Source organism: Diadema setosum, chromosome 16, assembly GCF_964275005.1.
Source record: "Diadema setosum chromosome 16, eeDiaSeto1, whole genome shotgun sequence".
Classification (NCBI taxonomy): domain Eukaryota; kingdom Metazoa; phylum Echinodermata; class Echinoidea; order Diadematoida; family Diadematidae; genus Diadema; species Diadema setosum.
Genome location: NC_092700.1, coordinates 18,528,469 through 18,596,775, shown reverse-complemented (window position 1 = coordinate 18,596,775; position 68,307 = coordinate 18,528,469). Strand labels below are relative to the sequence as shown.

General features: G+C 40.0%; 1 protein-coding gene across 1 annotated transcript; it reads right to left on the bottom strand.

Annotated features, from left to right (window-relative positions):
- Window positions 1–33,407: 33,407 nt before the first annotated feature.
- LOC140239531 (uncharacterized) lies at window positions 33,408–66,680 on the bottom strand. The gene is made up of 8 exons (XM_072319366.1): window positions 66,176–66,680; window positions 40,494–40,663; window positions 39,455–39,686; window positions 38,175–38,359; window positions 35,640–35,808; window positions 34,985–35,023; window positions 34,368–34,456; window positions 33,408–33,464 (listed from the first exon to the last, which is right to left on the bottom strand). The coding sequence occupies exons 1-8, from the start codon at window positions 66,678–66,680 to the stop codon at window positions 33,408–33,410; spliced, it is 1,446 nt and encodes a 481-aa protein (XP_072175467.1).
- Between the last annotated feature and the right edge of the window lie 1,627 nt (window positions 66,681–68,307).

The following is a 68,307-nucleotide window of genomic DNA, read 5'->3' as shown; positions in this document are numbered from 1 at the left end:
ATTAAAATGATATTTGGAAGTATTTATTACGTACAATAGTTAGATATGCTTTAACAGATGTTTAAGAACCAAGACTCTCAATGCGTTTAATTCGCGTTTCATAAGCTAAACTAAGATCTTGGGCCTAATTTGCATGCATAACAAATTAATCAAATTTAGCAACTGATTATTTTGAAAAATTCAACAACACAAACTTGTTGATTTGACATGGGTGTGTCGTGCGTGCCAAAGTTTGTCGCAATCGCGTTACCGTCGGCAGAGATTTGCATCGTGTAATCACTTACCCCCCCCCCCCCATTATGTAGCATAATCACACAAAAAAAGACCGCTTGATCAAATTAGGTTTTGACCATCCACAAAATAATATTGAAACGGGAGCATGCCTACCTGTCGAGTCCCCCAGCATTTCCCCAACCTGTACCGTGACAGGCTCGGTAAGGTTCCCGTTTGGCATGAACGCTAGCTGTGCGCCACCCGTGATGTGAAGTTTGTCAAACATGTGAGAGTTGGTTCCACTCTCGCCTTCTATCCAGGTTCTGGCGCTGTCCAGTTCGCGGACCTCATAACTTCGCACATGTAACAGACGAACGGGGAAAATAAACACACGAAATAAACACTAAAAGACAAACACAAACACAGATACAAACCAACAAACAGAAATGTAGGCAGATGAAGAAAAGACATACAGCAAGTTAGGTAAGTATAGATCAAAAAAATTGCCCAGAAAATAAATTGAGACTTAAAAGCAGACACAATAAAAAAAGAACTATACATAGACCTTGACAGAGGCAAATAAACAAGACTTTAGTAATTAAGATGTAGAGTTTTAGGGCTCACCATGTGAGTTAGATCTGACAAGGTCTGTTTGGATAACGAAAGGGGAGTGAGAAGATTTGAACGGTAAGATAAACGACGGCGGTAATGACGGAGAAAGAGAGAAAATAAGTGGAAGGCGGAAGACAGGTGGCGGGAAGGAGAAGACAGAAGAAACGAAGGATGTTTTCTTTCTAAGAGGTCATTAAAAAACTGCTGGTAGACCTGGTAAGTCTGTTAGGTATATTCTGAAAAAAGAAATAAGTTCAACCTTGTACCTTTACCAGTGTCAGACAGGGAGCACCTTAAAGGGTGCAACTTGACACCTTTCAAACCAGTTAGCACCTGTAAGGTGCAACTTTGCACCTTTCTGGTCTAAAAGGTGCAAAGTAAGTTGCACCCGTAAGGTTGCTCCCAGTGTAACAAAAGGTGCTAAGTTAAAACTAGTTTTCTTAGAGTGTATAGGAAAGACACAGGAATAGGTGAACAGAAAGGTAGAGTCACTCAGTGATGACTTAGAGATTATTCTTTCTTGAGGAGTCCCAAAGGGGAGTGTGATTTAACACAGGAAGCGTACATTCGTTTCCGGACTTCTCAAGAAAGGAATAAGTCACCTTCTAGTTAGAAGGTGACTCAGGCATATACAAAGTGCACTCTCATTATAACGAACACAGTTAAAACTGCACTCTCGTTACAATTAAGTAAAACTTCAGCTTCCGAAATAACTGTCTCTATAATCATCTTTATATACTATATAGTTTGCATATAAAGAAGTTTCGATACAACGAAAGGAAAGAGGATTTCGTTGGGACGGGAGTCGCCTGTGATAAAAGAGAGGGGGAAAATTCGTGAATCTTCCAGCTCATAATATTATCTGAGTAGAGAAATACCATCTCTTTTCATTTCAAGACATTGATGATTCATAGGTATACATGTGATTACGTAGTACATGAAAACCAAAAAACAATCCGTGTTTATCCACATCGAGGCACAATCATGCAAGCTCTGTGAGTATTCAAACAAAATACCTGGAGTGAACGTGTGATTCTCCCACGTAAATCTCAACCTCTGAAAGCGCTGCTGTGCTAGACGAGCTCCGCTGCAGAGAGATGGTCAGCGTGTCTGCTCTGCGCTTGACCGGAAGTTCAATGAACGGCTCGGACCCCTCGCAAGGACTTGGGGGACTCACCCATGTTTCGGTTACCGGATGGGACACCCCGGATAATGCAGATGTAACCTATGTTATATATTATGAAAACTTGAGCTACATGAACTTCTACATATTTCACCTAAATACTCCCTCTGAAATTAGAAATTTGTATCCTTAGTCGCCAATTATGCTGGAATATTCGACAGTTTGCCATTACAAAAACCAGTTCAAAGTCTCACATAACATTTACAGATAGATCACGATGAATCATCAAAGTTGGTTACTTCTTGCCTCTATGGTAGGACACTTTCCCATACATCCAATACGTAACGAATGCATCGTTAGTTTCTGGAGGCAACTGCTTCTCAAGGCAATTTTCGAAATTAAGGGAAACCAAAACTTCCGGACACACAAAATAAATATATAAAAGCATAAATAGATAGCCAGGTGGATAGATGAATAAATAGACAGACGGATAAATAGATAGATAAATCAAAACAAAAAAAAAATACTTTTTATCAAAATTTAAATCGTATAACATAATTCCGTTACGATACGAAAAATATTATTTGATTAGATTTCCTTGCATAGATATCGAGTACACAATTTCATTGTTTTCCTAAATTCAAAATTGATCTCATAATTACCCAAAAACTTGACGGCACAGCGCAAGCCACGTGCACCCTGAGAACGTTGACAAAGAAGACTTTACCCAGGTCAAAGGTCAACACTGGGGAAGAACTGGTGTATTCACTGCGATAATAGGACCTGGCGTCATTGCTGAATGTCTGGTCAAAGAGATAGGCCAGGAAGTAGAACTGGTCATCACTGTGCGTCCTGTGGGGCAGAAACAGAGACAAGGATTCAAACCTGGATACAATCAAAGGTTATTGTAGGTTCAACCGTGTTCTGAGAATACAGTCAAACTCGCCTACGTCGAATTTAAAAGGACTGGAGAAAATCTTCGACTTATGTGAATTTCGACTTACACATTAAAATTACTGTAACCCTTGTCAATATCCATCCATTATTTTCGAATTATTTTTTCTTGACTTATCGGAGGTCGACTAGAACGAAATGATCCGCACGTGCAAAGATGTCTGAACTGCCTTTCTGCTACCAAGTTTATCGTTGAATTATCACACATTCACTAGGTGATTGCACTATAACTGCAGTATTGCTTTCAAAGAAAATTACTATTATATTTTAAAGACTTTCATACATCATGAAATGGCTATCATTGCAATCTTTGAAAATAGAATAGCAGCAAAAACCCCGTGCCAAAATTCGACAGCGCGCGAAAGCATAGGTTTTGCATGTTGTCGGCGGTCGAACTTTGGACGGCGTTATGGTCGAATTACGGGCGGCTTGCTTTAAACAGAATACCTGGGATACTATGCACACCAGTCTCAATGGTCACATTGCCTAAAGGGGTATCTCACTGAGCGGCGAACGTTTGCGAATGTAGCGAATTTGGGATTTCGCCAGGGTTCGTAAAGGGTTGCAAAAGGTTCGTTAACAGTCGCCAGAAAGTTCGCAAACAGTTTTTATTGCCGCAAACAGTTTTTCTTGTCGCAAGGAAATTTTGAACATGTTCAAAATTTCTTTGCGAACCTTTGCGAATTTGTATTTTCGCTAACAGTTGCAAACATTCGCAAAACACTTGTAAGAATTCGCAAACGGTCGTAATACGGTGTCGCAAACATTTTTATTTGATTCGCCACTGCTAGCGAACAAGTAACCGTATAATGGTTCCTATAAAAGCTTCTGAAACAGACAAGGTTCCACTCTAAGAAAGTTCTTGAAGCTCTTGACATCTCCATCATGTAATTGCTGCAAGTCTGTCCTCTGCAACAACCACTCTCTGACCAAAACAGTCTTTCTTTTCTTCTTCCTTTCTTTTTTTTTCTTTATTTTATTTCTCTTATGCTGCACAATAGCTGTAGCAGCAGCCTGACAAATCAGCTCTTCAAGGATAGCAACACATTGAGCCTCTTCTTGGTAGAAATTTATTTCCATATAATGGAAATCCATCTTGAACGGTTGTCACAAGAGATCTGAATTCAGTGGAAGGTTTTACGTTCGTTTTATGGGTCTGACTATACATAATCGCCTGGTACTTTTCTATGTCCAAGAACATTCGCAAAATTGTCGCAAAGGATTTGCAAACAGTTGCTAATATTTGCAAAACTGTCGCTAACATTTGCAAAACTGTCGCTAACATTTGCAAAATTGTCGCTAACATTTGCTAACATTCGCTAATAGTCGCCATCTGTGTTTCGCAAACACTTTTGCAAACGTTCGCTCAAGTGTTGCTAATTGTCGCTAAACATCGCTAAAAGTCGCTAACTGTCGCTAATGGCAGAAGCGAACCTTGATTTTTCGCAAACGTTCGTCAGAAAAGTTGGCGAAATCTCAAATTCGCTACGTTCGCAAACGTTCGCTGCTCAGTGAGATACCAGCTTAAGAGATGATAAATTTTGTTTCATTCAGAATTTGATTACCCGAGGGTTAAAGAGCCATAAATCGTCATCATAAAATAAGTCATCTTGGGTTATGAAATACTTTCGCACATCGTTCTAATTCAAAGAAGAGTCCTCATGTACATCGGGGTTAAAGGTTATAGAACACTGTGGAAAGTGATGAAAGTGAGTCCCGCGCAAATAGGCTTATCTTACAAATTCACTCGTCTGTTGAATACTATTGAAAGACAGGAACAAACCGTTTAGAAATAACAAAACACCAAAAGTTTCTATTCCTGACTCTTCTTCGTAGTAATAATTAGTCACTAACCGGTGATCATCAAATGCAATGACAGTAGAGGTAACGGTTACGCCGGAGGGCGCCGAGTAGAACCGAGATTTGGATTTGGGGCCCCCGTCCATATTCAGACGGCGCCCTATATTCTCGATTTCCTTCGTGACAGGCCTCCTCCCGGCGTTGTCCACCTGCAAGACAGAGTATCCTGTTACTGTGTGCTGGAGGTATGCAGTGCCGCTTGCCCCAGCCTCGGCACCACTAGCAGCAATGGCACCACCGGCGGTTATCAAGACACCGTGATATTCTCCGTGAGTGACGTTACTCCGGTGGTAGATGGCAATCCTTCCACCGGCACCACTGGCACCATTAGTGAACCTGGCTGCACCACCTCTTGCCTCTATGGAACCAGTGTGACCACCTGAAGTAAAACGGAGAGCATACACCGCATTTATCTAAATGATATCCATACGAATGACATCGATAAATGATATCAATATGAAGTAGCAACATTCCGTACTACTTCTATGCAATCAGTCAAGGTCATCAACAAAGATGTTGGGTCCCAGAATTACAGTCATACGTAATTCAATACCCCGATAAAGAAATAAGCATTGTATCAATGTGCGTATGGACAACTCATAAAACATTTCAACATCCACAATATGTGGTTAGTCCTCAACATCTTTTCTACAACCGATTGAACCCGCACAATCTTGCTCATTCTCGATAAGATCATTCTATATCTTCACATGTTGAAGATATTTATCTACTTGATCACGAACTAGTACAAAAAACCTAATGATCTATGTAAAACGAGAACCACTCTTGGGGTTAAAACATTAAAATTCTCTCAAGCCTGCATTTATTTGAATTAATTTCATGATTTGGAGCTGCAGAAGCAGAGAGGGAGGTGTCCACGATTCTTTCATGGCCACTGAAATATGACAGTTTTTATCATTCCAGGCAAAATGAATACAAAATAAATGGTGTCTACGTTATCTTGTGAAGCAAAGCCAGTGACTTATGGCAATCAAGAAATGTGATTAGTTGGCGGTTATTTTTTTTTACGTTCCGTGTGTCAGTGTGTGTTGGATGTGTGGATCGTCTTACCCACAAAGGCCCCAGTCTCTACCAGAATACTTCCTCCACTCCCGCCAGAGCTCGTGGCTCCTACGGAGGAGAGGGAGAGGTGAAGGCTGTTGGCTGCGATCGTGCCATCAACGCGGAGAGTGTCCTCTACGATGATGTGCAGCATCCCACCACCTAAACGACAAGCGCAAAGGTTTAGAAGTATTTGAAAAGTAGATTACAGCATGGCCATAGACATACAATCAACGACCATACAACTGCAGACTTCATGCCAAAATCTTGCAGATTGATTTTATGACGAAGGCGCACATTGGCTAGGAAGAAGCATTCAAACACTTAATTGGTACCAAATGAGCTAAACTGACAGACCAATGAGTTTGTGCTTCCATAAGACAGTTATATACACGCAATGCATAATTCCTCTAAGGCTAACTATTAAGCCACTTAGCATTTTTCAACGATACACGATCGTGCATCCTTATAGCGATCAACCTTCATTAATGTTTTCGTGTTATAATACAGTCAATTGTTAATGTTTACAGCTGTGTAAGGGAATGGACCGGTCAACATATCATACTTTTGTCTGAATGTCTACATGATTAAAAAAAAAATTAAAAAACACAAATCCTAGGTTACACACATCTGTAGGAGCATGTAATAAACTGAAAGAACCCTGGGTTGAAGAATCATCAGTAAAATAAAACAATTGTCGACTTTATTCATATATTTTACCACCAAATATCCTTTAGGCCTAGTCCTCATTCAGCCAGAGCCCTATATGCTCCTCCAAAAATAAGATAATATAGCATTACATAACTTTTAAACAGATTCATCTGAGCGGGTCTGCAGGCCGCTAACAACATGTAGAAGTCTTTGGTAGTGATGCAGATTGAGGAGGTAATACTTCCGGGCTAGTATTGATATATATATATATATATATATATATGTGACCCTGCACCTCAAAATAAACAAAAAGTCGCCAGACATGAATTTCTAGTTAAGACCATATTCTGAAAGAGCAGACTTTAAGCTTTAAAATGATGTATAACTCAAATCAAATGGACTCTCCTAACCTATCTAAATAATCTAAATATTGGAGAGAAAGCACAAACTCAGGAAAAGTGTGAACTGAGAAGAGAGGCTCTGAAGTACAATGTCTATTCAAGCGCTTAATCTTTACCAAACCGTGCTGGCTGTGCGATGAATGGGACAAAAAACAGGAAGTAAACCGCCAGAGTAACAACAATGAAGGGATTATCAAATTAAACTGAAATTAAGCATGCCTCATTAACACATTCTGTCCATAATTAATACCAACTTTCAAAGCAGTAGCACTATCCTTTCAAAAGTTATTAGAGTTGAAAGTGAAGAGTGTGGACAAGGTTTTTCAGAAATGAAAAAGGGATTCTAAAGACACACCTAATCACACTATTCTACCAAAAATGTTCGAGATAAACTGCTAAGAAAACACACTTTCCTGTCCGTATTTTTGATACCAAATTTTAGCATAATGTAAAAGAAGACTCGCTCTTTCAGAAAATATGTAAAAGTCAAGTTCGGCTAGGTTGACCCATTTCACTTATTTTCAGTCCTCACGCAAAATCAGGGTGTGCGACGTTATGTTCGTTTTGAGGTGCACGGTCACATATATATGAGATAATTTGCACAGGTTTTCAACACACCTATACCACCATCAGCTCCTGCACCTCCACTGCCGAAGTCCCTTGGCCAGTAGACAGAGCCGTAGGGTAGGTTTTTGGGTAGGGAGCATGTTGTGAAGTTTCGACACTCCCCTCTCCCACCGAGCCCGCCATGTGAGGCGCCGCTGCTCCCTAGATGATGCAGCACTCCAGCACCTGCCGAATGACATGGGAAAATAAGAGGACAGCCACAGTTTAGCTGGCCTCTTGAAAGTGTTCTACAGAATGGCCGGTCCCGTCTTGAATTTTAAGGCTCTGGCTCCAGGCTCTTGGCCACTGAATTTATTCTAACAGTCTCAGGTCTTGGGAGAAATTAATAACATGCAAATGAAAAAAAAAAAAACCCAAACAAACCTTAGATGGTGGTGAAATATCCATTAATACTGGCAATGTCCAAGTTCTGGGAGCGTGAAGACTACAAATGCATAAAAGTTGATGTATCAAAGGTTAAAAGATGAAGTCCCCTCGTGGGATATGAAATACTGGATATTATAAAGGCTTTTGCTGTAGTAAATGACAAAATGATTGACTTGATTTGCGTACTATTTGGAAGTAGTTATGGTTATATATATTGTTACATTTGGTGTCAGCAAATGCTTACCTCGACCACGCTCTGCGAGGTATCCTCCGTCACTTACGTCCACAAAGCCACCATCATCAACGGTCAAGTTGAGGCTTTGTAGGACAAAGTTCTTGCCATATACTTTTCCCCCTCCTTCCACAATCAGATCCCCCGTCTTCAGGAGATATGCATCACCGTGGGCAAAGGGAGAGGAAAAATTGAAGACGGAGCGCGATTTTACAGTCACTGTGCCATTAAATCTAAACTGTCTCGCTGGAAGACGGTTTGTTGAACCTGCAAGTTGCGCTTGTACTGCCGCACCATTGTAGAGAGTAAGATTGTGGATGTGATCAACCGTGCCAGCAATGTGGACGAAGACGTAACTGAGGACCGTGTCGTGCCCTAGGCCAAGATAGCCATCTTGGTACACATAGGAGCTGAAAGGCGTGTCAAGGAAGTCTCGCCTCAGGTCCACCACTTGATTAGGTCCGACATGAATGACTCCTGAACGATCACCAATCATGTGACGGAAGTGCAGGGAGGCGCTGTCATTGGGAGTTGGCATCAGGATAGCAAAGTGAGCATTGCCATAGATCTGCACTTCATCGAAGTGGTAGTCATGTTTACCGCCAGCAAAGTGATGCTCTCCGCTTTGTGGCAAAACCCACGCCTTAAAGCTATCCGTTGTGATGTCGGCGTAGGATTCAACCGCAGAGACATGGCTACTAGACAGGAAATCATTATCAACCAAGAGTGTGCGATGCTCGTGAACGAGATGGTACAAAAACACAGTTCCCGGGCCTCCAGGCTCATATCCCACTCCACCGTGAGCCACGAATCTGCCTCGAAAAGTCTCATTCCTCAAAAGATACACCGAAATTCTTCCACCAGCACCCCCACCACTCTGGGTGATGTCCCCTGCGGAGCCACCATTCGCGGTGATCTTCCCACGGCCCTGTATGAGATTGCATGTCATGAGGATGCTTCCTCCACTACCTCCTCCGCTACGTCCGTTCCCTCCAGGCTTTCCATCGGCACTCATGACACCGTCGATCTTCACCGTGTCGGAGATGTTGAGCAGCAGAAATCCTCCGCCACCTCCACCGCAGTCTCCGCCTCCTACGCTACCGAAGTCAAAGGGCTCGTAGAGATTTCCATACGGCTGACCAGTTTGATCAGCACCAACACCCCGCCCACTCGTGCCGCCATGGCCACCTCCGGAACTCCCACTGATGTGACAATTTCCTCTACCAATATTGACCCCATTCGTTGCATTTAGAATGTCTGTAGTGTTGTAGCCGAGTCCATCGCTATGCAAGTGCCCTCCATCGTCGATTGTTAGATTTTCTGCCTGTATGAATGCATGGGAGAATCTCACTTCTCCTCCTCCCTCTACGTCCAGACTTCCAACATTCAGAGTGATGCCTGGATCGAGGGTTGTTGAAGTTCTACTAGACATCAAAGAGAAATCCTGAACAACGATTGTCTTGAAACTGTAGAAACTGCTGTTATGACCTTCGGTATGGCCACCATGCTCCATAGAGAACACCCCATAGTGGCGAATCACCAAGTGAATTATGTGGCCAAGGGTGCCATGCATCCATATGCTGACATCATGCACGGTGGTGTCTGGTGCCAAGCCAAGGTACCCTCCATGGTACACCCTGGTGCTAAATGGTAGATCAATCTCGGGTCGTTCCAAATTCAAGGTTTGATTGAAACCAATATGTAGTGTGCCCGTTCGATCCCCAATCATGTACAGGAAGAACAAGGTGGCTTCAGAGTCGACGGGATCAGTTAGGACAGCAGCATGGGCAGCGCCATTAACCTGTAGTTCCTCAAAGTGGTAGGTGTAGGTGCCATTGGCAAAAAAGTGACGCCCTGACTGGGGTAGGATCCAAGACCTGCAGCCATCCAAGGCTATCTCTGCGTAATTCCAAAGAGCGTGGTGAGGAGTCTGCGGCTGCAAACCTCCATTGTCTAATATCAACGTCCGATGCTGGATAGTCATGTCGTAGATAAACACAGTTCCAGCTCCCCCATTTTCCATCTGGAAACTAGCGCTGGCCCGCCCTTGTCCTCCCCTAGCGTGGTAGCTGAAACCTATGGAAGTTTGGTTGAATTTGAAGTAAAGAGCAAACCGTCCTCCACCGCCCCCTCCTCCACTTGAAATGTCGGCAGCAGATGAGTCAATGAAACCGTCGCCTCCATCCACAGAGAACCTTCCGTAGCCTTTGACAGTGTTGCAGAAGATCCACATACTCCCGCCGCTTCCTCCCCCTGCACCACCATCACCATCAGATCCGCGTGCAGTCACCTCACCATCGATATGCAAGGTATCTGTGGACAGGAAAAGAAAGGGCTTTACTTTTAAGAAACTGGGAAAAACCTTGAAAATCATGCCACTCGCGTGTTTACACTCCGTAAAGAAGTTTTATTCTGACAAATTCCTATCACGATTTATTTTCGCATTTCTATAATAATGACAACTTATTCAATATCATATTCCAGCACTAGGCTATCCTTATTTCATAGATCGCGAACGGACATCAACTGACAAAAGCATTTGGAAGAGGTCTTAAAAGTAATTTGTTAATAGTGAACATTTTCGTCCAAAGTTAATGAATTTGATAAAACATGGTATCATGTTCCTCAAACAAAAGTTTTTAAGTTCGATCTTCTTTAGATATCTGTGAGAATTCTGACATTTCATAACAGTTTTGGTTTTCGTTAATGGCATGTATTGATTGCATAAGTTCTTTTTTGAGTACTTATTAAACAAACAAGAAAACTGAACATTATAAATACATATATATATATATATATGTACATATATCTTGTTGACTATACCTGTGATATTCATCCAGATTATACCACCTCCTGCAGCACCTGGTTGGTCCTGCAGTCCTGAGCCACCGGAGCTGCCAAACACGTAGGGTTCATACAAGTCACCATAAGGCAGACCTGCCCTCCCTGACAACGACATTAAGGAGTCCATGTGTTGGCAGCCAGAATTGTCAAACACACAGGTCCCTGGTGAGTTACTGTTTTGCTGACCCGATCCGCCATGGGGCGAGAATGCACGGCCTCCGGTACCACCATGGCTCCCCCCTGCTCGGAACCCCAGCTCATCCGGTGGTTTCCCAGGGTTGACTGTTCCATGTAAGGAGTTATCACCATGGGTGGCATTGTCATGGTGCCACGAATACCCTGTGCCGTCGGCTGAGAGGAGCCCAGCATCGTCAACTGTGATATTTTCGGAGAGAATTATGAGTCTCGAACCTTGCATCCTTCCCCCACCCTCGATGAAAAAAGCTCTGGAAAGGAAAGTGATGCCTGGTTCAAGAATTGGATCCGTGACAGCGTTCAACCAGCCACTGTCCTGTATCCTGACAAATTCAAACTGGTAGTGGCTTTCTGGTTCATCGGTAGTATGGCCGCCATGTTTCAGCCACATGTACCCTCCGTGATGCAATGTAAGGTTTACAATATGAGAGAGTATACCAGCGTTGTATATCTCAACACCATGAACCACGGTCCTGGGCGCAAGGCCAAGATGAGCACCCCTGTAGACATATACACTAAATGGAAGGTCAATGTCCTCTCGTTCAAGATCCATTTCTTGCATGTCAGCAAGATGGACGGCTCCTGTCCTGTCTCCAATCATGTGCAGGAAATGAAGGATTGGGGCAGATGACACAGTGAAGCCTTCAGTCGACAGAGCTCCAAATGGATGGCTAAAGAATTCATGCTGTACACCCAGTGAGTCTTCGGTTTGATTAGGTGGCAAAATGGCCACGTGAGCTCCATCATAGATCTGGAGCTCCTCAAACAGGAATTCATTGTTGGAACCAGCAAAATCATGCGATCCTGAAATGGGTAAGATCCAACCTCGGCAACCATCCTCTTCCAGATTCTGCCAGTCAATGAGTTTTTGTTTGGGTACAAGATTTCCATTCTCTATGAACAGAGATCTATGATCATGGAACATGTGGTAAAGGAAGATGGTGCCAGGGCCTCCTCCTTCACATTCCTGGCTTGACTGAGAAGGAACACCTCCATGAGATTCAAACTTGAAGCCCGTTGATGTCCGGTTCTGCCAGAAGTACAGGGCCACTCTTCCACCAGCTCCACCTCCGGACTGAGAGCCCCCTCCACCACCATTAGTCGCGATGGAGCCATACCCCTTGATGAGGTTGCAGTGCATCCAAATACTGCCACCACTGCCGCCACCACTAGATTCACCACCGACTGCACCATTGGCCGACACCACCCCATCGATGTGAATAGTGTCTGTGACATTGAACCAAATCCGTCCGCCTCCAGCCCCTCCTGCACTGCCCCCTCCCGCACTGCCAAACTCCGTAGGCTCATAGAGATCGCTGTAAGGTCTTCCAGTTCGACGTACACCTGCATTATAAATGAACATACGAGTGTAACATCTTTTCTGTTCGATTCGTACTGAAGTGTTTTACAACAAAAAAAAAAAGGAAGGCTGGAAATTTTACATAATATGGCGATGTTCATGAATAGATTTAAGTAATGCAAATAAAGCAGTACAAAAAGAAAAATCATATCAATAAGAGAGCAACTGAATCTTCAAAAAACATAGAAAAGACGGGCGCTATTTCAAGCTTCCAGATGCATTTTGATAAGTCAGTCAATCTCAATTTATAAACTTTTCCATTCACATAATCTGCAAGTGTTATCACAATAAACCCTTTTCTACCATATTCCGGCTCAAGGTTAAAATGATTTGCAATACAATTTCAAGAACAATCTTATAATCATAGCGTTGATATCCTAATCGTCCTTACAAGCAGGCGCTTGGGTTAATTTACCAATGCCATGACCACCACTGCCACCATGTCCACCACCTGACGACCCAGCACCAGGTTCCTCAAACCCTTTTCCAAAGTTTATAACACCGTGAAGACCCATCCTGAAGGTGCCGTTAGGGTATAGAGGGTCTCCGTCATCCGGCGAGTACCCCTGTCCATCGGCACTCAGAATACCCCCTGCGTCGATGGTGATGTTCTCTGCATGGATGTAGAGGTGTGTGGCCTCCACAAGGCCGCCTCCGTCTATCTGGAGGGATTGCACACGAAATGTCATCCCCGGGTCAATCACAGGGTCAGCGGTCATGCGGATATACCCATCATCCTGTACATGGATGGTGTTGAACTCATAATGACCGGCCACTGGAGCGAGGGCGGTTTTTCCGCCGCGATTCAAGAGCAAACGTCCACCGTGGTGCAACACAATATCGGTGACAAACACGAGAGTGCCATCCAAAGTTATGGTGACGCCGTGTACTATGGTGTCGTTGGCAAGTCCAAGCGTACCACTGGAGTACACCCTTGTGTTAAAGGGAAGGTCAATTTGAGGGCGATACAGGTCCATGACCTGATTGGGTCCGATGTGGAGGGTACCAGTACGATCCCCAATCATATTTTCGAAATAGACACTGGCTGTCTGGCTCTCGTTTTCCGCTCTGAGAGCAAGATGGGCGTTACCAAGCAGCTGAAACTCTTCAAAGTAGTACTCATGGTTTCCTGCATTTATAAACAGAAAACAACAGTCCACGAACCGTGCCAGATTAAGCGAATTGTCTGCATTCACATATATTATAAACGTAAATGGACAAAAACCAAGGATCATCTCGTCTCTACTAATGACAGCGGCACCATAAAATATAGATACGATAAAATTGCTTCTGAATAGTTCAACACAATATTTCTTCAGCAAACTGCAATTTGCACGACACTTAAATTACATGTAAAATAATGTAACACTATAGTTATCAGGTTTTTTCATGAGGGTAACAAAGACTTCCCACATCACAAATTTGCTCATTAATCCTGTGTGTTCCTCCAGGAATCATGACTGTGAGCCAATAACTTCTGATCAAAGTGCCTTTGCCTTCTCAGCATTCCCTGTCCTTCCTGTCCCTACCTGAGAAATTGTGATTCCCGGAAGAGGGCAAAATCCACGCCCTGCCCGAGTCCTCACTCAGGTCCGCATAGTTCTGGATGTCGTCCTCAACGGGAGACTTTCCTTTATTGTCAATAATCAGGGTGCGATGGTTGAATTCTGGTGCAAGTGGATACAGGGAAGGGGCATAGAGTGAAAATTAGTCCCGACAAAACTGGTTGACATTTAAAACTGTATGTGAACAGTACATAAAGAACGACAAAAATAAGATTCAATATAGTTGATCAATAAATGAAGAGCTTTCAACCAAAAGGCGCTAAATCCATTGAAAAATGATACATTTAGCGCTCTTTGGAAGAAAGCTCTTCAAATAATAGTAGTACATGTACTTCAAATGAAGGGGCGATTGCAATTGTTTCCGAATTTGATTACAACTGTTAACAATTCAATTCAATTCAATTCAATTCAATTTTATTTCCATTTCCATTGAATAAACAGAAAAAATATATACAATACATTTACGGAACAAATTTATAACAATTTCAAAGAAAACGTACAAGTGGTCACGAGTAACAACAGAATTTCGTTTCTAAGGTATATACCTAATACAAAGATTAGAATGGAAATGGAGGGTCCCACTTAAAAAGCAAAGCTTGTAGGGTATGGGACCCTCTAAAAATACGTACACAAAGTCAAAGAAACCAATGTCAACTGACATGAAATTAACTTGGGAAGGGGAAAAAAAAGAACAAGAAAAAAAAAAGAACAAAAAGGGGGAAATGAGGCTATGGTACAACACGCGCCATCGTGGACACAAGCATACTGTACTTCATTATGAAAATGCAATAACAAAACAATACAACGTTCCCTGGTTTGAAATTACGATTGATTGGGTGCATATGCCGGTATGAATGCATAGGAACGGATATAAAAAAAAAGAGAAAGAGAATAGACTCACTGTTACTGGTACAATAAAAGAAATATCTGAGGTAAACTTATGTTAGACAGATTGTTTTCCTTGAAAGATGATTTCTGTGTGATAACTTAATACTTGTAAAAACAAACAAACAAACAAACGACTTGATTGAGAGAATGAAACCGAACCTAATTTGGTTGTATATCATAAGATTTCAACAGAAAAAATTTTAATTTGTTTTTAAAAGAATTCAAAGTTTGTGCTGTAATTATGTCGTAGGGAAGTGAGTTCCAATACTTAGGCCCCTCGTAGATGAAGGTTTGCTGAGCCAGCAAGGTCCTAAAAAATGGTAAATGAAATTCGTTCGATTGCCTTGTAGGATAATTATGAACAGATTGATTTTTTGAAAACATTGATTCAAATATATATGGAAGATTATTTTTATTGTAATTATACATAAATTGTCCTAAATTAAACAAATACAAATCTTTAATCTTAAATATTTTATTTTCAAAAAATAACGGATCAGTATGAGACAAATATGCAGTGTGACATATAATGCGCAGTGACTTCTTTTGTAGCAGAAGTAATTTATCCAAAAGAGTTTGATATGTATTTCCCCATACAAGAATACCGTAATTTAAATAAGGCAATATGAGGGATGAATATAATGTAAGCAGGGACGACAAAGGAAGACAAAATTTAATCTTGTTGATTATACCGATGTTTCGAGAAATAATCTTACATATACTAACGAATACTAACATATACTAACGAATAATCTTACATATACTAACGAATTTTAACGAAACCTAAAATTCCCTAGAATTCGCTACGCTCGCAAACATTTGCTGCTCAGTGAGATACACCCCCTAAAAAGGAAGTTGAAAAACAGGTTGAGGATGCGTTATACCTGTGTGGTAGAAAAACATGGTTCCCGGACCCCCGTGTCCTGCTGTTGAGCCACCGGATGATCCACCCTGGGCCTCAAAGGAGCCGGAAAACGTCCGATTCAGAGAGAAATAAACGGCAACGCGCCCTCCTGAACCGCCCCCACCGTGGTAGGTGACGTACCTGGAGGTGTAGCCTTGTCCGTCCCCACCATTGGACGTCACGCTACCATAACCCTATGTGTATATTAGAAATATTCATATAGTGTTTAAAAAAAGATACGGCTGAATCAGCACATTCAAACATGTAAACTAGAGAAAACGTGAATATGATCGAAATTCGATGTCTACTATAAATGGATGCTACGAACACGAGGAAGAAAAAAAAAACATAAGATCGAAATCAACAGACCTTTCTCGGCACCAGATGATCAACTGGTAAGAAAAGAGGCTTGATCCCTACGAAATCAAGTATTTATTAGGAATCAAATCGTTGTTGTACAAATTCCAACCAGCAGGCAATGTCTTACCTGCATTAGTCTGGTGTGTATCTCGATTGATCCACCGCTACCTCCTCCATCGGCGTAACTTGCTCCTGCTCCACCATCAGCGCTGACATCTCCATCGACTTTCAGGGTGTCGTTGACTACCAGCAACATTCTACCCCCTCCCAGACCACCTCCCGTGCCCCCGCCTCGACATCCAAGATGGGACGGCTCAAAGAGGTGACCAAATGGGGCACCAGTGATGCGCTGGCCAGTGCCACGCCCTCCTCTCCCTCCATGGCCAGCACCTGTGGTGTGCAATCAAAATCAGGGATGCCTTCATCATTATGTTGAGTGCAATCATGATTATTCAGGATGCGTTCATCAGTACGTGTTGGAGCAATCAAAATCAGGGATGCGTTCATCAGTACGTGAGTGCAATCAAATTCAGGGATGCGTTATCAGTACGTGAATGTAATCAGATTCAGAGATGCGTTCATCAGTATGTGAGTGTAATCATATTCAGGGATGCGTTCATCAGTATCTCAAAAGAATACAATCCTCTCTCGGACGTGTATGCTACTGCTAATTTCCATATCCCACACACAAACATGAGTGAAGGTGAAGTTTGAGGGTTTTCTCACGTATGGGTATGACACAAATCAAATTCAGAGCCTGTATCAACACTTACCATTATTTTGCCACCTAAAGGTTTTATGCGTTCATTACTTTATTGAATCACTTCGCATTGCGGGAATACACCGGGAGCATTCTAACCGACACTGCTCATATTTATAATTATAATCGAATGATATTGTCATGATTTTTTTTTTCATCTTATCGATGTGCAGATTGATAACAAGCGAAATCATCATATCCAATACGGCATTATTCATTACAATACACGAAGACAGAGTACTCTTGCCTTCTTTTACAACTCTGAGCTCTTTGGCAATATCAAGACGGAAGAGACATAGACAGAAGAGTGTGATTAATGTAATGCATTTCAATGTTTGATGAGCTTACTGACGTGAGGATGATTGTTATTCAAGTCTTAGTCGTACTAATCTCTATTTAACAAGTCCTTTCCTTTCTGTAATCCACAATGTGATGAAGCTAATGCAGCTTTGATCTCATAAGAATAACAAAGTGAATACATTGCTGTCTCTCTAGGACCATACTAGCAGTCACGTGTGTGTGATTTTTCGGTGAGGATGTGTTTGGACTTACTTAATCTTCCACTTTTCCTCTTATCACATCAGTGGTCAGATACAATCATTTTGTACCAAGCACACGGCGTGCACACATCCAAACGGAAGCATGCTGCCGTCACACATTAACACTTATACCCGAACATGCCAAACACGAAACAAATACAAACCTATCTGGACAGAAATAATTTGACGCCATTGTTCTACGGCTCTTTCCTGTTCACCTTCCTTTCTATGTCCTTCATCCGCAGTGAAAACTATGTCCGTCAGGTTTATCTATTCCCAAGGTCGCTACATTATTGTGTTGACGTTGTGCATATTTCTATGCCATGTTTTGAAACCTTCATCACATTTCTAAAACATCAACCGTTAGCTTCTATACTCGTTCCTCAATCGTGATGAAAGTCATCGCGTATCATTTTACACATCGTGCCATATCGTCCCCATATTCGAGTTTCAAAATGAAGGGAAATTTCCGATTTGGTCCAATTCATTTTTATAATAGAACCAAGTAAGATTTAGTTTTCATTTTGAGTTAAGTTGATTGTTTCATAGGAAAAGTAAGAAAAGGAACGGAAATCGAATTGTAAAGGGGAAAGTTTCATTATCTCAGACAACAAATAATTAGACAGCTAAGTGAAGAGACTGTCTTCACAAGACTGTAATATTTCCCTTTATTATACGGCAAGCTACTCAGACAGTATGCCTCACGATTCTAAATCAGTTTTGGTTCAAAGATTAAACACCACCTAGTCTATTAATCTTTATTAAAGTCAACTTAAGTGTGGCGTTTCACCTTTGCGGTTTTATGTCACGAATGGCGAGATAGGTACGACTAACCTGAAGCACCCGTGTTTGCCTGCGAGGCTTCTGAGCCGTCTCCATCGGGTTGAATGCAGGGAATGTCGTGCTCATCGGCGACCAGCATCCCGAGGTCATCGACGATGAGACGGTTGGCATTGATGGTGAAGTCCACCTCGTGGAGCCGACCCCCTCCCTTGATGCGCAGCGTGTCGACGGTCAGCGTGAAGCTCCGATTGGTGGCCGGCAAGTCGTCGACCATCGTGACCTCGCCACCGTCGGCAACGATCAGGGAATCAAACCGGTAGTGACCGGCCAGATTGCCCGCCGCAACATCCAGGGATGTCTGGAGGTCGTCGCCAAGGAGACTCGAGGTTCCAGTCTCTGAGAAGAGTAGACGGCATCCAGAGCCGACCGTGATGTCATGGGCACTGATTGTTCCCCTGACAACACAAAACAAGCGAAATAAAAGCAAACACACTACTATATTGTACTTTGCACGTTTTCTATTTGTAAATGCAGATGTCATCTCACAAGATCATGTACAGCAAATAAGGATTGGAATACATCACTTCATCATACGTTCAATTGTTGCCATTTCAGGAAACCGAAATATTTTCTACGACGACTCTACATGACGAAGAATGATCTGCACATTAATAAGTAAGGAATTAACTTTGTGTGTTTTGATGATACAGTGTCACGCTAGTCCTATTTCTACATCAATGAAACTTTGTTGTGTTTCCATCCACATCCGTATATCGAATATCATGGAAATCAGTCTGTACCATAATCAGTTGACACCAATCAGTACCTTACGGTGATGACCACATTGTAGCAGGTAAAAGAAGGGGGAAACAGCAGAGTCCCTCCCTCATAGATGTGTATGTTGGCTTCAAGCTCCTCCCACTCGGTCACGTGGACAACGAACACCTGGCCCGGTCCCACGTGCAAGAAAGATGATTGGTCGCCGATCAATCTTCCAGCGTGGAATCTGAGTAGGAGGAGTCAATCACATCAAATTGAATTAGAATGAATGAACTGACTCTCTTTTTCTTGGTATGTTCAACTTTGAAGTGCAGTGTTTTTCTGACAGCGTAATGGGTCCTAAAAAAAAAACAGGAATGTAAGCACCAGGTTAGCAAAATGATGTACAAAAAAAAAATGAGATAAAATAAGGTCAACCATTCATGTATTCCCTGAAAAACTGATAAATCAAACAAAGCCGTGAACACACCCCGGTGTACTGATGACATTCACACACTTACAGCTCAATGTCAGGGTGAACTGCAAAATGTGCGCCATCAACAAGCGTCAATGTATCCACAGCAACCGCCTCATTGGACTCGTCATCTGAGAGCCAGGTGCGGCTCGAGTCCAAGGATATTTCGCCAGGGTCGGGGACGACTTCTGAAGGCGGGGCTTGATTGTTGCTAGAGATGTACAGGGTCTGGTTGCTAACACCTGGCGTTACATCCTGTGTTGAATGAATACACATTGAGAGAGACGTAATATCACGAGTAAAACAAGAGGGGATTGATCCCTTTCCGCCCGCCCCCAGTTCTTGCAGTATTGATGAGCTCTCCCTTTTACTTATTAGATGTTATCAAAACTATTGGAGGGATATCTTTAGACACACATGGTCAGAGCTGCTGTTGTTCTAAAGGTAAGCTATGTAGATGTTTGATTATGCATGTAGTTTATGACTTACGTCTGGGGTAAATTCAGCTAATAATCCAAATTCCAGATACAAGCGAGGCAAGATCGAACAGTCGAAGACGAAATGTTTGACTCTTTTTATCAGACGCTATATAGGTGCACTTGAATAAATTAGGTGCAAATATTTTGTGTAAAGTTCAAAAATACTTTTCAGATTTTCATCTTCATAGTACCTGAGACGCAGGATTAATTGAACTTCGACCAGGCGCAGATGTCTACTCTTACCTGCATGTACACAGTCCCAGCACCTCCATTCTCGGAAGTTGCTGTGCCGCCGTAGGCTTGTAGTTTACCAAACCACCAACTCTTCTCTTGATAGTACACCGCCAAACGGCCTCCTCCTCCACCCCCTCCAGCCTGGGTGATGCCACTTCCACCATTCACCTGCACGGATTCAATTGACGCAATGGTGTTATCATAATCACAATCAAAATCACAAAAACCTTACTTTGCTGTAATGCCGTTTCTATTTTGCATATTTTCAAAATGAAATAGTAACTGGAGAATTATTCTTAAAGCTTTGAAAATGTGTCACAACACACACAATTAAAGAATGTATTTCATCTTACTTAAGAGGAAATCTTATAATCCATTTTAATACCACTTTAATGGATCTTAATTTGCTATTATTTTTCTACTACTATTCTATAGGTTTGTATCATGTGAGATGCTTCACACACATCATTGCATATCCCGATTCGGTAGGATCAAATACCTGAACCACACCAGATCCTTCAAGCTCTTTGGTGGCGATCCATACAGAGCCACCACTGCAACCCAAATTTCCATTCGCCTGGAGGGTGCCGTCGACAGTCAGTACACTATCCACTACCAGTCTTAGCATTCCACCACCTAAGTTTATATCAGAAAGAGAGAAAAGAAAAGAAAAGAAAATCTTGCAACGTCCTGGGGGCTGTTTGCAAGCATCTGTCTGAATTTCTCATATCCCCAGCCGAGAGGTGCTGGAATACGAAATGCTTTTCGCATGGCTACAATCATGACAATACAGACAAGTTCTTTCAATCCGGGCACACCAAGGAGGTTCAAGATCTAGAGTTCCTAATGGCTTTAATCGTTCAAACAGCTGTCAGCTTTCTAGAGATGCACAAAAAAAAAAATCCACAGGTGCATGTGTGCTGTTGATGATCCGGTTTGCTGCCGCCATCTTCACTGATCTTTCTGAGCAATCTGAAGATTCACTTTCAACTCTAACATAATGTCGAGCATATCAATATTGATATAACTTAATGGTCAAACATTGTGTAACAAAAGAAGTTATCCCGTAATTAGCGTTAGAATTAGCGTTAGAAATTAGAGCGTTAGAAATCAGAGTTGTATGTTGTTGAAAGTGTTTGAAAATGCACCCTCCTGAAAAGCCGATTATATTTTTGAAATCGCGAACTTTTGAGTAGAACTGGTATTAACCACCCGTCAATTATTGTTGTTATGTGAATGTAGGTGTGGCAAATCTATCTCGTGAAAGCCTGAGCCCCTTTATATACCCCACGGGTATACACAGAGAGATGAACTTTTGTCACTAGTGGCTGCTCTAAAACTTGATCATAAACTCCGCGTACTCATGAGACATCGCAAACGTATCAAACAAGTTCATGCATCTCTTGGCTTAGGAAGTGCAGCGCTATATACATTAACATTTTTATTACCTGCTCTACTATCATCACCGATTCCACTGCCAAACTCCCACGGATGTCGGAGAGAGCCATAGACAGTCCCGACCTCTGCGTCTGCAGATTTAACAAAATTATTATATTTCTATATTTTCAAATATAAAAAGTAACAATTTCCTCGTTCATCCCAGAAAGAATCTTGCCTCAGAAAATCTTCAAATAACACTGCAGAAAGTCAGTTTTCCTCTCTTAAAACAGGAATAAATCTTCATTATCGTGGTGATAGCTATGCACGTAATTGTCAGGATGAAACAAGCAAAAGGTATACCATATATAGCAAAGGAAAATGTATTTTTCTAGGTTAATGCTTATTTCACTTTTCTCAATAGATACAATCATTTTCTAGTAAAGCCATCAAACAATCTGCATTTTCAATATAATACTAGAAACTCCACCAATTGCAAAATCTCTAACATTTCCCCCTACATTTTGGGACATGTGAAACAAAATACATGGCACATCCAGTTTTCCTACAAGCAATACCTGAATTTACACATTCTTATTGCTAAAACGACACAGGCTTCCATTTCACAAGGAACGTTTACTTTATCGTGCTTTTTAATTTGGTTCCTAAAATGAATAAATAAAACCAAAACAATTGCATTGCACTATATAAGATGGATCGGGAAGTTGCAAGAGCATCATGCTTTGCAATTTGAAGATGATATATTACTAGTCGGTTTTTGAAAAAAAAAAAAAAACGCTTTGAAACGAAATACCTACGAAAGTGCCCCCTGCTAAAAGGACACAAATGTCTTGGTGTCACTTGAACCTGTGACATTTTTGTTAAAGTGTCCTCCTCTATAGACCACAACAATTCCACTTTTATCAAAATTAACTAGTCTCCGAAGGAGACTATCTCCACTGATCAGTCGCCGGGACTCGTGAAACTCTAAAGACCAAGAAATAGCTTGTGCTCTCACCACAAAAGAGTCCAGAGCGACGTGTGAGACGTCTCCAAACAAGGTGACAACCTACTTGCTTGGAAGTCTCGGAAACTTCGCCGCAATGTCGCCGCGAAGTCTTCACGACTTCTTTTCAGTCGAGGAGACATCGCAGACAAAATTGATTTCCGCGACTAAGGAAACGGTCCCGGAGACGTCCCGGAGACGTCTTCGAGACCAGCTGGAGAAAGTCTCCTAAAAATCAAACATGTTTGATTCTCTCGCGACTTCCCGGAGACCAAATTAGTCTCCTGGATATGTCCCTGGATAGGTCTCCGCGACCGTTCCGCGACCAAAGAGACCTGAGTCGCCACCAAAGCCAGTAAGATAGGGCCTACCCACTCAAAGGCAAGTGTTTTGAGCCTACCTTGGTCTGATCCCCATCCTCCTAGTCCTCCATGCCCAGCACCACTGGTCGCACTTCCCGGAGAGCCTGGTCCCACCGAGAGACCAAGCCCCTCGGCTGTCAGAAGGCCACCTTCATCGATGACCAGGTTGTGAGTCTCGAGGACAAGCACCCTCGCCGTCAGTTGTCCACCACCTTCAACAGTGACTGTGCCTGACCTCTGACCCTCACCACTACCAGGTGAGACCTTTTCAACAGATTAAAAAGGAATATTGGATGAAATTAGGATTCAAAGTTTACCATTACAGGAATTCCTCGTCTGATTTTATTTTTCACTTGATATTTCCCAATAATGGGCAGCGCAAAGCAGCAAAAAAAAAAAAAAAAAAAAAAAAAAAAACCTACAATTGAATTGCTACCATTTTTTTTTTTTGCAGTTTTTAAGGACAACCATCATTACATTATGCAACCTCAGCGAGCATATCACACACTTTAAATCGATATCCGTATTTTTTTACGGGATTCTTTCCATTTAAAAAAAAACCATATAAACAAGCAAATAAACAAAAAGAAACAAACACATTTTTTTACCGTAATGTGCCAGGAATCTTGAGTGCTGTTATACTGGCTGTCGAGCTGAAGAATTCCACCATCTTGGACAGTGATGCCAACAAACTGGAGACTGCGATAGCTGGGCATTGCCATACGGATCAAGGCACCTGGGAAAAAAGAGGATATACTCCGTTGATGTTCTCGAGTACTATATTACTTCCCTCGTTTCAAACAGTCAGTAATAGCAATTATGGTATGTTCGGTCCTACAGCTGCTGCATGCGTCATAGATAATGCCAGATCTTAGCAGTTAGCACATTTAGTGTACAGCTTATAGTCCTCATCGACGCACAGCTTTAAGTTTACAAATCGTCATCATGCAGCTGCTGTTCTATTCTAAGAATTATACTTAGATTAATCGTATACTGACTGGTCGATATGGCTCAAGCATCTCTCCTCTTTGACCTCCACGCCCCCTGCAAGTGTTTGTCATCCGTCAATCTTGTAACACATCACATGACAACTAGTTGTGGCTATATGGCAATTAAAATCCAGGTGGCTTCCCACACGCATTTAGGCTTACAGTGGAAGACAGATATATTGCATTTGAATCTAAGTTGAGGAACCTGATGGTCATCATGGACTCCTGTTTTGATTTAAGAAATAATAATTGTGGTACAAGTGTATATCATTGCGATTATTCCACTCGTTCACAATCGTATCACTATAACGTTAGACATTCTTCAGTCAGCATGACTAGGATTGCATCGACTATCATTCCATACAACTTCTGTTCCGCATGAATATTACAAATAAAACAGACTGGATGATATGATACCTCTACTGGAAAGAACACATCAGTGTCCCACAGAGTGTTCATATCAAAGAGATTATAATCTCTTTGGTTCATATAGTCGACTATGTGAAAACGCTCGAATTTAACAGTGTTAAGATGATTTCACACTGTGGTGTGGTTTTCACAGAGTGTTCACATAGTAATGCTTTGTTCCACACTGTTAATTGATGACTCACATTGTGTTCGCACTGTTAAAACGCTCGAATTTAACAGTGTGAAGAGATTTCACACTGTGTTCACAATGTGTTTTTGCACTGTGTTCGCACTGTCTTCACACTGTGGTTCCCGCATTGTGGGACACTGTGTTCTTTCCAACATGGAAGCCAACATTGAAATATACAGGCTAGTATAAATACTATCGAAAACGAAGTCAGGGGCGCAGAACAAAAGACGCTTGTCTCTCCCTATTAAATATAAAGTACGACTTATAAAATGTAGCCATCGAAAGCACAGACGTACCAGTTCCAACCAAAAGATGACCTCTGCCACCATCAAGAATACCCCAGATGGTCACGTCCGGCTCTCGACGATGACCGGCCGGACAGGCGTATGGTGCCGTCGAGGCGAATTCGTTCCAATCAAAAGGCGCTCTGATCTCAAACGTAGCCCCCGGAAGTACTAGTGTGGCACTCTCATAGATCACTGGTTGCCATGACGTTTTGTGACGTTTGTAGGGCCACACCTACAAAAACAAAAACAAAAACAAAACAAAAAAAAAATCGCGATCAGCGGTACCCAACAGACTCCAAGAAAATTTACAAAAAACACATTACGTAAACTAGGACATGGTTAAAGAAATAGTACTGAAAAATTCAAAAAGTGAAAATGTGGCCAGTGGAAAAGCTAAAAAGCAATATTTTGGGAACATCAAGATGATAACTTGCAAGGTTCATGATAACCTAAATATCTACTGCTTCCTCTGAGAAAAAACATGGTGTGATGAGTCTTTGAGACGAAAGTAGGCCTTCATGAGATTCGATGCACATTGCTATGACTGGTGTTCTTGATTCTGGATCCACTACATTCGTTACCCAAACTCCTTCTCATCACTTCCCCATTTCTAACCAGGGACATGTTTCATAAAAATTAAGCGTAAGTTGCGATCAATCGCAAATTGCTTTCCATAAACAAAAAGTTATTGCGATTGATCCCAAGAAGCGGTCAATCTACTGAAAGTTACGCCTGATATTTCTTGAAATCAAGCGCAAGTGTCTTATGACACAGGGCTTACGCTCAATATTGAACTTCCGCTCGATTTTCCGAGTTACGCTCAATAAATCGAGAGTTAGATCAATTGCAACTCTTTATGAAACAGGCCCCTGGTGTTCTTGATTCTGGATCCTCCCCATCCACGCCCCAAACCCCTTCTCACCACTTCCCTGTTTCTAAACCAGTGGCAGATCCAGGTGGGGCGCATCGGGCGCGTGCTCCCCTTTATTTTTTTTTTTAACAAAAGAAATAAAAAGAAAAAATGGAGGGGGTGTGCGCCCTCCTTTAATTTTGTAAAGGCGCCCCTACCATGTCTACGGAATTGCTGGATCCGCACCTGTGAACTGACAGCTCTTCCACTCAGAATTGGAATATTATATGGCATATTATTACAATGATGCTCACATCTGTTATGTTAAGAGTCTGGGTGGGGCCCACGTGAATGTAACCGGTTTCGTCACCATCAATGTTGCCGACTTTCACCACAGTTTCATAGCCAAAGATGGCGAGGTGGGCGCTGCCGTTGATTCTGATTGCCGTAAGGTCGTGAAAGCCTTCATCAAGCCATGCCACGCCACCTGATAATACATACCGACAACACATACCATCAACACGACATTTAAACTGACCAGAGATAAATCATCTTAACAGAATGCTGTAAGATTTATGGTTGCAGATCAGAATTTAATAGGCAGATAGGTATTGAATTCTTACTCTCGAATTTCAAATATATGAACTTAAGGTCTTTCTTAGATGATACTTAGATTAGATAAAACCGGGTATCATGCCGGACTTGTATGTCTTTTCCAACAAATGCGTTCATTAAGAAATGCCGTCTTGTAAGGTTGCAGACGGGTAGTTACCCGATAAAATACATCTTGCTTTCATGCTTGCACAAAGACTTCGAAGGAATAATGTGAACGTTTTGAGATTTTGCTTTAAAGCAGCAATACAAGTATGTAAGCAAATTTCTAATGAATTAAAACAATCTTTGACTGAGTTTGAGAATAACTCGTAGCTTTGAGCAGCGAGTATACATGATATGTTATTGCTTTAAGCATTTACCCTAGGATTACAGTCATAAATCTTGTGCTTGGTTTAATGATAATAATACAATGTGACGTCAAAAAGGACTCAACTGTAATGAATGTACACCATCAAGGTTTAACTTACTTTTTTTTTGCAGCAAAGAAATGTCAAATACAAATCATTAGATGCTATGTTGCATCGTGAAAATATCGAGGTTAAACATGGTAAAGGATGTATTAACATTGATCATGTCAACTCATCGCAAACTGTCTTTAACATACAGACAATAATGAAACGTACAGAAAGGAATATTCCTGCTCCAATTCCCGCTAAACGAGCGGCGATTATTTCCTCCGTCAAGGAAGGAGGTTAAGTGATCATCGGCGTTGGTTTGATGGTTGCAGAATAACTCAAAAAGTTGTTTACGGATTAAACTGAAACTTGCATGAATAGTCGATATTGGCACAAAAAGACCTCATTCAATTTTGGTAGTGATCCATGAATTTTTATGGATTTTCTGAAGGATTTTTCGATTTTTGGCATCTAAGGTCAACGAACTTGGGGTTCACGCCGAACTTGGCGTGCAATGACGTATACAATGCTCCTATTTATTAATTAATTTATTTTGGAAATTGCATGCATGTAAGGGTGGAATTTATATGAGTTGCTGACTTGGCGGAGGTCTGTGCTCTCCGAGTGCTTGTCTAGTTATTTTGTTTTCACTTTTGCCAAAGCGTTCCTTGCGCCTTTGCAAAAGTAAGAAGAGAAACTCACTTGAAAGAGTGAAATCATTGTAACTCGCTGCTGTTGCTCTGTCATCTGAGGAGTGTGGCATGTCAACCTGTCAGGGTCATACAAAAGAAAAAACAAATCGTATCACAATCATTTTCAAAGTAGCATGATATTAGCATGAAATTGAGACCGAACTGGTAATATAAAAATAAATCTCTCTTTGTGCAAAAATACAATATTGACACATTTTACTTCATCTAGGTAATTTTAAAAGAGCTTCAGGAAATAAATTGTTCTTTTCGATTGTTTGCTTTTGAAATAAAAACTGACGTTAACAGAACAAGTCGGGTGTACGCGTATTTTCTTATTTCATTAAGTTTAATGTAAGAGAATAATCATCTTGAACGTACTATGCTTTGTTTTCTACTCATAAGGGCAATGTAATAGTGACAACCAGTGGTAGTCAATGATCCTGAGTCCAGATGTTTCAATTATCTTGGTGACAAAACAGTGAATCCCATAGACATGATCTTGTGGAGGTCCACGCACTTTCGATTCCCTAATCAAAATGTAATGCGCTATTGCATTGTGTTATACGTACATTACAAGAAGTCAAGGTGTGTTGAAAGGAAATTCATATACTATGCCAAACCTTCCATCACGTGGCCATTGATAGTAGCCTTCAAACTTACCACGGGTTTCCTGCACTTGTTATCAACACGGACAAGTCGGATGGAAGGTGAGGAGCTCTCTATGTAGGTCAAACCTGGGCCTCCGACATGTGCACCATCTCCACCTGGTGGCAAAGGATCATGAAAAAGGTTATGCGACTGTGTGTGTGTGTCTTTCCCTATATATTGTGACATGACAATGCACTTGGAGAATAATTTTACAAAGGAGTAAAACGCACATAGATTTGGTGTCAGAAGTAACTGGTATTTTTCCTGACTATAGAAAGATTGTGGTGTAGGTCCTAAGTCAAATGAATTTTCACTTGTATTGTCCTTTGAAGCTCAAACTAATAAGGCATCTGCTATATCTGTCTTGTCGTGGTAAAAAGAAAAAAATGCTTCACTATAAAAATGACGCACAACGCTGTCATGGTTTTATAAGTGCTGGATGACGTGGTATCATTATATACTCTGTTTCATTTTTGTGTGTTCTTGTAGTATGCTCTTGCATTATTGATGTGAATGTTGTCATATACATACATGCCTGGGGAAAAGACTTCTGTGTGAATGTGTGTGGGTATGTGCTAATGCATTGTGCCGCATTCAGTGGACAAATCTTGTAAACAAACGGAATTAAAACCCCAAAGTTAGCACCTTGTCTCTGTTATTGCCACTAGCAGCAACTACACAGACAGTTTTAGGTCCTTCCTGTGTCATAACATGCATGATATGTTTAACTTGGCCGAGAGAGACATGCCTTACCTGCTGCCCCAAAGTTCGCATCATCGAAAGATATCGTCTGTGCTTGAACGAAGACACGCCCTCCGGCACCTCCCCCACCCTGTCCTTGGCCACTCCCACCATCAGCATACACACGCCCACTTCCTTGGAAAATGTCACATGATACCCAAACGGCTCCACCACTGCCTCCTCCGGCATGAAGACCCTGGATATTAAATCAAAGAATTCAATAAGCAAACGAACACACATGCACTGTGACGTCTGTGCTATAACTAGTAAATGGATACTGCGCTTTCATATGTCGATTTTTTATGACGTAAATTGCTTTGATGTTAATTTCATGTACGTCAGTCCTATTTGAATGCACATTGTACCACTGGCAAGATAGTAACGGTGTGGTCCTAAAAAAAAAAGGAAAATAAAACAGCAACAGATAAACTGTCAGAAAGGTGGCAGGAGAGAACCATTTACTTGCCTTGGCGGCCTGACCATTGGCCCTGACTTGACCGTAAATGGTCACAGCTCCTTTGACCATGGCATGCATGAAACCGCCACCCCTCCCTCCTGAGCCATCGGTGGTCCCGCTACCACCACCACTACCCAAGGCACCCCTGGTGTACAGGCTTCCATAGGGCATTCCAGCTTGGGTAGCATCCGCTCCACCTCCATGGCCGCCTCTACCACCATGACTGGCCCCCGAGGCTCCGGAGGAGCTCATTGCTCCCGCACCTGTTCCGTCCAAAATATGTAAACAGCAAGTTACACAATCGCCAAATACAAAGCCAAGGACATTATCTATCATCTTCATTAATCAACTCACATTTCCCCAATTCAGCCTTAACACCTAGCTGTATCTTGCTTATGAGCTAAATTCCTAGAAATACCACAAATATCCTGAGAAAACAGTTCGACATTGTTTTGAAAACTGTTTGACATTGTTTTAAAACAATGTCAAACATTTGCTAATGACAAATAGGGCATGGACACCAAAGTGTACATTATAATCAGAAATAAAATGTTTCACTCGCGCGCACGTGTGTGTGTGTGTGCGTGCGTGTGTGTGTGTGTGTGTTCGTGTGTGTGTGCTTCATTAGCAGTAACATGCATGCACTTACCTGGACCATTATCGGACAAATGACCACCTTCACTGACCGATATGACTCCCTCTGGCCCTAAGGACAGACTATCCGCCTTGATGCTCAGGGCGGGGCTGAAGAATTGACCACCAACTTCAAAAGACCCCGTTGAGATATTCGACGAAGCGTCCTCTAATGGCATACCTGTAAATGTGAATGCATACATTGTTCACTAAAGATACATACGAGAACATACGAACAAGATATCAAAAGCAAAATTGAAAGGGGAATGAAAAGACCTAAACTATATCAAATCGTGTCCAGCCTCCGTTTCCTACCAGTGGAGTACTTCACGAAAAACATATATACGACAAAGAGTAACTCGTCTTTAAATATTCTTGTTATATTCTAAAACAATCTATTGTTTTGGTTTCAACCGGCTACTAAATAACATAGAAGAAATAACAGGAAATGCATCTTAAAGGGCCTAAGTGTATATGTGACTATATATATATATATATATATATATATATATATATACATATATATATATATATATATATATACTGAGTACATGACTGTATATAACATAATGCTATGGTACGAAGATGTGACTCACCTCGATCTTGAAACTGTACAACTCCATCGTCGTCAATGTGAAAGGAATTTGAAAGATGGAAATCAGCTCGTCCTATCACAGTTAATGCACCGTTGGTAGCTAGACGGTCGAGAGCAACATCAAAGGATGATGACAAATTGGCCAGCTGTCCGCTGTTGATGACAATATCACTCCCACGATATGCCTCCAGATATGAGTCATTGCGCAAACCAACCAGGGTTAGCGCGTTGTTACACTCGACATAGCCGGACACATCCATCTGGTGTATGAGGTACACATCCTCAGCAGTAAAAGTGAACGATCCATTGACGCTGACGGTGTTGATACCATCCGACCCGATATCGAGGTTTTCAGCATTGAAGGTACCCTCTACAAGGAGACTTTCCACATCGAGGGAATTTATCTTTGGCAAGGTATCACTCCGTTTGGATGCCAGTGTTAGGACCCCATCCGGTCCAACCTTGAGCTTCTGGATGACATCTTCACCGGGATATGGAACAAACGAGACAGGTTCTAGAATGTCCATGACTCCGTCTATGTACACAGTCTCTACATAGAATGGAGAGTTTGGAGTCAGGGTCACCCGACCTCCGGCTCCAACTTCAAACGCGTAGATGCCGCGACCAAAGTCAACCCTTGCTCCCGGAGACAGAACTCCTTCGATGATGACGTTGTGGCACTCCAGGATGGACTGGTCCTGGCCTGGCCACTGCAAAATTCCATCTGGACCGACCGACAGAGAGGAACAGTCCAGATGGAGTGGGACCGATGCGGTCATATTTCCGTCGACAGAAATATGACCAATTTGCATGAGGGAATCAACTGGTCTGAACCAGAGAAGACCTCCATTTGTGATTATAAGTCTGTCCAACCCATCTCGCCCAATATCAAAGTTCTCTGCAATAACTGAACCCTCAATGACTAAATCCCTGACCTTTATAGAATGAACCTCAGAACTACCTGGCTGGGCAGACAGCGTAAGAACACCATTGGGGCCAACTACAAAGTCACCAATGTACGTTTCAGAGTCATCGTACGGAATGAAGAGTGTCGGTGTGAGAATGTTCATTATTCCGTCCACGAACACGTGCTCTACCCTTAAGGGAGCAACAGGAGAGGCAGTGATTCTTCCTGTCGATGTCACATTAAAAGTTCTGATTCCATCAAGAAAGTCAACGGATTCTCCCGGGTAGAGCGTTCCTCCTACGGAAACTTGTGGACACTGAATAATGGAATTGCTTACACCCGGCCACTGAAAGATTCCTCCTTGACCAATAGAGAGTACAGAGGTCACTACGTGAAGGGTTTGGCTGGATGTGATGCTTCCATCCACAGAAATCTGTCCAAAGACAAAGTCAGGGTTCACTGGCTGAAAGGAGAGGACACCATCTTGCGAGACGTCGATGCTGTATGAGTCATCACCATCAATTTGCAGAACTCCGGCATCCGTATTCCCAATGACCTCTAGTTCTGTAGTGTTTATGTGAGATGGGGACCTGCTTCCAACTATGTCAAATGTCACATCAGCCAGCGCCACTGTCCTAGCGATGATTTCCGACGGACAAGCTACCCTGAGGGAAGATCTAGGTGCCATTACGAGTCTACCTTCATCCAGGTTATTGATTCTCAGAGAATAGCCACAAACCGAGCTGGCAGGGGAAGGATGGAGTGTGACCTGGGCCTCCCGCCTCACGTCAAGAACGAGTAGCTGAAGGAACTGGGTATGGCCGGCATCAGGATCTGGATAGACATCAAGGGATGCTGCCCCGTATCCACCCACCGTTAAGCTGATGGGTCCCTCCGTCAGGAGCGATCCTCGCACACCAACCTTCCGGGTGAGTGTAATCGATCCTGGCGTCCTGCGGAAGAAATGAAGCGCAGAGAGCGGTTCCGTCGCAACGTCAACATCAAGAGCACTCTCCACTCTGAGTCTGGCACCTGCTAAGACTTGTAACGAAGACTCCGAATAACCATGGACGGTGTCGACTGCCGTCTCACTGGCGATTACCAGATGTGCTCCCTGGTTGAGAGTTAACTGCGACAAGATAAGGTTGTTCTCTTCATGGGAAAGCCACGCTGATGCACCTGAAAATGAAACACGAGGACCGTTGAAATTCTCACAATTCTAGCATTAGATTAGATTAGACGAAATCTAGATTAGGCGAAATATCAAACTTTGTATGAGGAATGCTTCCGCTAGTCTATTCAAGTTCAAATTTAAATGATTTTATTTACATATAAAGTAATACAAAGCAATATTCATAACGCTTACATGAGTACATGATATTTTAAGAAACTTATCACATACGCTTCAACAAAACATGGATACAATTATGATGATATAAAATTTGTTTTTAGATAAATGAACAAGTAGGCAAATACAATTTTATATTTTTCTACTCTAAATGAAGAAGAGGAAATAACAAGAGAAGCATAGCTTGTAGATTTTGTGAATTACTCTGGGAGAAAAGGTCATCTCAAGATCCGTCAAGGACTCAATGTATGAACATTTCGATATCATGACGTCAGGCGAAACAAACAGAAAGAAAGGACTTTAAGGTATAACATGACTATTAGGTATAAAAAAAAAATATCATAATCAGAATGCGCAGGTTCCATGGGTGATGACAAGAGAACAGATCACAGATATTTGACTGTGAAAATCACTTTTAGTATGGAAATCTACAAGGTAACCAACAGACTGAGTCACACATGTAGGAAATTGTCACAATACAATAATACAGGACACATATGCCTGGTATACATAACATCAACTTAGCTCACTGGCCTACGTCTTGGAAATCCCATTGCACAGACTCTCTTACAAAATGATATCTATATGATATACTACTATTCTCGGCCGGTAATGTTCTTCGCAAAACTGCAAATCAAGCATTCTAGGTGGTGATTCCAAGTTAAAACTTACCAGATTCAGACAACAGAATGTTTTCACAGTCTGCTGAGTACTTGAACTATAAAGCAAATGTTAAGAAACGAAAGTAAGAAACTTTGAAATGACATCGAGGTTTTTGATTTTTGTTACCTTAGCAACTAGTTTAGGATGCCTTCTTATAATAATTAGGCTCAAGATGTTGCATCCTGGTATTTGCAAGAAAAATACGGACATTTTTGATAAAAGAAATATTTTGTTTCTGTTATAAAACGGCCAAGGGAAAGCAATGTCTTCCTCCAGAAGCAAAGTTCAACCAAATCTGATGGCCGTGGGATTAAAATGTAGCCGCTCATTACCACTTTACTCTTCGACATCAGTGTCTGAATGAATGCTGTGAAACATGTAATGTAGCGTAGCACTTCAGCAACAGCCTGTCACACTCCAGGCGCATAGTTTTACTCGTATAGCATCATATTGATCTTCCAAAATGATAGCTAACTTAACGTCATTTCGTGTACTTTCACTGGATGACATGCATATAAATGAAGAGAAAATCGTTTCAAATCATAAATGAATTAATTCAGAGAGAATATTTTTGTTTTCATAATGTGCAAAGCTTCAAGAACAATAATTTTGTACATTCGATTTCTTTTGCTAAGTGAAAATAATTGTTACCATTATTCATTTATCGTTTAATTTTCTTATGACAATTTCGTTGAGCTTCTTTGCAGATCTCCAATTCACAAATTGTCATTCCTTTAATTACATATACCAAGTAAGAAATAATCTCACATCCGCATCTAGGACTCCACACCCTACAAGCAATGCTTCTATGTAGATTCCTCATATTTCACATGTTTTATTGTCTTATAAGCTGTACTTGACAATTCATCCAGGCTTTTGTATTGTGATGTTTATGTTTTATGTATTTCTTGAAATGTGGAATATGGAACAATAAAAAAAAAAACCAAGATCTGCTTACCGCTGGTACTTGTCCGAGGTTGTCAATTACCATTCTTTGGTTACCAGTATCCTGGATGTAGACAGTACCGGGACCTCCGGCCTCCGATGCTGCCAAAGTTGATTGGTACGAAGACAGACATTGGTATAGAAACAGACATTGGTGCATATACTTTCATCTTTGTCTATAGCTGTAGTTTTCTATTGAACAAAACTTTTTGTTTATTTGCTTTGTTTTCATTAGATGAATTATAAATACATTTAAAATCAAAGAGTGCTTTATTCTATGTTGTCTGACAGTGCATTCTGCTATTGCATTAATTTGGTAATAAAAGGTTGTCTCCAGCTTGGGGAAAAGTGTGAAAAAGGCGAGGTCACACTACTTCTCATTACACACAATCTTTATCATTTGCTGTAGCACCATAAATTATACCGAACCTTATATTACCAGTTGAGGACGGGCTGATTTTGCTACAACACTCATTTCCCATAGACACTTGCCCGAGCACACTCGGGACTCCGTCCTCAATTGGTTGAGACAAACAGGACAAACGGGTGTAAATAATGTCGAGCAGTCGAAATTATTTCGATGTTCTCATCACTGGTAATGTATCTATACAAAGATTATGCACCACTTACTATCCGTATCCTGGCCACAGGAAATATCTTCGATTGTGACTGTAAAGGATGAGAACAAAAATAATGTTTACTGTGCAATATTTCGAATATCACACTTGTAAGCACACAAATACGGAAATATGAAATAGCACTGCGCCTATATATCCAGGGCTATAGACTAGTCTCATCAAACACGCGGTAGCTCTTTGATACTGCTCCTTGTGATTACATTCATTAGATATCTAATCTTATTTTCATGATGATGAATCTAAATATAAATCATAGGTTATCTTGTTATTCTTCTAAATCTGAAACAACACTTTTGAGAAGATATTGAACATAGTCCTTACAACTATATTATTGCCCCCATTCAAACTAGCGTTTCATAAAAGCAATAAAGCAGATAAACAAGCCCAAAAAAAAGGTCCATCAGAATTCGATTAAGAAATATAAAAGAGATATAGATCTGAGTGTAAGCCGCCGAGCAGACAACTCAATGGAGTCAAACTCCCACATCATAACACTTAGAAATCGTAATGATTGTAATGAGAGATAATTATCAAATGTCTGCACCTATGATATGGCTTCATTTTAAGACGTACCAGTATTTTAATGTGATGATATGATTGACATGTTACCTTATATATTTATGGTAAGGGGAAAGTGTGAAACATACCAGGGTAGTAACCAAGAAGTTCTGCCCTCAAATAGAAATGGTTCGTTCGACTCCCCAGATCAAATATCAGGCTCTGCGCCAGAAGTGGTACGTCTAAGTACGTCGTTCTTGAGGTTGTCTGGGCCGTATTTCCTTGAAATACAAAGGCACTTGACGCAGACTGCACTCTCTGTTCGTGTGGAAATCAAAACAGAAAATGCTATATACAAAAAATGGTAGATGGCGGAACATGAATCTACATAAAATCATGCTTGTTTATTTGTTTGTTTGTATGTTTGTTCGATGTAATCTTATCAACATCATCAAATTTAAAGATTTATGACGAGCATGACGAGTGTGCACGGAATTGATACAAGCATCATCCGGTTCCCATAGGCGATGATAAAATGGTTTAGCACAACTGCTTGAGCGGCTTAGATGGAAAGGGACTGAGCTTTGGTGGCTTATTTAGGTCTCATTGACTTAATTCTCGTAGTGCTTGCTGCCAACTACGTTCGAATGTAAAGCTAACATCTAGGGTTATGTACACCCCCATCCCACAGATACTTTTTCTCATTGGTCACTCGTCGGAAGCAAAGTATGTTGCTTCCGGCCACCCACCGAAGTGTATCGGATCGCGGTCTGATGAATCGATTTGTGTTAGTCGACTATCATTTCAGTGTCAGACATGTTGCGCGTGATTCTCATCGGACGATCTTGCCTCATCGGATCACCGCCCGACATGTCTGACACTGTCCTGATAGTCCCACAATGTAGAGTCGGATTCATCAGACTGCGATTTGCGACGCGGACGTTTAGGACGACGATTGCATTGGTCGTTCTCCTCTCTCCCTGCGTCGCGTTGCAAAGTAGCGTTAGATAACGCAGAGACGCAGCCTACTGTACTTAGTTAAGTGGCGTCCGCGTAAGATCATTGCGTCAATTAGCTCTCTGCTGCGGTGTGAATTTATGCGGACGCAAAAGATGGCCCAGAACCGACTGTGCAAACTCAGACGACGCGAGGTCGATTTCTATAACCAAATATATTGTGCGCATGCGCAGAACATTTTTTTTTCTTTTTCTCTCTGAATTTCATCGTCGCAAAAATCTACAGCTCCCTAATCTCGGGGGGGGGGGGGGGGGGGATGGGCTGTAGGGACTGTAGACACCGTGCCGGATTGACCGAGAACAGTGACCAGGGCAAGAATGTGATACGCATAACACAACGATTTGAGCACATCGATTAGTTATAAAGGAAGTATATTTCAAGAAAACCAGACCAGCAAACAAACAAACAAGCAATGAATAAAATAATGATAGTGATAGATAGATTTAAAAAATAGAGCTAAAACACACACCACAATAAAAAAAAGGGGGTTATTAAAAGCGGGACAGCTGTGACATGGTTAGGCCTACTATAACATCCCACATACGTTTGTTTGACCAGACCAGGTTAAGGCCGGTAAAGGCGCTCCAGTAGCTAGCAAGTTCTCATGGCACACATCCGAGCACATCGCACAAGTATTGATACATCAGTATCGCTTTATATCGTCTTAAATCTAATGTAAGTCTCGTTCATTCGACTGCCGCTGACAGCGGTTGTACCGCCTGTGTTGTGATTATTAAACGCGATTATAAAATAAAAATCTGCGTGGTTGATGGAATACATTTTTTTTTCATCACTATACTTCACGTTTGTCAATCGATGTGGGATAACAAGCAAATGATCATCTCCGATTTCTCGGGCAGTGGATACAACCTAACATCAATGATCCTTGAGGTGTCTATAAACCCTCGCTTTCAGCTCAGCTTGATAGACACCTCGCGGATCACCTCGGTGGTGTTAGGTTGTACCTTTAGCCCTTGCAGTCGATGATTATTTGCTTTTATAACGAGTGCAGTATTTTAGACATTAAAGGGACTGTACAGTACTGGTTGAGGTGGGGATTCATGTTTTGAACATTCCTAGGTGAGATAATGAGAAACCTCTTGTGAAATATGAAAGAGAATGTAATTTCAAGAAGGATTCAACGGTTATTTGATGAAAATCGGTTTTCAAATGGCTGAGATATCCAAAAAAGTGATAATAATAAAAGGTGACAGGCCACGCCTTTTATTAAGATTTCTTTGTCTCAGCCATTTCAAAACCGATTTTCATCAAATAAACTTTTGATACCCCTTAGAATTGCATGCTCTTTGACACCTCATAGAGTGGTATCTGAATATCTCACAAAACGTTAAAAGCTAAATCCTCACCTCGACCAGAACTGTACACACCCTTTAACATGATCAAATATTTGTTCATACCTGTAGTCCCATTCCAGGAAACCCGCAGTGTCAAACAGGCATTACATTGCAAAATGTGCACAAATAAAGGGGGGAAAAGCAATAAAAATGTAAAAGCAAATATATTAGATGCAGTCACGAGTAAGGTAGTATACCAGAATAGACATGACATTTACAGTGTTATAATAGGGTCATTGCTATGACTACCGCTGTATACAGCAACGCGTTAGAGAAAGCAAATACATGTATGACAATATTTGAGTCATATACCTTGTATGAAGTCCATGGGTCACTGCCAACACGGGTTCGAATCGTGAAGTCATTCACGTACTGGCTTGAAGTCCCTGTGGTTCGTATTGCCGTCAAGTAGAATGGCCTGCCTGCACTCAGGGTTCGAACCCCAGTTGAAGTTGATTGTATGGTCTTTGTCAGGATGACGTCATCCGTCCCATGATCTGATCGACGCATTGAGCAGAGTTAGAAGCAAAAAAGGAAACAATCTCAAATTCCCTAAATTTTACTTCAACGTTATATTCTTCAAATATACTGAGATTGAAATTTATTTTCCAAATGAGAGGGGATGGGAAATAAAATGGGTCTTATGAAATGTTACAGCAATCTAATTCTAATACAGTATAAAAATAAGATATGCAATGCAATTCACTGCTCCGCACATGTTGCTTTTTCTTTTTTCCATTCTTTTTACCCTACTAGATTCCCCTTGTAGACGTCACAAAGTTAGCACAGACAGTTCAATGCGAAATTGCCCAATTTGTATATATTGTATTATCATGTTTATTATTTACTCTTTGAGGCTGCCATCACCATCAAGCGCTTTCTTAAGATGGCAAGCTCTTGCATATTTTTGTTCCTTACTCTTTACCTGGAAACAAGAGTATCGTCGATTCCTTTGATCTTATTGTCATCATATTTAAATATTAAAGATTGTTGTGATTGCTATAATATAAATGTAATACATTTCCCCTATTTTGCTGTCAGACACACGTGTTGTCATTTTCAAGTATGATTTCCTTGAAAAAAATTGCAGAAATAAAATCAAACTGAAACTTAAACTTTCTAATCACATTAAGAATAGCAAGGTCTCATTTTGCAAAAGTGCTTTCACGCCAAGATAATCGAAGAACCAATATTTGCCCCATATTCATGCGCCGCTCTTATTTGCTTGAGAGAGGATTTGTAAACTTCACAGTATTTGGTTAACAAGGTTAACCAAGGTTAACCAAATTAGCTTTGGATAACGGAGAGTTTCGGAATTTCCCAGATGAGACAGACGGCTTTTCTAACAAATGATACTTAGTTATTTCTTTCCATGTATTCCCCACGGTGCCTTTACAGCCCCCCCCCCCAAAAAAAAAACAACGCACACACGCACATACTCTATTAACATATTACTTTTTTTTTTGTTTCGTTATTCAGCCGTGATTGATGTATATCATATCTTATTTGCCTTTCAAGTCAATATTAGTCTATCATGATCTTGGGTTATATCGCTCTGATGTTGTGTATGCCGAGAAGGTCAGATTTCTTACCAGGACGACCCCCAGCAGCAACCATCTCTCCTTGGAATGTAGCCACGTCAGAGATGACCGATACTCGACCACCGCTGCCTCCTCCCCCTGATCCCACTGAGCGACCACCGTTGGCCTCAATTCGTCCAGTCCCCTCCAACCGTGTGGCACTGATGAACACGCCTCCACCACTTCCACCGCCTCCTCCGGGTGATGTTGCCGGGCAACCATTTGCGGACACAATTCCATCAATCTGAGAAGACAGTGAGATTCTTCGTCATCAAAGATGTGTCTTTGTTTATCCATGTGAACACAAAAATACATTTTTCCAACCAATGAATAGTCTGTGATTCAAAGTATTTTTGTCACATGCCATGTCCAACAATGAATTCAAGAATGCAAATTAAAGGCATAATTTACCATTTGCCATGTTTGCGGATGAAACAAAAACCCAGCATTAGTGCTTTAAAATAGTTTTAAAATGTGAGTTAGGGATAGAGACAACCACTGTCAAAATTTGAATCCGTATAATCGATGTTAAGTGTTGTTAAATACATTGTTAAATACACAAAATGTTAACAATAGTTATAATAAAAATGTTTCGAGACTAAACCGTATACAGTTACGGTTTATTGAGAAAAACCCTGATGTCTCCTTGTAGATTACGTTTTATTGCAAATATTTCATATGGGAGGATGTTTTATGATACAACAGACCTACACATAAGTATGCATCAAATGTGATATCTTGAACATTTTTGAAGTCACTGCTATGCTCCCAAAGGTAAACTGGACCTTTAAGATGTAACGCATGTGATTATGTTACAGATGTATGTGACGGTAGTTGTTGACAAATAGTCGTAGCACTGGTATTTTGTGCAGTGTTACTGAAATGGAAGAAAATGTACTTGTAATGAAAATGGCATACTGAGAATAAATCAAATCAAATCAAGAAAAAAGAGGGAGAGAATAACTTACAAAAAATAAATACGCAGACAACACTTGAACCGAAGTAGGCCTGCTAGACATGAAAAAACTGACAAAACAATGATAATGCCTACCTGTGCTTGTGTTGCTTGGACAATCCTGACTACTCCTCCTCCGCTACCACCGTTTGAACCTCCTCCGGGACTGCCTCTTTGGGTGGGGCTGGAAGAGTTTCCATAGCAACGGGCATCCGTAGCTCCCAAGAATGATCCAGTGGGTTTCCCCCCTCGTCCCCCAAAGCTCCCTAGGGATGATAGTTGATAGACTATAAAGGTAGATAATGTCTTAATTTACATGATTTACGTCATCTATGTAATCATCTTCACTATAGGATCAGCGGCATGTGACTATCTAAACGTCGACGCATATAGGAATTAGTTCGTGATCATGTGAATTTCATTGCCTTGAGATAGAGCATCCCACTCTGCACATACCCAGCTCACGTAGGCTCTGCACGTTATTTGCGCTGTATCCCGTGACAACCGTGAAAATCAACAATGAAACTAAGAAACTGTTAAGGACTTTTAGAACTCATTGGACGTTTGAAATCTGACATACTGTATCCTTTTTATTATGTGCGTCTCAGCAAAGTTTAGCGTGTTTGAAGCAAGTCTAGGCAGAATTTGTTCGAGAAAGGAAAGTACAGAAAGAAAGGATAAAAGAGAAATAAGAATAAGTACAGACCTACGAAAAAAAAAAGTATGCGCACAGGGCTTGTGCAAATATTACATAACCTGTAGAAGCTAGGCACGCATTTCTGTTTCGCGCAATCGCTTGCCTCTACGAGGCGGTGTGTTAGTAACTTGCTGAGCACCTGACGCACATATGTGTCTGTCATGCTTACAGACGATAAACCAATTTTAGAGTGTCATATATAATACTTGAATGCTTTATATTATTCTGATCAGCGGCTGATAGCAGCCTCAGTTATCATCTGTGGAGTGACACATGACAAAGGGGCGTTTTTATACGCGACTAAAACTCCTTTATAGTCAGAGTAAATACTAAATATCAAATGTTGATTTTAATTCATAGCAAAATCTAGCCGGTTGTTGCTATGTAAGGCAATCTCTATGCGATAGAAAACTCACCCCCCCCCCCCAAAAAAAAAGGGCATACGCAAACTACTGTTTTTCAATTTTTTTTCAAAAATTTCCGCCTGCTTCACATATGCCTACTCTTCTGCCTTATAATATCTTAAAAAAGAAAGTTCACTGTGTGTTGTCCTGATGGGAAGAGCAAGATCAAACTGAATTCAAGGGAGTTACAAAAGTGTAATCAAAATCGGACATTTTTTTACGTGCATATGATGCTGTAATTTGATACTCAACACAAAACATTCCTGAAGTAACCACAGCTGAGAAAAACTTGGCAGTGAATAATGTTATTTGGCTTCTTTTTGTTTGTACATTCACATTTTTCTTTTGATGTGTGTTGTCTGTGTGTGTTTATATGGAAAGGAACATTAAGAGCTGACATAGCTGAGAGGTTGCTTATACGACCTGTCAAAGTGTGGTCCGCGTATACATAGTGCCAACAATATATGCCATATCAAGAGGAAAAAAAAAATGAAAATGCCATGGCGAAACATTCGGTCTGAATGATTAAAGTTCGATAATACCGCGGAGTGCTTCCCATTTCAGGTTATGTAAATTAATCTTCCGTTATCTCTTTGCAATATGCATATGACACTCTTCACAGTATGATTTGAATAACATAGTCTTAAAAAGGACAAGCAGGGAAAAGTACTGTTACATCTGCTTGTGTAAATACACCTTTTTCCTGATAAATTAAATATGGTTTACCAATAGTTTGTTTGTATCGATCTCTATGACTCCTGTTAACACTGTGACTGTCTTCACATTATGAAATTACAAATCTTTATTTCATTTTCCCTCCAAAATGTTTGTGACACCTTTACAGTCCCACGTAATGTGTTCAACCGTTTCATTCTTTAAGCATCCAAATGAACATAAATGAGAATAGTATACTAACTTCATTTTAAGCAACTTATAGTTTAATGGTAATATGTTATTAAATATCTTAAACTGAAATTCTCTGCTTCTTGCATCTGTTGACGCTTGCACAATAAGTTTGCGTGCTATACATAATCCTGCTGTGTCATATCGATAATTATAGACTGCATTCTAAAAGTATTAATCGGAGTTTCATAATGATTCTACTAATATGTCTGCTCTTTAATCGGGCACTCAGGGGTAAAGGTTCCGGAAGGACGACAATGTATTTTACGACTTGCTGGAATTCTACACTAACAGATAAAACCTGAAATGCAAAATACCTTGTAACCTCAAATAATCATTGTTATCAATACCAATTTCTTCTTGCAAAGCTCGAAAATCTTCGAGGTAACCTTCAGAGGTAATGGTTTAACAGAATTATACCTTTGGCCTTTAAAACATTCTTCTGTAGAAAATCATCTTTTTATCAATTTTTATGTCAACATTGTTCAAATTCTAAAAGCTTGATTTTCCATTGGTATGGGTACTGATAGCCATTTCTAAAAACGGACATATAAACTTAGAAATTCGTAGAATCTCGCAGTTTGATAGATTTCCATCAGTGATATAAATGGTCTCTGTAACACAAATGAAAATTCTACGAGGCATTATACAAGGTAATCACCTCATGTCTTCCCCGTTCGTTGTGTATTTTATGCTTTAAAACTTTTTATCCCCTTCCCACAAGAAACAAGTATTCGAAATTCTGGCTAAAACATTGTATTGTATTGTATTGTATTGTATTGTATTGTATTGTATTGTATTGTATTGTATTGTATTGTATTTATTCAGACAAATCAAAAACAACATGTCTAGGGGTGCAAAAAAAGGCACGAATACCCATGCATGTCTGCACCCCTGGAGTACATCATCACCAAATTAAACAAATTAGAAATTATGATCGGTACATTGAAATACACAAATCGAAATACATATAGGTATAAATATAATACAGTTATTGTAAAATGACAATGAAATCAAACTCTGGCCTTCGGAACAGCAATATATTGGACAAAAAATCGGTAACCAGTATAAAATGTAAATAAGTGATATTGCAAGAGAGGAATAATCATCTAAGACAACAAACCATATTGCAGGGTATACTAGCGGAATATCAAAACATGGACGAATACATAAAAAAAAAGTCTATATCATAGTTGTTATGGATACATACAGCATTGTATTATCATTTCTGGGCACTTGATTGTTCCGCGGAGGAATATGTAAATAAAGAGTTCGACAAGATGACCGAGATCGACCAAACACCTTGTTTGAGAGTCTGGGTATATTTTGGTGGTTATGATGGTTCGCTAGGCCAAGTTAACCTCCCGTAACAAATTGGGGGCACGTCACAGGAGTTCGGCAGGGTTTCTGCGGACTTAGGTGATTTGGTCGGGCTTGATATGATCCCAGGAGTGTTTTTTCGTTCTCGCTTGGCCGATGAATTTCGGTGAGTAGCGTGGTGTAGCACTCTATGCTATGTCGTGGACATGGGCGATCGCGATACAGTTTACGTCGCGTCGCGCAACTACGTACAGTACTGTATGTAGTTTGCATCGTGATTGTTACAGTTTACTGTATGTGCAGGTGTTACGATTTGAGAAAGCATGATGCGTTTTATGGCGTAGTGTGTGTGTGGACGCGGAGTGATATGTTATACATTTTGATGTAAATCGGTCGTCTTTCTGTGTCTGCGCGCATGCGTAAGGGAAGCACACGTTCGTATTTCTTTCGGGATCGAAAGGGTTAATTTGGCACGTGCGTAGTGTTGAGGATGGTTTAGTCCGGTTATACGCTGTGTGTGTGTAGTGTCTGCGTGGAAACGTTGGTCAAACGTTGGTCGTTGGTCCCGTACACGGTGGTTCGTGTGTGGTTTAGCACACGGGTTATTCCACGGTGGTTTGTATGTGGTTTAGCATACAGGTGATTTCACGGTGGTTCGTGTGTGGTTTAGTACACGGGTTATTCCACGGTGGTTTGTATGTGGTTTAGCATACAGGTGATTTAACGGTTGTTCGTGTGTGGTATAGCACACAGGTTATTCCACGGTGGTTTGTGTGTGGTTTAGCACACAGGTAATGCCAGTGTTGTTCGTGTGTGGTTGAGCACACGGGTTATTTCAAGTCAGTTCGTATGTGGTGTAGCATACGGGTTATTCCCAGTCGGGTCGTGTGTGGTATAGCATACGGGTCATTGTTTATAGTTCGACTGGTTTTCTTTGAACAGTTGAAAAGGGTTTTTTTCAGCTGGCTGGCTGGTGAGAAGTCAGGTTTTCTTGTTGCACTATTAACTGTACATTATTGGTGCATAATGGAGAAAGATCAAGAGTTTTCCATCGAGAAGTTTGTGGATTCACCCACAGTTGAGGAGTTGCTAACCTTGAAAAAGGTTGATTTGTTGCGTGTTGCAGAAAACTACAAGGTTCCTGCTGTGAAGAGTACAATGAAAAAGTCAGAGATTACACAGCACACAATCAAATTTCTTGTAGATGAAGAAGTATTTCCCCTCCAGGCATTGCGTAACTTATCAGGTAGTCCCCCTGGTGATGTGCAAGGGAGTGTAGAAGTACGTCTGAAAGAGCTTGAACTTGAGAAAGCGAGAATTGAGTTAGAGAGAGAGAGGGTTTCTCTAGAAAGGGCTCGTCAAGTCGGTGAGAGAGAGTACGGTGTAAGCGTCGGTGGTGGGCATTTTGATATCGCCATAAAATGTCAGAATGGTCCCCGAGTTCGATGAAGGAGACGTGGATAGATATTTCCTGCACTTCGAACAAGTGGCGGATAGCATGGAATGGCCGAAAGAAAAATGGCCTCATCTTCTGCAGACTAAGTTAAAGGGAAAGGCATGTGATGCTTATGCTTCACTTTCGCGCGAAGAAGCTCAGGATTATGCAATAGTAAAAAAGGCAATCATGAACGCGTACGCCTTGGTTCCTGAAGCGTACAGACAGAAATTCAGGAATAGTAGAAAATTAGAGTCACAGTCAGTCAGAGAGTTTGCAAAAGTGAAGGAAATCGCCTTCACTCTTTGGCTGCAATCAGTAGGCGTGGCTACTGTTGAAGATTTGCGGGAACTTGTGCTACTAGAGGAGTTTAAGAGTTCACTACCTCAAGAGGTGCGTACACATATTGAGGAACAAAAGGTGAAAACTTTGTCGGTAGCTAGTACAATGGCTGATGAGTATACTTTGTCCCATAGTCATGGAAACAGGTATGTAGGAAGCAAATATGCAGCTCCTTATCGTCTAAGTGTTGGCAAGACAAATTCTAGCAGTAAGACAGAGGTGAAGACTGGTCTAGTGGTAGAAAATGAGACTGACAAGAAAGGTAGGAACACTGAGAAGCCTATTGTGTGTTTCCATTGTAGGCAACCAGGGCATGTGAAGTCTACTTGTCCCGTTCTGAACAAGAAAAAAGAGGAAAAAGACAAAGAAAAGAAGTCTCATCCAAATGGATTGGTGAGTCGTTCGGTTGAATCGACAGGTGATTGGTGTGAACAAGTTCAGAGTGTGATTAAGTCGGCTGATCAAGACAAGATTAAGTCTCAGTATGAACCATTCACTTCTGTAGGCTATGTGTCATTGGTAGGGTGTGATGAAGCCAGAAAGGTTACCATCCTGCGAGATACTGGTGCATCTCAATCATTGATTCTTGACAGTGTTTTACCTTTTGGGCAAACGTCGTCCACAGGCACAAGTGTACTTTTACAAGGAGTAGAAGGAGGTTACGTTGAGGCCCCTCTTCACACAGTCGATTTGCAGTCAGGCCTAGTTTCAGGAAGGGTGAGCCTTGGTGTTAGGAAGTCACTTCCTATGGATGGTGTAGCATTGATGTTAGGCAATGATCTTGCAGGAGACAAAGTGACTATTCCAGTGGTCAGTGCAGTCCCTTTGGATAAAGAAGGAAATGAGACAGCTGCATTGGTTCAGGAATTCCCTGAAGTTTTCCCAGCTTGTGTAGTCACACGTTCCATGTCTAGAAAATCAGAGGAGTCTGAATTGAAGGCTAGTCCAGGGGATATCGGTCTAGAAGGGAGTTTCTTCTGTCGGTTAGATGATGTAGAAGCAAGTAGAACCGCAGCATCAAAATCACATCAGATAGTGGATGAGTCTCAGCCTGTAGATGAAACTGAGATTGGGTTGAACAAGAGCTCTTTGATTGACGCACAGAAGAATGATCCACAGTTGGTAGCGTTGTGTGATGGTGCTCTTGCTGAAGAAGAAGCACTGAGTGAGAGGACTTGCTACTATAAGAAAGGAGATGTGTTGATGAGGAAGTGGATGCCAGTTGACTCTTCTAGTGATGAAGAATGGCGAGAAGTTCACCAAATTGTCATTCCAAGAGTATTTCGTAAACATATCTTGAGTGTGTCGCATGAGTCAGCTCTTGGTGGTCATCTTGGAGTCAATAAGATGGTTGACAAGATTTTGAAACATTTCTTTTGGCCTGGCTTGAGACGGGATGTTTCAGATTTCTGTAGAACTTGCCATGTTTGTCAAGTGGTGGGAAAACCTAATCAGAAGATTCCTCCTGCTCCCCTGAAGCCCATACCAGCATTTGATGAGCCATTTAGCACAGTTATCATAGACTGTGTTGGTCCTTTGCCAAAGACAAAGGCTGGACATGAGTACTTGCTCACTATGATGTGCGCTTCTACGAGATTTCCAGAAGCTGTGCCACTTCGGCGTATCACTGCACAGAACGTTAGCAAGGCGTTAGTGAAGTTCTTTACAACGGTTGGCTTGCCAAAGGTGGTGCAATCAGACCAGGGTTCCAACTTCACTTCAAAGATATTTCAGCAAGTGATGCCTGAGTTGGGTATCAAATGTGTTACCTCGAGTGCCTATCATCCACAGAGTCAAGGCGCTCTGGAACATTTTCATCAGATGCTGAAGAACATGATGAGAACATACTGCTTTGAGGTCGAGAAGGACTGGGATGAAGGCTTGCCGTTGTTGCTTTTCTCGGTGCGAGAGTCAGTGCAAGAGTCCTTAGGATTTAGTCCCTTTGAGTTAGTGTTTGGACACGAGGTTCTTGGTCCACTGAAGGTCTTGAGAGAGAAGCTGTTGGGTGAGGATGAGTCACCTGGTTTGTTGAATTATGTGACCACGTTCCGTGGTAGGCTGACTCGTGCACGTGAATTTGCAGCTGGACATTTGAGAAACAGTCAAAAGAACATGAAGCAGTTGTTCGATAAGAGGTCCAGGGAAAGAATGTTCAGTCCCGGTGAAAAGGTATTGATACTGTTGCCCATTCCTGGTAACCCTCTGTGTGCTCGCTTCTCTGGTCCCTATGTCGTGGAGGAGAGATTGAGTGATGTGAATTACATCATTCAGACTCCAGACAGAAAGAAAAAGAAACGGTTGTGTCACATCAACATGTTGAAGAAGTATGTTGAAAGAAGTGCAGGTGAGAGTGTGAAGCCAGTCATGTATGTGGTAGGAGCAGTCCAAGATGTCCCTGTTCCCAAGACGAGGAAGGAGCTGATGAGATTCATCAGCATAGCCAGATACTACCGTCGCTTCTGCCATAACTTCTCGGATGTTGTGGCACCCTTGACTGATCTCCTGCGGAAGAACGTGAAGTTCCAGTGGTCAGCCGCATGCCAGTCTGCGTTTGACCAAGTGAAGGCAATCCTGTCGAGTGGTCCTGTATTGGCAGCGCCGGACTTCAAGAAAGGCTTCAGCCTAGCTGTCGATGCCAGCGATGTCGGAGCAGGCGCCGTGCTGATGCAAGCTGATGACGATGGAGTGGACAGACCGGTCTGCTACTTCTCAAAGAAGTTCAACGCGCACCAGCGGAAGTATTCTACCGTTGAGAAGGAGACCCTAGCGTTAATTCTTTCGCTCAGCCATTTTGATGTCTACGTGGGCAGCACAACTCAACCGATTGTTGTGTGGACTGATCACAACCCACTGACATTCGTCAACAGAATGAGAAACAAAAACCAGAGACTGATGCGATGGAGTTTAATCCTACAGGAGTATAACCTTGACATTAAGCACATTCGCGGAAAGGAAAACATTGTCGCAGACGCCCTTTCCCGTGCTTAATTGAGACATCTCGATATTTTGTCTTGTTGCCAGATGCAACATTTGTGCAAATGTATTTTATGTTTGTAACACTTTCAACAGGTGTAATTTTGTTTTGCAAGTACACAGGACAGTGTGTGTACATCATGTATATGTACAAGTGGTACATGTATGCATCTTGCATACACTATAATTGTGATGCCAACAGCATGAATGGCACTTTGAATGTGTAAATAACAACATGGAAGTATCTTCAGACATGTTTGTGTTAATAAGGAAACACAGCAAACTATATTTGTGCTTTGAGTCACTCAACAAAAGAAGACACTATGAAGGCTGTTTTAAGTTACGCTAGCCATCAACAGTTGTCAAGAATGTGAGTTGTTGGTAAAATGATTTCAAACAGGTAGTGTTGCTGTTTGTATAGAGAATGTGGTGTATCAAGTAATGTAGGTACAGTTCAGGTACTTGAAGTTTCATACTTGTACATGTACAGGCGTTGGTTAAATTTGTTGTGGCATACACCCTAAGTATTGGATGTTACCTTTTGGATTTAATTAGCATAAGTATACTGTATTAGGTACAGCAATTATATAGTTATACATGTACAAAACTTTTGCTCATTATTATAGCTCAATCATAGCCTTGGCAAAGGTGTTCAGTATTTCACAGTGTATCCAACATACCAACAGGCATGTATTTAAGCTGAATGTGTTATACCAGGATGTATACAGGCAGGTATACACTCGCTTATTAAGTTTAGGTGTAGACACAGGTTATCATCAAGTATATCTCATTCAGGTTCATTTGATATTTTGTCAGGCAGGTCATACTCTTGGTGTTTTGTATGTTGACAGGAAAGTTTTCAGAAACATAAGTAGGATATATGACATTTGTTGATGTTTTAACGTTTCAATAGATGCTGACACAACGTGTACAGGTATATGTAAGTCACATATCATGGAATATGATATTGTGGTTGTAGGTAATATGATGTACAGTATATGATTACATCAGTTGGATTATATGCAGTTGTTTGTGGAAGAGATGACGTGTTTATGATCTTCGTACACAGGTTAATCATTATGACAGTGTAAAATTGACTTATATGTATGTTCTAATGAGGAAACCATCTGCTTTTGGTACAACGTGTATTGTTTGTATGCATGACATGATTGCATAAAGGTTAAGGTGTTGAGAAAGTTAACATTGCAGTATTCAGTGTTGCACAACTACATGCAATTCCAGTATGCTGTAACTCACAAGCAGCAGTAATTCACGAGAGTGTTAGTTTGGTACACGTTGAATGGTACTAAAGTCGTACATGTTTTATCACAGGTTATGATGATAATATAACCATAGCATACTTCGTTTATGTGTTCTTATAATGATGCAACCATGGTAAACTCATGGAGTTATAAGAGTGAATTGGAAGAGGAATGTACAATGCTGTTCCAAAATATTGTGCCAACGTACATAGAGTCCATTTGTGTTAAAACGTTAAATGCACTCTTTTAGGGGGGAAGTGTTATGGATACATGTGCATTGTATTATCATTTCTGGGCACTTGATTGTTCCGCGGAGGAATATGTAAATAAAGAGTTCAACAAGATGACCGAGATCGACCAAACACCTTGTTTGAGAGTCTGGGTATATTTTGGTGGTTATGATGGTTCGCTAGGCCAAGTTAACCTCCCGTAACATAGTATATGCACATTAATATTGCACCAGACAGAATAAGGTTAAAAATTCACCAATGAGACTTATATGTTATACAGGATACATTGTAAAATGAATTCACATACATAAAAACTGTCTTAATAAATATTTAAAGCGAGAAAGAGATGTACTGGCTACAATGTTACTTGGCAATGAATTCCATTCTTGTGAAGTCTTGAGATAAAAAGGACATTTGAAATAATCAGTTCTTGCAAACGGGATATGTACTTTCTTATTATGATCATTCTACCAAATCTGTTCTCTCGTGTAATTCTTTGTTGTCCAGTGTTCACTATATCATTTATCATTTTGTAAAACATTATAAGTCTGAAATACTTACGTCTTGTGATTAATTTCGAGAAATGTATCTTTTGCAACAACGTATCATAACCTGTTTCCCAGTCACGAAACAACAAACAAACCTCTTCTGAACACGCTCAAGTACGTTAATGTGAGATAAATCTAACAATTTGATGTGAAGGATATAATTTTCCCCTTTTAGGTTCATGTCGAAAATACATTATTACAGAGTTGTACGCTAAAAGCGAATATAGACGTTAGATGCCATTACATCAACATATCAATTAATATCTCTACTATAACCTAAGCAGCTGCCCATCACAGGATTTTTTTTCTCTCTCTATTTTGATATTGTTCTATGTTACTGCATATAGGTATTTCCCCTTTTGTTGTTGTACTTGTTTGCGTATTTGTACATGTTTCGTTGGTTTTGTAGTTACCTAACTCTGTACCTTTCTTTATTATTGTATATGTTTGTTCACGAATTTGCAGAAGTCTAAGAACAGGTTTGCTGAAGCAATTTGCCGTGATTAAATAAAACGAACTAAAACTGAACTGAACTAAACCAATATCACGTGATTTGCATAGGCGTGCATACTTTCCTGATTTCGTTTGTAAGATTTGGACTTGAACCCGGAATGGAAGGCTTCTCTAAGGCAAGAGTAGTAGTAAAGTGCAATCTTAAGAGTGAATCTTTCCTTCTCACTCTTCTTTTTCCTCTCCCTCGTTTGCTTTGTGACTTATAGAGTTTTATGGGCCAATATTTGCCTATCTGAAGGTGTGTACGTGAGCACACACGCGTGTGTTAGTATGACCATGGACCTGGTGGGCCCCGTTGCAAGAAAGTTGCAATCAATTGCAAATAATTGCTAATTTTGAAACAACCATTCTGATTGGCTCAGGGTCTGCCCTATTAAGAAGACATGCATGCAACAATGAGTTTGATTGGCCAGTGACAATCAGTTGCAAGTTGCGTTTAAACGCAAAGTTTCTAGCAACGGGGCCCAGGTCAGACACGGATGTTCATCGCCCGTTAATTCATTAAAAACATCTGTTTATGTCAAAAGCGTCACAAAAACATTTTAAACCTGCTTTCCTGCTTTGATATCACCTGGATGAAAACAAGACGGCGCTCTGAGAGATCTAAAAACTATATGCGCGGAAGATTTCTCTAAAATCAAGAAAAAAAGCACATGCAGTTGTAGTGTACATTGGGAAATCATCGCTCAAGCAATCTCGTTTGCGAAAGGCACGTATTTTGCAAGAGAATGCAAACATTTTTTCAGGTTGATTGTGATTGTAATCTATTTTCCCCATTTTCTCCACATTATTTCAGAGTAAACATAGACAAAAACCGTAGATGACATGTATGATCATATCATTAAAGTTACACGAGTGTGCACAAACGTCCACTTCTGTAAACATGGTAAAGGAACCCCAAACCCAAAGAACAATGTTGATTGAGTAAAAGCAGCAACATTAGTAAAACATATCAGTGAAAGTTTGAGGAAAATCGGACACCGGATACAAAAGTTAATGAATTTGTAAAGTTTTGGTGGTGGAACCGCTGGATGAGGAGACTACTAGAGGTTATGACGTATGTGTGGACAACAATATGAAGAAAATATAAAGAAAATTCCACAAAAAATCACTTTCCTAGCATAGTGAAAGAGCACGTGACTAACCAGTTGCTAACCGCTTTCAGAAAGCAGGGGGAAATAATTGCTACCCTTAACATATGTCAGTATCAAGTTGATGGAATGTGCAATTTTCATGAAAAATGTTTGGGTTTTTTTTGGTGGAATTCCCTTTATATTTTCTTTTGTTGCTGTCCACACATGACGCCATAACCTCTAGTAGTCTCCTAATCCAGCGGTTCCAACACCAAAACTTTAAAAATTTGTAACTTTTGCATCGATTTTCCGATTTTCCTCAAACTTTCACTGATAATAATGTTCTACTAATGTTGCTGCTTTCACTCAATCCACATTTCTCTTTGGGTTTGGGTTTCCTTTAACACTTCTGTGATGTCCAGGAAAATTGTCATATTTTCAGGTTTTCCGCTCTCTGCTGGTATTTATTCAAAGGCAGTCGAGATCTGAAGAGGCACTTCAGCCAACAAATTTGATATGATCGCAATGAAGGGAAAAGGTTCTTTTGTCAGTGACGATGCACGACTATACACAATCGCCATTGTCCAATCATCTGAATGTACACATTAATATGTACATAATGGTGGGGTCAAAGAAAGACCCTCGTTATTATAGTCCATGTGTGTAGTAGGTCCATGGTATACATTTTAGGCTGTATATCGTTACCTCACCTCCCCGTATTCTTCATGTTGAAGGTCGGTGCACGATTAGAATATATACTGAGCTATAATGCAGGAAAGATCTTCTTGCGACATAAAAAATCTCTTTAGACAGTTAGATAACCCATCACGTTTTTCATGTTTTGTTCGATCAACAAAAAATTAGATCAATACGATTTTTGTTTATAATTTTATAGAGCAGCATTCCATGCACAACGCTTGATTATTACACTAGATCATTTCGCAAACCATTCTGGCTGGTGTGCTATAATTACTCTCTAAAAAAAAATCGAGTGAAAATATTCACTCTTGAAGGAGTGAATACAAAAAAGAGTGAATTTAGAGTGAAATTGGAGTGAATTTTGAGTGAAAATGTTCATTTTCACTCAATTTGGAGTGACCTCAGGGATCGCTCGAAGATTTTGGAGTGATCCCTGAGGTCACTCAAAACGAGTGAGAATGAACATTTTCACTCAAAATTCACTCCAATTTCACTCTAAATTCGCTCTTTTTTGTATTCACTCCTTCAAGAGTGAATATTTTCACTCCGCGATTTTTTTAGAGAGTATATGGCGCTTGTTTGATGTAATGTTCGAAATAATGAGCAACATCAGTGTTGCAATTTGAGCCAATGTCATTGAAAAAGGAGAGGTTCATATCTCCATCAGCTAGAATTAATATTGCTGTTGACGCTATTATATTTCTATGGGCTACCGAATAACCACAAGCAAAACTACATAGACTAGTTAAGTATGACATGTTAATAATAAGTTTTGATACTCTTTTCTTTGTTTGTTTGTTTGTTTGTTTGTATTTTCCAGCCAGTTATTTTTTTAATGTAGTGTATGATACCAAACCTTATTGATGAGCACATTGATAAATTCACTTCCAACAAGTTTCCCTAGTTGCAGCAAGTCTTCTGCAAACTTTCTTGAAAAGTGTAAAGATAACCAATGTCAACATTAACCATGTTAACTAGGACCTTCAACTTTTCTTCTTTTTTTTCCCTTTGAAGCACCGAGTCACTGTTTTTCTCTTCTTTTCCGATGTTCTTATGTTCTTGTTGTTTTATAGCAAAATGTGTTTGGAATATAGCGCTAAGATTTAAAATAACAGTTTAATGTGTAGGTTTATTGATATTGTAATATATTCATATATGTTGTAATATATTCGTATATTTAAGATAGGGCCTCATCCACGTCAAGCTCTGCTTTATGATGACGGTCCTCTGTAATGATTTCTCCTTTGTTCATAATATAAATACAGGGTGCTGTTCGTTATTCCGAAGGTTCACTATTCCGAAGGTTCGTTATTCCGAAGGGTCGTTAATCCGAAACACGCAAATTCCCTATACCTAGAGGTTCGTTATAATCCGAAAATGAAAAGGGGTTCGTTAATTCGAAAATATGTGGCGTTATTTCGAAGGTTCGTTACTCCGAAGATTGGTTAATCCGAAAATGAAATTCGGAACAATGAACCTACGGAATAACGAATCTTAGGAATAAAGAGCCTTCGGAACAACGAACCTTCGGAATAACGAGCTGTAACTAAATACAGTATGCCTTAACATGTTATTACTCTCATTCATATGTTATTACAGACTGATGTTGTTATGGAATTGAAATTTCTTATATTGATTTGTATGTTATACTCTCCTTTTTTTTCATATTCTGTATCACTTTATTTCATTTGTTGTTATATTTGGGGAAAGAAAATGCAGAAATAAACTAAACCAAACCAAACAGCAAGTCATTATGTGGAATGTGATATACTCAAATAGGTGCCTGGTCATGTCGACATCTACCCGCCACGTGCTACCCGCAACATGCACGAATCTTACCATGTCAGTAACCCGGACTTTAAACTTCCAATGGGGTTAACAGTAAAACTGCTGTAATTCCATATGAGATCTTAATCTACTCTGCTCGTTTACGTGCAATTATGCAGTTGCATGCAGCAGGGGCGGATCCAGGAATTCTGTAAAAAAGGGGGGGGGGGCAACTAATATTTCTGGTGCCACTTCCGGGTTCCATTTCATTTTCTCTTTTTATTTCTTTTGTTTTTAACGAAAAATAAAGGGGGAGTGCGCCGGTTGCGCCCCCCCCCCCCCCTCTGGATCCACCACTGATGCAGTCAAAGACAGACCAAGATTGTTTTCACTGCGTGTACCAAATAGGCCTAACCATATAAGGTATAAGGCATGAACACGGTATGACGTAAATGGTGATTGGCGAGGGAGTGAATACTCAGTATACATAGTGTAATATTCCTTCTGAAGAGTTTGTAATGTTATAAATTGAGAAATACACTACATTTCCCAAAATATCGAATTAAGCTCTATACGGTCGAAACATTCTGTACATTCCTGATTACCATGACTATAGAATCTACGACTGTACAATATAGTCTACATGAATACTGGTGTGTGATTGGCCACAATGCAGTCAGTTCATTAATGCAGAGTCGTACTATCTAAACTGCAAGCAGATCATGGTAACACCATTGCAGCATCACACTGGCTTCCGGTGATAGCCGATGATGTGTATTTGTGTCGACCATAAAATATGACATAAAAATATAACATAATTTTTCCCCTACCTAATTTGATTTCATTTCAGTTGACATTGGTTCGTTTTATTTTGTTTTATATCGGTTTGTAGTTTCGTTAATTCATCATTCGCTTTCTTATGTATTTTCTGAGGGTTCCATATAGTACAAGCTTTGCTTTTTAGTGGGACCCTCCATTTCCATTCCCATCCTTATTTGATTTGCACTATGCTTAAGTATATACAGTGTATATATTTTTAAAATAAATAATTATGTTTTCTTCATTTTGTTACTCATTTTCACATGTATTTTTTGATTTACGTTTCTGCAATTATTACAAATATGTTCTACTGATACATAATTTTTTTTCTGTTCATTGCTGGAAATGAAAAATAAATTTGAACTTTGAACATAATGAACCACAAAACCGCCTGGTCTAGTTGTAAGATAACAGTCAACAGACCCTTGGGAGCTATAGGGGCATTTCCGTGAGTTGTGCGACATGACCGCCAAAATTTTACCCGCATATTTCAGGACAACTGATAATCTTACTTTGTTAGCCATAGTTTGAAGTGTGTGAAACCAGCTTCACCTTTAAGAAAAGTTCCCTTTTGTGAATTTTTATACCTTTTGAAACCAGAAAGCATTTTTTACCTAAAAATCCCTAAAATGAATTGTTGTTACTCTTTGTGATTATTTCTTATATTTGAGGCTCAAATCAAACTTTGTTTGGTTTTACAAATCAAAAATATATTAATCTAGCAGTAAATAAAGTGGAGACCTCGATATAAGATATTACTTCGGACACCAGCGTGCTCTTACATAGCTCGAGAAGCTGCTGTAACGTGAGTTACCGAAACATGAACTTTTTAACCTAGCAATTTTACTATGCCCAACTGAGACATGGTATTTTGGATTATCAAATAACTATGCAGCACACATCCAAGAAATATGATGGGACTTATAGTCTTTGCTTCAAATTCTCATAACAGAGGTCTTAAGATTGTAACGTGAGTTACCATGTTACGTGAGTTACCACAATGTAAAGTGAGTTACCGACATGATTTTTCTTTAATACCAAGAAATAATATGACGGTTGTGACTGTAAGTAACCAATGAGTACGTGATTACTGAACTCTTGTATTAAGATTCTATTTCCAGTAGATTGTTATTCTCTTGGTTTCTCTCTATCACCATACCAACTGGTCAACATGTACAATGTATTAATTACACATGTTCATCACATGTTACCTTCTCAAAGAAACTGTTCCATATTTACTATTTAATATTACAGTGCATGTACATGTATACTGATCTGTTACGAAAGCTGTTAAAAGACATTTCTTCTAAAGCTGCATGGACCTTGTTCCAGCAAATTATCAAAATTTTGTGATAACTATTAATAGCCTCCTGATTGTGATAATCACTGCATGATTACTCTTGAAAAGTTCTTGTTTTTGTAATTCAAGTGATTACTATTTGACATTTCATAGTTTATACCTACCTGTATAGACCAAAGCCATTGTTTATGAGGCTGAAACATTTACATGTATGAACAGAATTTTAAGATTGGAGCTCGCTTCCTGCTGTTTTTTTTTTTTTTATAGATTTTTGAGAACTGAACATTGTGAATTTGACACGCTTATGTGTTTTATACTATTCTACTCTGAGGTTTTATCTATATTGTTGCAAAATCCTACAATGAAACTTTTCCATGTTTGCTGTAATTTACTTTACATGTTGATCTATTACCAAAAACTTGTTGAATGTGAACCTCATTATCAGACATTTTCTTTAAGAGCTGGACAGTCATGTACCTTAAAGCAAACTATCAACATTTTGTGATATTAATAGTTAGCCTCCTGATCACAAAATATTTACTATTCATGTTTTTCATTGGGATTTACTGCTTCAGTCTGCTTGATTACTCTAGAAAATACTGGTATACTTTTTACATGTATGTACAATTTAAATAATGGCTACTTGACATTTCATAGACCAAAGCCATTGTTTTTTAAGACTTAAACATTTATGAACATGTTTTATTAAACTGATCAATACTGGTAGCAGATAACTAGAATTTATCTGCAGTTTCTGTAATTCAATTCTAATTTCTGTACCAGTTTTGTATAAGAATTTGTAAACAAATCAAACATACAAACAATTGATTATTGAGTAATTCAAACAATTATCAAATAATTGGAATATAAATTGCATTGTTTAAAAGTTAAAATATTTATTGAAATATTCATTTCTGAACCTTTAAACTCTCCACAGACTACATGTACAGGTCTCTAGTCTCGTGACTCAGTGTATTAAATGGAATAGTTTATGGATGACTTGTTTTATCTAGATAGCCTGAAATTCATTTAAATCTAGTGAAATAAAAAAAAACCAATCAAATCAAATTCTCAATTAAATCCTCAATTTCTGATGCATTTGTTAACTGGAAAAGAGTGTAATTTAATGAAATAGACTCTGTTTCATATCATTTTGTTGAATACAATTTTTGTCTTAGTACAAATGAAAGCTTGGAAAACGACTCAATTAGAAATGAAATTTATCTTCAAGTTGGTATTCTAAATGTAAAGTTTCCTGCCTTTTGGTAATCTCATGGATAAAATGGGATTAATTACTGTCAGATCAATGTTCAAATCAATTTAGATTCTTTATTCATGGAGTTTGTTTGTGAAAAAAAAAAGTTGTCTTGGTAAGTTTTCTCTGGATTATTAAGACAAAAAAAAAATCGTCTTGTGATCATGTGGACAAACTGTAACGTGAGTTACCGTAACGTGAGTTACCGCTTCACATGCCGATACCTGGAGAATGTAAGACAATTTGAATTTTTACCATACTCGGTGATGTATGTTGTTAGTCCATGACTTTGACACAATAGACTTTAAAGTCTGTTTCTTGTTAGAGGAAACTTTTGAATGTAAGACATGCCAAATTTTTGCATGTCCAAATTATGTAACGTGAGTTACCGACATTTGTAGTGTTTTTTCTCATAGTTCTCATAAGAGTCTGTGGATGTAATGTTGCTGTGAGGTAGGATGGAGGTGCATGATACTCATTCACATATAGTAACTCATATCACTAATTAGGTTTTAAGGATATTGATCTCAATGACCTAATTTTGAGTTCAAAATGTAACGTGAGTTACCTTGGAAATGCCCATAGACATTTCAACAGAAGGGCCGTCATTTTTGTGTGAACACTAGAACAAAGGCGGGTTGGACAGTTAGATAACGTTATGTATGTGAAATCGCATGTCCAATAAAACTAAACACACACACACACACACACACTCGTGCACACACACACACACACACACCTTTTTTTTTTAACCGGCTACTTCTGTTTCCTCAAAGAAGTTGGAACGACTGGTTTCATTTCGACAAACTTTTGTAATGACCAAACAGTTTGTTACAAACCTGAAGTTTTGTTACTGAATTATATGGCTGTAACAAAACAGAGTTTTGTTCAATCGCAATGTAGGCCTGTAAACAACGTTACATAATAAGGGAATTTTGTCAGAGTGACAGTGAACGATGGTCTCAACAGCACTGCTTTAATGACTGTCGACTGTGCTGTAATCTTCATCATCCCGTAACAGAACAATCTAAATATCATAGCTACATAAAGCACGATTTTTTTTTTGGTAGCATCTGATAAACGCAAGATCAGAGGGAAGAAAATGTTCGCATTAAAGGCACGATTCCATATCAAGTAATGACAACGTTATGTTCCCTTGCAGCAAAAGAATGGTCAAATTTGGACAGTTTAATACAAGGCAGACTAAAAAATGGAATTCTGCAATAGCACTTACGATTCCCTCATAATTCCACTATTCCTTCTTGGAAATACAGGTAATTGTATCCAGCTTTCCACTTTCCTTATTTCAATTTGATTTTCAATCGTCAATCATTGACTTGAATTCATTATTGTGTAATGCATTACATTTCATCTTAAACCAACCACGTGTGTATGTGTGACACGAGTGACACGAGGCTGCAAAAAATCCTGAGTTTTTTTTTTTTTTTCATATTTTTCATATTTGTGAGACTGTACACCTTGAGGAATTACACAAGCAGGTGAGGTGTCATGCTAAGACCGTTATGGTCATTTGATTGAAGCTGAGTTTGACTATCTACAGGAGGAAATTTGTGAAATATCTTGTGACAAACTGATTGACCAAATGAACACTGTGAAGAAAGACGATGAGAATGGAGGCCCAGCAACTCGGTCGCGGGGTGCACGGGGCAGCAGGGGCCAAACGTCCACGTCAAGTGAGAGAGCTGTGCCTGCTGGTCAGCCGACCGAAAGATTGTCAATGGGCGTCGACCATTGAGTCAAAGATAAAGGAGGCCCTTTGTTCGGAAGAAGTGCTGAAGGCCTTAGTGAAAGCGGTGACAGACTCCATACTTGAACGTGTGACGCAACAAGTATACGAGGCCATCAAAATGGACGCTCAGCAAAATGACAGCAAAGTGAGAGAGGTAGAAAAGCATTGAATCAACTCAGGAAAGACTTGTCAGACATCAACAGAAACATAGACGAACAGGAGCAATACAGTCGCCGAAATTGTTTGAGGTTCCATGGTATAAAGGAGCATCAAGGAAAAAACACAGACACATTGGTGAGCGACATCGTCCGTGATCGTCTGGGCGTCAACCTCTCCCCCACCGACATCGACCACAGAATCATGCCGAGATACAAAACACCAAGCGGAGCGGTGAAGGAGAAAATTAAGCATCATCGTCAAGTTTTCCACGTACAACGCACGTCAAAAAGTGTACCAGGCGAGATCGAAGCTGAAGGGAACCTCAATCTTCATCAACGAAGACCTCACGTACAAGCGTCAGGAGCTCATGTTCGCTGCCAGAAAGAGCAAAGGCATTGCGTGGAACTGGTCCCAGGACGGAAAGATCTTTGGAGTGACAGCGAGAGAAAACAAGAAAGTCGTCATCCGATCACTGAGTGACATCGAGCGTCTTTGCTAGCTATATATCATTGTATAGGTATCATTTGACTTTATATTTTTATGTCAATTCGTTTTCCATGTATTATTTGCAAATCATCTGTTAAAAACAACCAGAATGCTATACTATGCGTGAAATGCACACAGTGATGTCATGTAGGATGCGGTGTTCCATTTGAAATATTCCAAAGCAATAATGACTGGATTTGTGATATTTGTATTTTTCGAGAATTACCCTTTTACAATGGTGATAATGACTCTGTGAGAGACTATCAACCTGCTGACTACGGTAAATCACCCATTTTTAGTGAAGATATACAACCTAATATATTATTTTCTGAGATTAAAGGAAATGGTTTGAAACTCGCCTATTTAAATATCAGAAGTGTAAGGGGGGAAACAGATCATTTAAGACATCATCTTTATGAAAACCCATTTGATTTATTCTGCATGTCCGAAACATGGTTAGACGAATTTATATCAAATTCTGAAATTGATGTAAACAATTACATATTTGAAAGGAGAGATCGGAACTCCAATGGAGGTGGTATTGGATGTTAGGGCCTATATTCGATCTAACATATCGTACATCGGACGATCTGATTTAGAGGCTGACACACTTAAGATTATGTGACTTGAAGTATAGAAATTACGAATAAGTCATGGTTTGTTGGTGTTATTTATCGTCCTCCGAACAGTGACATTGGGTTCTTCGATGAAATAGAAAGTAATTTGGAACAGGTAACTGATATTTCTCGGAATGTAGTTCTGCTCGGAGAGAGCAGTTCCGAGTGAGCTGAAAGGGCTACCCTGCTAAAAGAAAACTGAATAAATAAATAAATAAATAGATAGATAAATAAATAAATAAATAAATAAATAAATAAATAAATAAATAAATAAATAAAACCTTGCTCAGCTGCTTGCAGCCACCAGCTGTCCGAAGCACCTTAATTCCCTCTTCCGATTCCGATGTTCAGAGTGTGGGCTTTGCCTTTCTTTCTGTCTTTCTTTTTTTCTTTCTTTCTTTCTTTCCTTTCCATTATTCTGTTGAGCCTTATTCCTTTCAATGGTATACCCTTCAGTCAAGTCATGTCATGTTGTTGTGTTTTTTCTGTCTTGATCCGTCCTGTCTTTGTAAACAAATAGTTTCATAAGCATCGTTTGAGTGGTTCACAGTATACAAGCATGCTTTTCAGTGGACCTCTCAATTCTTTTTTTCCTCCTTGCATTTTGCCGGTATGCATGTATAATTTTATTTGTTAACCATTATCTATCATGTAAAGTTGAATACATGCCTATGCTATAATTCCTGATTTATTCTGTGTTATGTTTTGCTGAAGAAAAAAAAAGAATGAAAATAAATGAATTGAATTGAATTGATTTGATTTTAGAGATAGCGACTAGCTTGTTGGTTTGTTTTTTTTTTTTTTCATATGATACCATTCTACATAAGTGCACTAAGCAACCAATCCTGCTGGGCATGCCCCTATACGACTGTGTAAAGTAGTGTACAATAAAATGTGATATACTGTATACAGTAGTCTCTTGTAAAAAAAAAAAAAAAAAAAAAAAAAAAAAAAAAAAATATATATATATATATATATATATATACATATATATATATATATATATATATATATATATATATATATATAACAGGTGTTACTGCAATCATACCCAAACTCCATGCTAACTATGAGACCAATTGCTGCAGGTTTACAAATGTGGGCTAATACCTTTAAAGGTGGCCTTCAATTCATTGTTTTCCACCATATATAAGATTGACATAGTTACCAGACTGTAACTCAATATGCGTCTTGAATAGTTTTGAAAAGCTTCTGCTTGAGTCCTGATTGTCATTTTGTCTTTGTGCTATCATCTCGTGTGATGAAACAAAGCACTTAAAAAGACATGACAAAAGACATGTCATGCAATTTGCCCTTACGGTCATGTAATGGTTGGTGCTCCACAATACAGTATATCCCCCCCCCCCCCAAAAAAAAAAAAAAAATACAATCGAATTTTCGCATTGCTAACACCCAACAACATGACTAAGCTGTCTAAATGCTACTTCAGGTTCTTAAAATATAGCATCTTAGCTCCATTTTGCAGAAAACCCCTTTCAATTTGGTTTAGCGGTCACAGAGAAATATGGATTAATGTAAAGCATGTCATGAGTCTGATTCTTCCAAGTTTAGCACTTGGATGCTCTTGGAACTGCATAATGATTAATGTGTGATCACAATAGACAGAACTTGGAGGGAAGAGATTTTTGACATGCTCTATCAAAGTCCTCATTTTCCTTTGAATACTGAAGCAAATCGAATTGGGTTTTCTGTAACATGTGGGCAATGAGTTATACTTTCATACCCTGAAATTGTATTTGGTTTGATTCACTATTTTCAAAGTTATCGTTGCGAAGGGTACCGCTGTAATTTTTGGGGGGACATACGGTACACTCCAACCCACCTCCACCCTGAGACGTCCCCTGTTGTATAGAGCGGGATCTTCCCTCCCCATTGTCACCCTTAACCACTGAGCGAGACCTTTCTTTTCTTTTCTTTTTTTCCCTACTGACAAATGAATTTAGCAAGAGACATCTAGGTATTCGCACATACTGTTTACATTTCCCATCGCGATTTGTTTAACTTTGGAGTTTTCATGTAGGCCTTCACCTTTTGCCTGGGAATATTACCAGCCACTTTTCAACACAAAACATATTCAAAAGAAACCATAGGGCTCATAACATATTTCACTCGGCGGAGTAATTTAAACTTAGGCCCTATCACCTTCCACGTACTCGAATATTTTCGCTGAAAGTTCAATTATGTTTACAAGAACGCAAAAAGCAGAATGATTTACCCCCTTGAAAACAACGCAGAGAACATCTCGTCAAAATGTATTCAAACGTACATTAAAGTAATGCCTATTGAAAGATTACTCTTATTAAATACATGTATTATCATACACATCACTGTATTACTCAGGTTCCATGAGACATGATGTATATTTTGCGTACTCAGGCATTTGTAGTATAATGTATGTATTCAATTCCCCCTCCCCCCCCCCCCCCCTTGGGCTGCCACGTGAAAATGTTATGTGCATTGAAAAACTCCAGTAAGTCGATTTATTTTCGCTAGAATTGGCAGTCAAAAATATGAAGACCTCGTTTTGTCATTGTTTACGGTTTTGTTTGCTTGTCAGTCGATGTGGAAGAGAAGAGAAAAGAAAAGGTGAAGACTTTTTTGGGGTTTTTTTTTTTGCTTGTCAGCCGACTTTTTGGCTTAAATTGACAGCGGAGAATGCGAGGCCTTTATTCTATTTATGTGTGTGTGTGTGTGTGTCTGTCAGCCGATTTGGGGAGAGAAGTGGCAGCAGAAATGTGAAAACGTTTTTTTTTTTTTTTTTTTTTTTTTTTGTGTGTGTCTCACTCAGTGTGTGCGTGTTTTTGTGTGTCTTTTTAATGTTTTTCCGCTTGTCAACCGATTGGGGAGAAAATTCTAAGAGGAGTTCAAAGTTTATTTGAAATGGTTAAAGGGACTGTACAGTACTGGTTGAGGTGGGGATTCATGTTTTGAACATTCCTAAGTGAGATAATGAAAAGCCTCTTATGAAATATGAAAGAGCATGTCATTTTAAGAAGGATTCAACGTTTATTTGATGAAAATTGGTTTTAAAAAATTGGTTTTCAACCGGGAATTTCTTTCTTTCGGTACTACTTTTCTGTAAGAATTAACCCTCCAGAATCCCGACAATATTATTAATTCATCGATCTTCACTTGCACTGTATTTCGTTCACACAATCCTTGTTTTCACTGTAATAAATGAAAGGATCAACGCAAAGAAACGCTATTAAAATGGATATCACTGATGAAACATTATGTAACACTCCAGAACTGAAAGCTACGAAATAATAAAACAAGAAATGGGGGACGGGGGTGAACACGAAATAGACGAGTGATGTGACAACTTATGAACACCACACAATTACCATGAACACAATACAATTATGCAATGTAAATAAAGCGCAAAAATGTCCCGTGCTTGGGAGATATACAGCTGTGGAAAACAAACAACGAACAAACACGGAAGAAGAAAAAAAAAACTCGCCTTGTTAGAAATTCAGAAATGGGAATTCTATCACGACATAACTTGTGTTATCATCAATTTCAACACACAGCTCTAAGGAAAGATTAGTAGTAAAAGGTAGCAAAATTTAGTTCAACCTGCATTCAACCTGTTTAGCTGCACGTACCGAAATAAGGCAGAGGACGTGTTTTGGCCCGGTCGAGAAATGTTCATAACAAAGAGAGAAATAGAGTGAGGAAAATACAAACTACTGACAGAAACATCAACATCAATAAAAACCAACAAAACCAAAAATGTACAGTACACCGCGAACTTAGGTACAGCTTCATACACACGCATTCCCTATTATTTTAACCGGCGACGTTGTGAAAACCGTTAACACCTGCAATTCCCTCATTGGTTGCAAAAATTATTACAAGAATTTAACAATACTTAGTAATTATTTTATTTCAATTCTTTCTCTGTTTCCTTTCGGTCTTCTTGATAATATGACGCTATAAACTCATAAAAAAAGAACCAAAATTTCACACTGTTGTACCTCAGTGTGTTGATCTCCCTATATCATTGTTTACACTGTTTCCGGACGTATCAACAAAATTTCCTCCTCTTCCTCTCCAACCGTGATCAAGGCCATCCAATGGCAGGGCGGAAATCCGATGGGTGAAAGTTACGATATTGTTGAAAACAGGATCCTGTTGTGTATGCGTTTTCGAGTTCAATTCTGCCCTAAAGATGAAGACTTTACTCTGGTTCCAATATTTAAGCATTTGAGAAACTGGCGCCCTGGGCTGCAATTAATCTTCAAAGTAAGTTTATAATAGAAAGTTATATACTATAAGTAGCACACTAACAAACACACACACAAAAAAAACACGATCCGATATATGTGTTGATGTTTAAATTCATACTTGTACGTAAAACTGTTTGGGTGTGTGAAAAAAAAAATATTATGGCTGTTTCCTTCAGTTGTGTTATTTTCACTGGACGTTTGGTTTCCATGCCAGCAAAATAATCAGTTGACGAGTTGTATCGCAAAACAATTAGCTAACCCCATTCTCGCTAAGTTGAGATATTTGCGATTAAAGCTGCTTAAAAAGAGAGGAATACGGAATAATCTCCGTCATAATTTTAAGAACATTCCTTTTTATGTTCTATAAGAAGGGCATCACTAGAAACGTTAATATTACTCTATCTGATTTAAAATGTTTAAAAATGACTTAGTCTTACGTGCCTCGACTTTCTATACCTTGTCATTATCGCACAATACACTTATGTTCATAAGTACACGTCATGATAAGGGAATGCATTATGTTTTAGTGTTCTAAAAGTAAAACAAAAAGTATGTAAAAATGACGGATTATACAAATCAACTTATATTGCTTGTCTCATAAACAATCTTGCTCAAAAATGCAGTGGTCTTTGCAACACATTTTAGCAAGTTATGAAGTCATAGTATCATGATTGCATTTGAAGTCTCTTGTGCATGAATAGTGCAAAGATTAATCACATCACATGCCAAATACTTCCTGTAATAAGAAGTTGGAGGTAATCTACACAATCATGTTTAACTTAATATCCGTGAGAACATAGCTTGTGTTGCAGTTCTTGCTGTTATTTTCGTCGTCTTTGTTTGTTTTGTTTTGCTTTTGCTTTTGTTTTTGGTTTTTTTTTTTTGTTTGTTTTTTTTTGTAACAAAGTACTGGTAGGTCTTGCAACTCTGAGAAACAGTATCAGATTTTGTTTTAGTTTGTCCAATTTCTTACCTCCTGATCCGGAAATAGAGCCTCTACCCGGACCGTTACCAGGGGTAAAGCCTTGCCCGTCAGCCGAAATCCATCCGGAAGACGCGACAATCAACTGATCAACGACGAGATCCTCCTCGAAACGGATAATGAGCTCCCCTTCCACAATGAGCGTGGCGCTTCCAAGGTCTGGTGCGATGTCGAGTTCGCATCGCTGGTTGGCGCCAACCGTGATCGGTGTCTGTGTCGAGCTGAAGTCCGGGCAGCTAAGATGAGGGTTTGAGATTCCAGCTGCTCCCGGACAGGTACTCAGAGCAGACTGGACGCCGAGGACGACCAAGGACGCGACCACGATCAGCTTCCTCATCAATGACATCGATGCGTCTTTACGGAACAAAGCTGTGCAGTTCGACTTTTGCATGTTTCGAGCATCCTCGTAACGGCGCGGTGGCAAGCCACGAGCGTTGGACGTATCTCGGCCCTGGCCCTGCTCAATCACGGGAAATCCCCTCTCTCGCCAATCCATTGCTACCTAACGGCAGCCAGAGTTTGGATGTGTAAGTTTCCCCAGAGTTTGCCGTTAACATAGGAAGAACTGTTTATAAATTAATTGTTTTTTTTCCCCTAACATCAGTGCTGTCAAGATGAAACTTGTGAATTAATTCTACATAGCAGCAATTTTTTTTTTTTTTGCGGATTCGGCAAGTCGGAAGCTCTTTTCGCAACTCAATCCTAACTTCGCAATCATTCACTGTTGCCGAGACAAATCAAAGGTTTGGCGTTGTTTGTCGAACATAATGTGAGGAGCGAGAAGATGCGTCTCTCACTGCATACCACCCACCATAATATCCTGTCACTGACAGATCGAATCAGATGCGTTTTAGTATCTAACCTGCGCATGCTCAGATATCACTAGACCCGGATATAAGACGGGATTGGGAGGAGTCTAATCACTACTTGAAACGACCGTAATGAAATTAGCACTTGTGTAAATCTTGGAGGGAAATAATTGTGAGTTGAGAATATATTCGTCCAGCTGTGTCAGATGCCCTTTATTACCATGCCCCACCCCCCCCCCACCCCAACACACACATAACACAAGAATACAACAAATCAAAGGTTGATGACAACGAACAATCACTATAATGATAATGGAGTAAACAATAATATTCTCTACTATGATTATGGTTCCCGCTTTTATTGTTTTGCCACTAGCTACTATCATTACCTGCGACAGACACTAATGCAACATTCAGGTGTGAGTTTCTTTAAATGTGTCTCCCTCTACAAATTAAATTTTGTTTTGATCGCAACTGCTCATCTGTAAATTAACAATTATGTCGGGAAAAGAAAGAATCCATATCAACAGTTGCGACCTAATAACAAATCTAATTTGTAGAGGCAGACAAATTGAAGAAACTCACACCTGAACCTTCACCCCTCTGAATAATATCTTTCTTTCAACTAATGCAACATTACATAATTTCATTCTGATACTCCTGATATATCTAATAATAATAATAATAATAATAATAATAATAATACAGGGTACTTATAATGCGCCAGTTCCATATAGTTGATGTGCTCAAGGCGCAGATATATCTCATAGTATTATCTTTGATTCTGATTGGTTCATATTGGGGACATACACATTACATTTAAGTGCTCTACAACAATGGAGAACTTCGGCGTGGTAGCTACACATCTTGTAGTAATATACCGTCCCATACGCTAAATCACCATCTTTTGGTTCGTTGCATTAGTACAGAACCACCGGTACTGTAAAGGCTGGCCTCCTATGGCTCGATAACGCGAAAGGCGACCCTTGTCCGACTTTCGTAAAGGTATAAGTCAATGTAAGTCCATTATGATCATAAAATAAGAGCTACGCTGTTTGTTCAGAGTGCGTGAAGTAGCTAGCGCGATCACCATCGACCAAGACAAGTAAGGATTTCATGTCCATTTTATTGCGAACATAAAACAGATAATGACCGACTTTATTCGGGACTTTGTTGACATAATCTCTGAGGAATACCAACTCGGATGTTATGACCTGAAAAGATTGCTCCAAGGGTCACGTTGTCCCGAAAAAGCAGTTAAATAATTATGCATAGAATTTTCGTCTTGCATGGTTGATTCCTGATCGGGAATTT

What these genes read in the sequence shown, in the direction of transcription:
- LOC140239531 (XM_072319366.1), bottom strand. Translation starts at nt 66,680, where the DNA reads ATGGATTGGCGAGAGAGGGGATTTCCCGTGATTGAGCAGGGCCAGGGC. An exon ending in CTCTATTTCCGGATCAGGAG is followed by an intron (nt 40,664 to 66,175) that starts GTAAGAAATTGG and finishes TATCATCCCTAG; the next exon opens with GGAGCTTTGGGGGACGAGGG. An exon ending in ACCTCGGACAAGTACCAGCG is followed by an intron (nt 33,465 to 34,367) that starts GTAAGCAGATCT and finishes TTTGCTTTATAG; the next exon opens with TTCAAGTACTCAGCAGACTG.